Source organism: Podarcis vaucheri (assembly GCF_965113315.1).
Source record: "Podarcis vaucheri genome assembly, chromosome: 6".
NCBI lineage: Eukaryota > Metazoa > Chordata > Lepidosauria > Squamata > Lacertidae > Podarcis > Podarcis vaucheri.
This window is the reverse complement of record NC_138764.1, coordinates 57,764,382-57,825,535: the sequence shown is the minus strand read 5'-3', so window position 1 is coordinate 57,825,535 and position 61,154 is coordinate 57,764,382. Positions and strand designations below refer to the sequence as shown.

General features: G+C 41.8%; 2 protein-coding genes across 3 annotated transcripts in view; both read right to left on the bottom strand.

The window, feature by feature from the left end:
* Window positions 1-826: 826 nt before the first annotated feature.
* Window positions 827-32,479, bottom strand: LOC309535390 (adhesion G protein-coupled receptor E3-like). Of its 2 annotated transcripts, none has more exons than XM_082228428.1 (20): window positions 32,462-32,479; window positions 30,034-30,093; window positions 28,347-28,417; window positions 22,497-22,573; window positions 20,921-20,980; window positions 18,063-18,119; window positions 16,747-16,899; window positions 15,886-15,965; window positions 11,865-11,972; window positions 10,795-10,972; window positions 8,299-8,418; window positions 7,535-7,734; window positions 6,831-7,001; window positions 6,113-6,307; window positions 5,736-5,971; window positions 5,063-5,129; window positions 4,213-4,304; window positions 3,729-3,897; window positions 2,910-3,008; window positions 827-1,488 (listed from the first exon to the last, which is right to left on the bottom strand). In XM_082228428.1, the coding sequence occupies exons 4-20, from the start codon at window positions 22,525-22,527 to the stop codon at window positions 1,426-1,428; spliced, it is 2,079 nt and encodes a 692-aa protein (XP_082084554.1). In that variant the 5' UTR covers window positions 22,528-22,573; window positions 28,347-28,417; window positions 30,034-30,093; window positions 32,462-32,479; the 3' UTR covers window positions 827-1,425. The 2 variants fall into 2 exon arrangements, with proteins under 2 accessions (XP_082084554.1, XP_082084553.1); XM_082228427.1 differs by lacking the exon at window positions 32,462-32,479 and adding an exon at window positions 30,642-30,693.
* A 9,934-nt stretch (window positions 32,480-42,413) lies between these two features.
* Window positions 42,414-61,154, bottom strand: part of KCNA10 (potassium voltage-gated channel subfamily A member 10) — a 23,522-nt gene continuing 4,781 nt past the window's right edge. Inside the window, exon 2 of the mRNA XM_082228539.1 lies at window positions 42,414-44,182. Within this exon, the coding sequence (XP_082084665.1) occupies window positions 42,552-44,105 (1,554 nt within the window). The 5' untranslated portion in view covers window positions 44,106-44,182 and the 3' untranslated portion in view covers window positions 42,414-42,551. The remainder of the gene's footprint in view (window positions 44,183-61,154) is intronic.

Below are 61,154 nucleotides of genomic sequence, written 5' to 3'. Positions count from 1 at the left end.
TCAAGTCTTCAAAGGCTTTCAGCAAGCACCTTTGAGAATACGATAGTACATTTGACAGGGCAAACACACAGGTTTTGCTGCCAAGGCAACCTAGAATAATTGTGCCTGTTCATGTAATCAGCTTACCCAAATTTCATTTTAACTTCATAACAAGATATTTGAGCTAATAGTAGTGATTCCAATTGTGTTGTTTTAAAATAAGCATCTGGATGGTGTCTTTTAAGAACCTGCAGGTGTGAGTGCTAATATTAGAATCATAGAATCATAGAATCATAGAGTTGGAAGAGACCACAAGGGCCATCGAGTCCAACCCCCTGCCAAGCAGGAAACACCATCAGAGCACTCCTGACATATGGTTGTCAAGCCTCTGCTTAAAGACCTCCAAAGTAGGAGACTCCACCACACTCCTTGGCAGCAAATTCCACTGTCGAACAGCTCTTACTGTCAGGAAGTTCTTCCTAATGTTTAGGTGGAATCTTCTTTCTTGTAGTTTGGATCCATTGCTCCGTGTCCGCTTCTCCGGAGCAGCAGAAAACAACCTTTCTCCCTCCTCTATGTGACATCCTTTTATATATTTGAACATGGCTATCATATCATATCAGATATCAGATCATATCAGATATCAGATCATATCATATCATATCAGATTGTGAGTATACAATCTGAAAATTATGAATCTCAAATTAATAAACTATCCTAAAGCTAAGGTTTTGCTTTTTGCGATTCATGTGTGAAATCCTAAAGTTAATCTGAGTTAAGATAGGGCGCCATTTCCGATGTCAACAAGGGGGGCAGGAAAGGGAAAGAAAATAAATAACAACAAACATTTTCAGTGTTTCCTGGTGTTTTTCTCTCTCTCCACAAAGAATCATCGTATTTGTGTATGTATGCATATATGTATACATAGTTCATCTCAAGTGACAGCACGTGAAATTATTAGCGGAGCTTTTCTTCTGTTCCCAAATATTTGTGAGAACGTAGGTTTCAAAGGAAAATTTGCCTCAAAGGCCTCAGCCAGAATATGAATATGAATATATAGGTACAGACTTGATCAGTGCTACCTAAAGTAAGTAGTTATTGCCATTAGGGTACTGTTGCCAAGGCACTATGAAGCAGTCCCAGTGACAGCCATGAGTCTTCTCCTCTGTTCAATGTCCATTGCTTTGTTAAGCTCATCATCTTCTATTACCTAAAACTTCAACGGGCAACAGGAGTGTTTGAGATCTACAGTGTATTGTAATAGCAATAGGAAATGTCTTGAATATGAGGATTTCCATGGTGTTTTTTTAATCCTGGTACCTTAAAAAGCTGGAAGGCAGCCAAACAAGGAATAATTGCTTGGATATGAAAAATTCCTGTAGTTCGTCCAGTTTCATTCAGTTGTATTTTGGATGCAGAAGGAAGAGACCAAAACATGGTATTTGATTATGGCTCTGTCCCCCATCCCACCAGCTTTTGATTCCCTGAAGCAGTGCTTTCCTCTTTCCTCTGGAAAAGATAAGGAAAGAAGTTCCTTAGGTCACAGGCTATGATACATAAGCAAAAGAGTGCGAAATTCAGAATATGTGAGTCTGTCTACCTTTAACACAGAAACCTATCGGCCACTTCAGCCTTTAAGAAACCAGCATTTAACAGCAGGGAGAATTTTCTACAACACTCAACCTGCAACTCTAATAGTAAAAAGCAGTCCTTTTAAAAACTGTAATCCATAATATCTGAACACATTTCCTATGAAACATTCCATGAAATACTGGATCTATAAAATCTGTTGCATCCCAAGTTGGCTGCACTGCAATCACACGATGGTATTGGGACCAATTAGGGCGCAATTGCTGTGCGAGCTCCAGGCTGGTGCAATGAACAACATGTTCCTCCCACCATGTTCCTCTCTGTTAAACCCTGCAAGGCAGTGATCAGTACCAGGGTTATAAACCAAATAGTTTATTAAAATATGAGCCTGAAATTAAGGCTGGGCTGAGATTCCCTTCCAGTGGGTGTGGCCAGTGGGAAGCTGCAGTAAGAGCATTGCACCATTTCAGCAGAATGGTATTTTAAAAAAAAGCTTGTAAAAAAGCAAACCTTTGGCCACCTGATGAAGTTAAAGAAAGGAAACCCCTCTCAAAACTTCCAAGAAATTTCCTTTCCCCACCCCCATGATATTTTGGGAGTCTTTCATTCTCATGCAATGAATGGTTGAAAAAGAAAGTTTCAAAATGTCCAGCACAGCACAGGTCAAAGTGATGTTTTTTATTACAGGCAGAGCTCTGATTGCTCTCTAGAGTTCATCGAGGTTGCACTGAGGTTTCACCTGACTCAGCAATTTACTGCTGAACCAGAAAGGTGGGGGAAAAAACTCCCAGAAATGAAGGTACAACATCATGCAGAGCCTATACCAGCATTGCTCTTTCTGGCCAGGTATATAATAATCCCACAACAGCTCAGCTATCTGTGAATAGATGGTATTTCATAGTAGGAGGAACAAATGTATTGGAGAAGCAAATCCGTCACCTATAAAGGGCAGATGTCCTAAGAATGTGAAATTCTGTGAATATTAGGCGCTGAGAGATGTAAGGTTAACCATATCACTGCTGGTTAGAGAAAATGTCTGGATCATGCATCTGTCTTACCAGGGGGACACTGACAGGTACAGAAATCATAGACATCTCAGAACCTGCACCAGCATTACTCTTTCTAGCCAGGCATATGATACCCAGATGATGGCCCAGGTAACTTCTCCCAGCTACAATCTGTGAAGAGGTTATGTTTCTACTAGGAGGATGGCATGTGCTGGAGAAGCATATCTGCCCCCTAAATGTGGAGATATCCTATGGAATGCCATGAATACATGGCGGAAGCAAGGGTAACCATATTATAATTGCTAAAATATCTGGATTAGGCACCTTTCTTACCATGGGATTGGTGATGGGGAGAGAAGTCATCGTCATGTCAGAATCAGGAGGCTTGATATCTTTCTTGCAAGAAATCAAACGCCCGTATGTTTCTCTTACCTGAGGATTCAAAATACAAGGCTACTAGGAAGAGATTTCTAGTCTCCCCATAAAAACACTAAATCTAATTCTGTTTCTTTGGAGTGAGTATTGCAGGGAGCAAGGAACAAAATTATCCCTTGTTCAACGGTCCACAAACCAGGAGTCAGCCTTGAAAATTTGCACTAAGTTATATCTTGTTGTCAATTTACATTTCTTAGTACAGAAACTATTCTACTTAGCTCAAGAGGATTCTGGAAGCTTCTCTGTGTGAAAGAAACTTCATGATGTTTGAGAAGTTGAGTACAGCTGGTTTAAACTGGTTCTGTTATCTCTTTCTGTCAAGATCAGGCTGACTATAATAGTAGGGCCACTTACTTTCTCTTTCTATCTCTTTTCCATCTGGTGTGGTGTTCTGTGGGTTAGTGTTAAGTTTAAGACTTATTATAAGTACTGTAAATTTAAGTTAAGTCTGCTGCAACTGGATTTCTTATGGACAGTGCCAATCCTGGATGTATTGGATTTGAGACCATTATGCTCATTTGCCTTCAATAGCAGTAAAGCTCTGCTGGATGAAATATTCATTGCCTCTGGTCTAAGTTTTTACTCCGCTAACTATATGTTGGAATCTGCTCTGGATCAATATTGAGTAGAATTTAAATGACCCTTGTATCCTATTGCCCCACATTTTATTTGATATTGCTTCCTCTAAGTGCTACCCTCTCTTGTTCCATACATTACCTTCTTGTTCAGCAAGCAATGCACCAGGAAGATGAAGAATCCTTGCACACTGTTGGTGATTGTGAACAGGTATGCCATTACCTCAGCCAGAGGGCCAAACTGAAAGAGGCCTAGACACCAAGTCACACCAAGGATGAAAACATGGGCCATTGCCTTAAATGTCAGTGACCTACAAAAGAGGAAGGCAACAGCGTGGAGTACTGAGAAGTTGTATTATCTGAACGAATCCCAGACAACCCTCTCTTTCTCAGTGGCTGTCCTTGAAAGTACATGTTCTTCACTCATGTTTAATAGAAGGAAACCAAAGCTTCATAAGACAGGAGAGGACTTGGAAAAGTTGTGGGTAGCGATGAAAAGCAGTTAAGATTTGCTATAATGTCTGAAGTGTTCCAGTAACTCAGGTGCCAATCACCAAGTCCAGTTTTTAAAATCACCACTTAAAACTGGGGAGCTGGATTTTGCACTACTATGTGGTTTATCTTACCTGGTATTTCTGAGGGTAGTGATCTCAGAATTGAGAGATGCAAGTTTCTTATGCAAGATCATCAGAATAAGGCAGAAAAAAATTATGTTGATCTGCGAAAAAGAAAAATAATTTGAGAAAGGATAAAAAGTGCTCCACTGGAAAATGTGAAGCATAATTCTTAGGACTGTTGCATTTTGTGAGTGGGATTCAGTTGCAAAGCAGTAAATTTATGTTGGGCAATGAAAACAAATTTGGTGCTTATGTGCAATAAACACACTTGTAAAACACACACACACACACATTCACACACACACCAGACCTTTTGCAGGAAAGAAAATTATGGGGCAATATACTGGTAACTCATGTAACTGCACCATGAACTAAGCAGAAATAATAAACTGGGTCATTGTATAACCTGCCCGCAAATATTGTGAAAACCAATCAGGATGACATTTCAATGAACAAACTCTCTGGAAGTCACTTTATTCATATCCAGTTTCTAGATGAGTGATGCAGATTCACTATCAGTTTGAAAATGTTTCTAGTGACATTGCAAAATTATTTCTAGCCCATATCAGTGTAGTAAAACCGAGCTATTGCACATTATTGATAACTAATTAAACTGAAGACATGAGGGCAAATATAGAAGTAACTCTCAGGACTCCTTTCAAGTATTAGATGAAGCCAAAGACCTGGCCTAGATCTGGCTGACAACAAGAATTATGAATTCTGCCCCTCAGCCCATAAAAGATTTCCTTTCCTTTAGCAGTTATAAAGCAGGGAGATGTTCAACAAGCAGTCTGTGTTTTCTTGTGTTTTTGCCCCATTTTCCTGTTATTTTTAGAGAATGAGAGCTATTTTTACTGACCACGATTATGGCACAGACGGGTCCCAGGAAGCTCCAGATAAAACCTTTCTCATGGTTAAGCCAGCAGCTAAGGAAAAAGAAATACCATCAACATAACTTTTGGAAAACCCACAAGCACCAAAACTGCAGTTACACCTGAAAACACGGCTACATGTACACAACATTATATAGTCTACATTCAGTGTTCACTCAGCTTGTTTGTTTGTTTTTCCCTACCTAGTCCACACAGTCTGGAACTATTCCTCACTACATACCCCTCAAAAACACTTTTTCATAAATGTAGTTTCATTCTGAAAATAGAAACTCAATGCAGATTGATTCTGTTTTATGTCTAATGCCCAGTATGTCCATTTGAATATAGATGGAAGAGGATCCAGCGATTGCAGGGGAGGTGGGATCCACATCTGCCCAGTGTCGTTCTAACTAAGATCACAGTTACCACTTCCTTATTGTGTTGGGGTGTGTGGAAAGGGCTTGGAAAACCTTAGCTGGTCTTTGTGTCTGTTAGCCCACAAACCTGGGTCTGTAGAGTGATAATAAAATCCATCAGTAAATACATTCAAGATTGAGGTGCACTAGTTACATGGGCAATCCAATTATTTTAAACAGAGGACTTCAAAGGATGACCTTTGCAGATCTCCCTGCCTCCCTATATTCTAAAACAGACACTTACTGATAATGGGTCCCATAGGACCCGGGTGAAATTGCTGCAGAAATGCCAACTATCATGACAGGGAGCCCATAGCCACAGAGGTACATGGATATCTTCATGCACTTGCTGGTACCGCCGTAATTTGCCACTTTCAGGTTCTTGACGATGATGAAGAGGTTCACACCTTCCAAGAACATCCACACAAAACAGGCCAGGAAGAGGTACTGCAGTGCCCCAGCTATGACCGAGCACAGGATCTGGAATGGAAATCAAAGGCGCCCTTTTGTCAGTACTCAGTACTAGATTCCTGTACTGCTTTGGATCAGAGTGCATGACTGGATGGGGTAGTGAGCAGTTATCAAGTCTCTGCCATATCCTCCAAGGATGTGCCAAAATACCTTGTTGTATGTTTTGTCAATTCCGATTAAGAAGATGAGGTCCGCAAAGAAGAGGCACAAACTCAGCTGCAGGTGGATGAAAGTGCTGCTGTTTTGGACGGAGCGGCAAAAGAGAAAGGTAACAATGGACAGGAAGAGGCAGATGAGCGAGATGATGAGTCCAATGTAGCTGATAATGGAGAGGATCAGAGCTCCCTGTAACACAGGACAGTGGCTCTCAGAACCAAAAACTGACTTTTGATAAACATGTGGTTTTTTTACACTGCATCTAACAGATTTTGATTCCACAAAATCCTCAGCTTCCACAAGCTCCAGTGATTCCATAAGGAAAATTAAAGTGATGCTGAGCATCTTGCTGAAATGTAATATGTGTATATGTGTGTATATATATAATAAACCTAATAGTTATGCCTTAAATACAATAAAAAGTTGGTGTGCAGCACCTCAGCCTGATTCCACCCCCTCACCAGTTTGGACATCAGGTGTCCGAATTGCCCTTTTAACCATTAATGATGACAAAGAAACCTGCAGCAGTTTTAAGAAGTATTCTATGAACGTGTTTCTCCACCACTAACTCTGGAGTAGCCTCACACTATCTAATCCATGAAATACTATAACAAGACCCAAAATTAATGGATTGGTGGTAACTTAGGGTCTGGTGTTTCACTCTTTCCTCCAACAGGGAACTCAGACATTGCTGGACCTAAGGCTGACTTACCTGCTTGGGAGTGGGGGCCATCAGCACAGCAAAGTTAGACAGGTACTGACAGCTGCATTCTGAATGAGTGCTGTTAGACTGGAGGAGCTGGCAGCCCTCAGGGGACCAGGCACCACTTCTGCTTGCAGAGTCCCAGTGGACACAAACCGCTTTTTCCTGGGGAACTTTATTCTGTAAGAAAGGGGAAGGGTTGGAGGAAGATCTGGAGAAAGTCCACTGAAAGTTATGCGTCTTTCTGATGCAAAGAATAGGAGCCGCAAAGTAAGATTAACAGGTAAAGAATACATGACAAGCAGAAGGAACTATGTCTATGACAACATTTCTGATAAACTAGGATACCTGCGTGTGAATCTGAGTGTCAGGGAACAAAGCTTGGATGAATACAGGGAGTTCAGCTGAGGGTCTTGGCCCAGCTCTACATTTTCCTTGACATAGGGGGAGGGGTCTCTCTCACATCTTAATAGATATTCACAATATGAACAGAAAAAACACTTCCCTGATCTCCTCTGCAGAATTCATTTACAGTGGCGTAGCGTGGGTTGTCAGCACCCGGGGCAAGGCAAGTAATTTGCGCCCCCCAAGCCATGGATTTGCGCCCCCTAACTCGTGGATTTGCGCCCCCTAACCCTAACCCCCAGGTGTTGCGCCCGGTGCGGCTGGCCCCCCCTGCACCCCCCACGCTACGCCACTGTTCATTTACACACCTCAAGGTGACGAAAGGTGAGGTTGACAGGGCTGGAAATATTCCTCATCCAGAGGCTGGTGGAAACGCTTAGCATCCTGGAGTTCATGCGGAAGATTTCTCCCAGAATTCCCCTGCTCTGCTGAGTCTCATCCTGCAGAAGAATCCCACTCAGGGGTGATCCCAGTCCACTGTATGACATAAAGGCCACAGCAACAGGACCTGCAAGAGACAGAAGGAATGTTGGAGGCAGAATAGTGAAAATACATGTCACATACCAAAGATTGCCTCGGTATACACACATGTACTTTTCTTTGGTAGAATAGTGTGTTGCAGAAGTAAGAATCTGACTGTCCCTTAGGCAATTCCACACATATAAATTTCTCATGCTGCTGTCTTCACAATGCACTGTTTGTCCCTGCACAGGGACACCACATCCTGATGCCAGCCACAAGGGATAGGGAGTCATTTTTTCTAGTTGTCCTGCCACAAGTCCCAGATTCTCATTTCCCAGCCAGGGCCAGTGGTTTGTACCTGAAGACTGGACCTCCTTCTCAAATATGTACAATTAGGTTGCACTTTTTTACTGCTGAGAAATACAGGTCAAATTGATGCTGACAGTCAATGAAACTAGTTAAAAGCACATGGTAAAGATAGTAAAAAGTTTGGTGTGCCTGAAGAAAGAGAATATTCAAGGTACTTTTCTAAGGGATTTAGAAGCACTGTGATAAGTGGTTATTTTTTATCTTGAACAAGTGTTATCTGAGGAATGAGCAGAAAGCATACCTTGGGTGATCCTGTCAATCACTGCTCTGGGATCAATGGTCATTTGGTCTTCCTGAGCCTCTAAATGCAGAGCTTCATTTTTTGAAATAACCTCTTCACTGATTATGTGGGTTTGGATCACTACAACAAGCAAAGAAGGGACATGGGTTCTTAGATACACATCATGATGACTAACTATGTGTTTGTGGGACAATGAAAAAGCAAATCCCAGAAGGGACCGCAACAACATACATGAAGGCAGGAGCACACATGTCATGAAACACAAACCATGAAATACTGACTTTTCCAAACACTAACCATGAAAGTTCACAAAAAGCCTAGCTCATTCCTGATCTAGCCATTGAGAGCTCACCCATCACTATGAATGACTAGGGGTGTATGGATCAGCTTATTTCCATTAAAGTCGGTTTCACATGCATTCAATAATAAGTCTGTTCCATCCCATTTACTGCACTTTTTTTAAGAAGAAGAAAAATGTTTGTGTAGTTTCATCCATTTTCTCCTAATATACACATTTTGTACTCATCCCCCAACCCCCTTTGTATGCAGGGGAGTTTTTACCTGTGTTCCACTCAATGTATACGTCTGTTAATTGCAAATCATGTATGTTCTGTTTAAAGTGCAGACCAAACAGAATTCTCTTCCATCCCTATGTGTGACAAATCTCTCAAAATCTCCAAGCCTTCCTTCTCAACCTTCCAATATAGTTGGTAAAAAATCCCCAATCATGGCTTTCTGTTAGCATCACAACAGAAATACAAGGAAACAGAAGGAAGGAAGGAAAGGAGAAGCAGAATTTTATCCACTGGGTTTCAGCAATATAAAATGAAGACAAACAAAACATTTCTCCTGCTGCTGCTGCTGCTGCTTTGAAAGCCCTCTTAAATCTCTGTTGTTGTTTAGTCTTTTAGTCATGTCCGACTCTTCGTGACTCCATGGACCAGAGCACGCCAGGCACTCCTGTCTTCCACTGCCTCCCGCAGCTTGATCAAACTCATGTTGGTAGCTTCCAGAACACTGTCCAACCATCTCATCCTCTGTCGTCCCCTTCTCCTTGTGCCCTCCAACTTTCCCAGCATCAGGGTCTTTTCAGGGAGTCTTCTCTTCTCATGAGGTGGCCAAAGTATTGGAGCCTCAGCTTTAGGATCTGTCCTTCCAGTGAGCACTCAGGGCTGATTGCCTTCAGAATGGATAGGCTTGATCTTCTTGCAGTCCGTGGGACTCTCAAGAGTCTCCTCCAGCACCATAATTCAAAAGCATCAATTCTTCGGCGATCAGCCTTCCTTATGGTCCAGCTTTCACTTCCATACATCACTACTGGGGAAACCATAGCTTTAACAATACAGACCTTTGTCGGCAAGGTGATGTCTCTGCTTTTTTAAGATGCTGTCTAGGTTTGTCATTGCTTTTCTCCCAAGAAGCAGGCATCTTTTAATTTCATGACAGCTGTCACCATATGCAGTGATCATGGAACCCAATAAAGTAAAATCTCTCATTGCCTCCATTTCCTCCCCTTCTTTTTGCCAGGAGGTGATGGGATCAGTGGCCATGAGGCCATGAGCTTAGTTTTTTTGATGTTGAGCTTCAGACCATATTTTGCGCTCTCATCTTTCACCTTCATTAAAAGGTTCTTTCATTCCTCCTCACTTTCTGCCATCAAGGGAAGTTTTTAATGTATGATATTTTAGTGTTTTTTGGTTTCTATGGAAGCCACCCAGAGTGGCTGGGGAAACCCAGCCAGATGGGCGGGGTACAAATAAATTATTATTATTATTATTATTATTATTATTATTATTATTATTAGGCTATGTCATCTGCATATCTGAGGTTGTTGATATTTCTTCTGGCAATCTTAATTCTGGTTTGGGATTCATCCAGTCCAGCCTTAAATAAGCAGGGAGACAATATACAGCCTTGTCGTACTCCTTTCCCAATTTTGAACCAATCAATTGTTCCATTTCCAGTTCTAACTGTAGCTTCTTGTCCCACATAGAGATTTCTCAGTGGACAGATGAGGTGATCAGGCACTCCCATTTCTTTAAGAACTTGCCATAGTTTGCTGTGGTCAACACAGTCAAATGCTTTTGCATAGTCAATGAAACAGAAGTAGATGTCTTTCTGGAACTCTCTAGCTTCCTCCATAATCCAACGCATGTTTGCAATTTGGTTATCTCTGGTTCCTCTGCCCCTTCAAAATCCAGCTTGCAATTCTGGGAGTTCTCGGTCCACATACTGCTTAAGCCTACCTTGTAGAATTTTAAGCATAACCTTGCTAGCATGTGAAATGAGTGCAATTGTGTGGTAGTTGGATCATTGCCTTGTCGTGGCGAAGGGGCTTGAACAACTCAGAGAAACTATGAGCTATGCCGTGTAGGGCCACCCAAGATGGACAGGTCATAGTGGAGAGTTTTGACTAAACGTGATCCACTTGGAGCAGGAAACGACAAGCCACTCCAGTATCCCTGCCAAGAAAACTCCATGGGCAATTCTCCTTACCTATTGAGTTAGTAACCACAGTCTGAGATTGGTGCTCTGGAGATGCAATAGCTTTTGCAACTGCAGCTGAGGCCAGTCCGTCCAAAACCAATGTCACAGCTGATACACGCTCCTCATTTGTTTCAATACTCTGTAGCGAACTGCTGACAAGAAGTTTGTCAACGGAGCCCACTGTGTCCTGCAGCATTACAAGAAGCCAAGAAACCACATGACAATTTAAAACCTTGCTTGCCTTCTTACAATCAGTTCTTCAAGAGAGGCAGGAGGGTAGCTACATGAGAACAGGCCTTCTCTGCAGTGGCTCCTCGTTTGTGGAATGCTCTCCCCGGGAAAGTTCGCCTGGTGCCTTAATTATACACTTTTAGGCACCAGGCAAAAACATTCCTTTTTAACCAGGCCTTTGGCTGAAATTTGGCTGAAATTTAGGCACCAGGCAAAAACATTACTTTTTAACCTTTTTAACTTTTTAACTTTGTCTGAAATTTAAAATGTGACTCTTTGGGGAGGGGAGTGTTATTGGATTATTGTTTTTATTTTCATATATTGTGATCTTTTTTGTGAACCGCCCTGAAACCTCCAGGTATAGGGTGGTATAAAAATTCAATAAATAAATGAATGAATTCTCAGAATATGTACACAGCACAGTAGATTTTGTACGGCTCAATGGGTGTACATTATCCTAGAGCAAAAGAAAATATCTACCTGTCTGTCTGTTCTTTAATTGTGAAACAACAACAAAATTTACAATTTAATATCAACTACATAGACCACTTCAAGACCAAAAAATATTATCTTTCTTTCTATATTCTTCTCCCATGGATAATGGGTAAGGATGGTAGGAGTTCTGGTCCAATAACATCTGAAGGGCCACATGATCTCAATATTTTTATTTGTTTGAAATTAAACAGTTTTGAACATTGAAAGCCTTGTCTGTGTAAACTGTCATAGATCCACCCATCTTTCACTGACCACAGTAGGAAACCACACAGTCTTGCAAACAGGAAGGCACAGAACTTCTCAGGAAGGAGATGCTGTGGCCAAATGTTGCCTCAGTTCTTGGGAAGCCTTACCTGCAAGGAAGTTGGTATCACACTGCCATTTTCACAGAAGGATAAAAAAACATTGAAGGCTGTCCCTACCACTGAGCAGTAGAAACTGTTGTTATGACTGAAGTAATTCTAAGAGAAGAGAAGAAATGTGTGTTGGCAGAGATCAGCTGACAAGGAAACACCATGAAATACCCCAAAAAAGTAGTATAGGCTGGGTTAAGTCAAATGGTCTGATATTGCCCCAGGCATGAGCAGAAAATATTTTGCTGGGCCAAATAGTGGTTATAATGGTTGCACTAGGATTAGAGACACCCAGATTCAAATCCCCTCTTAGCTCTGACGCTCACTAGGAGAACTTTGGCCATGTTGCCAGGCAGATCAGTTGTGCATTTAAGGCAAATTACTTCCCCCAAAGGATTCTAGGAATTGTAGTTCCCCCCTCCCAGGGCTACAATTTGCAGAATTCTGAAGAAACTACAGTCCCCAGGATTTTATGAAGGAAGTCGTGTTGATTATTGTCCATTGAATATGTTGTAAATGTATGGGGTGGATCTGCCCATTATCTCTCAGCCAAACTTATTTCACAGAGATGTTGGGCAGATAAGACCTATTTCAGTTTCCTCCCTTTCCTTCCAGCAGCTCTTCACAAAAACAGTGGTTCTTTCACAACCCTCCCCCAACCCCTTTCTTAACACACCCTGTCTTTAACATCAGAGTGAGGTCTGGAACATAAGAATAATAACTTTTATTACATTTATTAGTGACGAACATAAAAGTCTCAAAGATAGAATACAACAAAAGCATTTTACAACCAGTAAACTTTAAAACAATGAGCAATACAAAATACTATATATATAGTATTATATACTATATATATACTATATATATGCTTTCGTAGATTTTCACGGGTACAGGAATGCAGGTTTTGGTGTCTTCGGGTGTCTTCCCGTGTAAGAGTCGGGGTGTCTGGGCGACGTTTCGACGAGGTCTCACTCGTCATCTTCAGGCTGGTGCTTTCGGCTTCTTGTTACTGGAACAGAGCAGAATCTGGTGTTTGAGTTCCTATAAATACTGTTGAGGGGTGTGGTGTATAGCCTCCAACGTTCTGGGCAGAGAGGAAGTTCCTAGATTAGTGTGCCTTTTCTTCTTTTGTTCCTTAATTACTTGAGGGATATCTTGAGTGATTTCATGAGTGATGTTCTGAATACCACTGGGTGGGTCATTAAGTGTAGATTAGTTGCTAAAGCTTTCGTGTCTTGACCTCTTGAGCTTGTGAAGAGTTTTTCTGAGAAGATGGCTGTGCTGCATTTAGTTGTGCTCTGGCTTGGCTTCGTGTATAGGGGCGAGCTGTGGTTTTGTGCCTTGTGCCAGCCAGATCTGTGTAGGGATTGCAGGGGGGTGCAGCATCCGGAGGTGCCACTATAGTTTGGCTACTGGATGGAGTCTGTAATATGTCTGTGGAGAGGGTCTGGGTTTGGGTCTGGTGTGGTTGATTGGTGACGGTGTTCTGTGTGCCTCTGGTTCTGGTGTCGGTTTTTGTGGGGAGGGCTAATTTCCAGATGTCTGGCAGGCGGGACGTGTCGTCACGCTTGTTCATGTTGTGAGGGTGTTTCTCTATCTCGATGGCTTCCATGATTATTCTCTTGTGGTGATGTTCCATGTTAAAGAGCAATTTGGAATCTGCAAAATTAATTTCGTGTCCTGTTTCTTTCATGTGTTGGAAAAGAGAGGAAGTTTTTTCTTCTTTTTTGACGGCATTCTTGTGTTCTGCGATACGTGCATTTATTCGTCTGTTTGTTTGTCCAATGTACGTGGCTGGGCAGACTTTGCAGGGTATTTCATAGACCCCTTGGTTTTCCAGCTGGATTTTGTCTTTTGGGTTTCTGAGGATATTGGCTATTTTTTGGTTGGTGCAGAAGGCTGTTTTGATATTGTGTTTATGGAGGATTTTGCTAATTTTGTCTGTAGTGCCCTTGATATAAGGAAGGAGGGCCATGCCATTGTTTTCTTCTGTGTCTTGGTTTTTGGGGGGTGTTTCTTTTTGGATTAGCTTCGTAACCCTGTTTTTCTGGTATCCATTGTGTTTTTTTCCGGTAGATAGTGTGTCCTTGACGTCCTAATCTACAAAAAACCTGATGGCTCTCTAGGACACACTATCTACCGGAAAAAAACACACACCAACCGCTACTTACATGCACAATCACACCACCACCCTGCACAAATAAACTCCGTAGCCAAGACTCTCATCTCCAGAACCAAACGCCTGGCTGACAAAGACCACTTGACAACTGAGTTACAGAATCTCTCAAATGTGTTAATCGCCAATGGATACCAGAAAAACAGGGTTACGAAGCTAATCCAAAAAGAAACACCCCCAAAAAACCAAGACACAGAAGAAAACAATGGCATGGCCCTCCTTCCTTATATCAAGGGCACTACAGACAAAATTAGCAAAATCCTCCATAAACACAATATCAAAACAGCCTTCTGCACCAACCAAAAAATAGCCAATATCCTCAGAAACCCAAAAGACAAAATCCAGCTGGAAAACCAAGGGGTCTATGAAATACCCTGCAAAGTCTGCCCAGCCACGTACATTGGACAAACAAACAGACGAATAAATGCACGTATCGCAGAACACAAGAATGCCGTCAAAAAAGAAGAAAAAACTTCCTCTCTTTTCCAACACATGAAAGAAACAGGACACGAAATTAATTTTGCAGATTCCAAATTGCTCTTTAACATGGAACATCACCACAAGAGAATAATCATGGAAGCCATCGAGATAGAGAAACACCCTCACAACATGAACAAGCGTGACGACACGTCCCGCCTGCCAGACATCTGGAAATTAGCCCTCCCCACAAAAACCGACACCAGAACCAGAGGCACACAGAACACCGTCACCAATCAACCACACCAGACCCAAACCCAGACCCTCTCCACAGACATATTACAGACTCCATCCAGTAGCCAAACTATAGTGGCACCTCCGGATGCTGCACCCCCCTGCAATCCCTACACAGATCTGGCTGGCACAAGGCACAAAACCACAGCTCGCCCCTATACACGAAGCCAAGCCAGAGCACAACTAAATGCAGCACAGCCATCTTCTCAGAAAAACTCTTCACAAGCTCAAGAGGTCAAGACACGAAAGCTTTAGCAACTAATCTACACTTAATGACCCACCCAGTGGTATTCAGAATATCACTCATGAAATCACTCAAGATATCCCTCAAGTAATTAAGGAACAAAAGAAGAAAAGGCACACTAATCTAGGAACTTCCTCTCTGCCCAGAACGTTGGAGGCTATACACCACACCCCTCAACAGTATTTATAGGAACTCAAACACCAGATTCTGCTCTGTTCCAGTAACAAGAAGCCGAAAGCACCAGCCTGAAGATGACGAGTGAGACCTCGTCGAAACGTCGCCCAGACACCCCGACTCTTACACGGGAAGACACCCGAAGACACCAAAACCTGCATACTATATATACACTATATATACTATATATGCACTCTATATATACACTCTATGAATATCAAGGATATATAAAGTAATTAGCACCACATATAGAAACCATAAGCAGGTTGCCTCCCACACATGCTTAGCACAGGATTTTTATTATGTGTTCCAATAATTATTTTTCTAATCAGTTGAAAATGGTTTCCCCCACCCACCTGCCCAACTGAAGAAACAAATTTCCAGAAGATGGGAAGGAATCACTTCAACATTTTTTAAATGTCCTTTATCCATAAAGTAAAGGAGTGAGTAGAACATGAATCAAGCATTTTCCTTGTCCAATTACCTCCTTCTCTCCAGTTCCCTCAATTTTCAACAGATTTGGAGAATGAGAGTGACTTAGCTAACAATGAAAACATCTAATTTGCATTTAGCACTACTGTTCTAGTGGGGAGAATCACCATTTGCATTTCAAAGAAGAAACATTGACAGTGTTAGCATACCAGCCAACCCAGTAAGGTTAAGCATATCAGATTTACAGAACTGTGTTAATTTCACACATATCACAACGCACATACCTCTGGTTTTGTTGCATTGAAACACACCCCTAGACCATCATTTTGTCTTACAATATCTGGTTGGCAGTGGTAGGGAATTTCTGTAAAGAAAACATAATGTACAACTAACATGCAATGCATGGGCTCCATGTAAACTTGTACGATTTGTGTGCTTGTTATGTGTGTGGAGATAACAGATTGTGCCACCATTTGTTATGATCAAAAATTATATCTTCTAGTTATTTCTGAATGTACTGAACTGGGGTCTAAATGAGTTCAGGTTTCTAAATACTAAAGACTTTTAGCATGGATTGCTTTTGTATAATAATCATTTAAGCTTATAAGTGTAAGAGAAGACTGCTATGTGTGAAGCATATATTGTAGCCCCCAACCTCAACCCACCAGGTTTTTCAGCAATCCTCTGCTGATATCTGTGCCTAAAGAGCTTCAGCTTCTGATCCTGACAGCTGCACCATCTTTCCACCTACAGAATTAGGATTTTATTGATAATAAAGAAATACTTTCTACCCTTTGGGATGGCTAAAACCCCAGTGTTATTTATTAACTTATATACTTCTTGCATTCCAGAATGGCTTGTAAGCAGTTTACAACTATAGAATCAATTAGGACATTCATTCGTCATTATAATACACAATAGCAATTCAATAAGAGAGGAATGAAACGTCATTTATTAAAACATACAATAAAGAAGTCAATTGAAACAAGGACAATTAAAACCCTCTGAGAAACAGTTTAACATTGACAGAAAAATAATGGCGTATTGCCATTGGTTATGACATTAGCAATGACTGAATATCAAATTTCATCACTGTGCAGCTCAAGTAGATGCCATTTAAAGGATCTGAGAATTAACACACTTACTCTCACAACTGGTGTGATTGGTTCCCAAAGTTGTCATTTCCCTGTATCCTTCTTCACAGACACAGCTGGATTTATTATGTGAAACAGAATTAGGACCACAGTCTACGGATGTGTCATTGTCACTGGTAATGCTGTCTTCATCATCCACATAAACTAAACAGAGGAAAAGATAAAAATGGTATTCCACAGACAAGCTGTGCCCTCCTGCACTGAGGGCAGAGAAGAACTGGTTGGTCTTAGGAAGATGTGGGTAAAGGTGACCCCCAACCATTAAGCCCAGTCGCGGACAACTCTGGGGTTGCGGCGCTCATCTCGCTTTACTGACTGAGGGAGCCGACGTTTGTCCGCAGACAGTTTTTCCAGGTCACGTGGCCAGCATGACTAAGCCGCTTCTGGTGAAACCAGAGCAGCACACGGAAACACTGTTTACCTTCCTCCTGGAGTGGTACATTTTAATCTGCTTGCACTTAGACGTGCTTTCGAACTGCTAGGTTGGCAGGAGCAGGGACAGAGCAACGGGAGCTCACCCTGTCACGGGGATTTGAACCACCGACCTTCTGATTGGCAAGCCCTGGGCTCTGTGGTTTAGACCACAGCGCCACCCGAGGAAGAAGTGGACAAGGAGCAAATATTTAATCTGCAAGTATATAAGCAGCGTTACTTAGCAATACTAACTAGCACAATGACAAGTATATAAACAGTATGAGCTCACTGATTTTCATGCAAAATACTTTTAGAAAGAACTGCAACCAGCTAGCTATGCAATATTTTCAAACCCTCTCCATTTTATACTGGCTTGATTGTCTCTGAGAGGGTCAGGGCTTTACATTATTTTACCAGCAAGCATAACATGGTGGCAGCCAAGGGCATAGCCAGGATTTATTGGGGGGGCAGGCTTAATGTTAGAGGGACAAGCTTTATGTTGGGGGAGGGGGCAGAACCGAGTTATTTGCAACACAATTGGTCAGTTAAATCAGTCTGATACAAGGTGAGGCAAGGCTTGCACTGCCACCCAGGTCGCTATCCTTTAGGCTGTTGTATTAACTTTAAAGTTGATTCTGTCATGGTTTAATGCGTACATACTGTGACAATCAAATGCATGCCAATGGTCTACATGTTTTTGGCAAATTCTACTGTGTGGTGGGGTTGTTTGTACATGCTTCGTATAACATTTACACCCTGATTCATAACAAGTGCAAATGCTGTGTTGTTCCATGTCAGGCTCCATTGAGCAATGTGCATTGTGACCCTTTCTTTCAATTTCTCCAGCATGGGATTTACAGGTGCTATAGATGCAGACATGGTCCAAAACATACCTATATCATAATGCTTCAAAATTTCATCTAATCGCCATTGTCGTGGACCACCTGATCCTACAAAGAAGCAGAAATTGTTAACATTTTTTTAAAGAAGCAGAGTCCCACGAACAAGATATGTTTACATGAGATGACCTAGTACTGACACTACAGGAGCCAGAATCTAGCACTAAAAGAGTATTAGAACTGATCCAAGAGTTTGGTCATGTGGCAGGATTTAAGTTGAATAAGTTAAAAACCAAAGTTCTTGAGAAAAACTTAACAATGACTGAAAGAGAGAGGTTTCAGAATGAGACAGGTTTAACAGTGGTTAAGAAGGTGAAATACTTGGGGATTAACATGACAGCTAAAAATGGGAACTTATTTAAGGACAATTATGAAAAATGCTGGTCGGACATTAAAAAGGATTTAGAAATATGGTCAAATCTGAAACTTTCCTTGCTGGGCTGAATTGCTGTTATTAAGATGAATGTATTGCTAAGAATGTTGTTTTTGTTTCAATCGCTACAAATCTTGGATAAAGTGGACTGTTTCAAGAAGTGGCAGAGAGACATTTCCAAATTTGTCTGGCAGGGCAAGAAACCCAGAATAAAATTTAAAATATTAACTGATGCAAAAGAAAGAGGGGGATTTGCCCTGCCAGACCTTAAACTTTATTATGAATCAGCAGCTTTCTGGTGGTTGAAGGACTGGCTGCTTCTTGAGAACACAGACATTTTGGATTTAGAAGGTTGCAACAATGTTTTTGGGTGGCATGCATATTTGTGGTATGACAAGGTTAAAGCACATAAGGCATTTAAAAACCATATTGTCAGAAAAGCACTGTTCAATTTCTGGATACGATATAAAGACTTACTTGAAAATAAAACCCCAAGGTGGTTGTCACCAATGGAGGCAAAAGCTCAAAAAAGGCTCAATATGGAGGCCAAGTGGCCAAAATATTGGGAGATTTTAGAGCAAGAAGGAGACAAACTGAAATTGCAGAGTTTTGAGAAATTAAAGATAGAGTGTGAGATTGGCTTCATTACTATCAAATAAGAGAGGTATTTAATTTAGACAAGAAAATTGGCTTCCAGGTGGAAAAATCTAAGTTGGAAACAGAACTGTTAGATCCTAAAACTAAGATACTTTCAAGAATGTATAACTTGCTGTTAAAATGGAACACTCAAGATGAAACAGTTAAATCTGCTATGATTAAGTGGGCACAGGATGTTGGACATAATATTATGTTTGCTGACTGGGAACAGTTGTGGACCACAGGTATGAAATTTACGGATGTAATGCCCTAAGAGAGAATATTATGAAAATGGTATATAGGTGGTACATGACACCAGTCAAGCTTGCAAAAATCTATCATTTGCCCGATAATAAATGTTGGAAATGTAAACAAACTGAAGGTACATTCTTTCACCTTTGGTGGACGTGCCCAAAGATTAAGGCTTTCTGGGAGATGATCTATAATGAAATGAAAAAGGTATTTAAATATACCTTCCTGAAGAAACCAGAGGCCTTTCTCCTGGGCATAGTCGGCCAATTGGTGCCAAAGAAGGATAGAACTTTCTTTATGCATGCAACAACAGCAGCAAGAATACTGATTGCAAAGTATTGGAAGACACAGGATTTACCCACACTGGAAGAATGGCAGATGAAAGTGATGGACTACATGGAATTGGCAGAAATGACTGGCAGAATCCGTGACCAGGGAGAAGAGTCGGTGGACGAAGACTGGAAGAAATTTAAAGACTACTTGCAGAAATACTGTAAAATTAAGGAATGTTAAAACGATGTCTGACGGAAAATAAGGGGTATTGGTAAAAAGATTTTTAAGAATATGTAAACAGGGATTGACAATTGGAAAATTTATATGTATAATAGGTTAACATCTTGAGTAAGGATAAATGCTAGAGGGTAAGGATTTGCTGAATTAAATATCTGAACTGGAATACAAAAAGGGAGGTGTGAGGAGGTGAAGAAACTAGTGAATGAAGTACAAGACATGATAATTTTAATCAATTTTCTGTTTTGCTTTTCGGTGTTTTTTCTCCTTTTTTCTTTTCCCTCCTTTTGTTAATTGTTTTCTATTGTGTATTTCTTATGTGTTTTGTCTTTGTATTTTTCCATTTTTGTAGTTCTTTCTATGTTTAAATTTTGAAACTTTTTATTGTCTGTGAAACTTTTTTATTAAAAAAAAACAAGATATGTTTACATGGAAGTATGTTCTAGTGCATTTGAGGATAGGATGTGCACATCATATAAACGCTATGGACTATTCAGCAGATAAAGGAAAGAAAGGGGGATTAACCTTTGTCCCTGGGCTTCAGCTAAGAAGCTGACTGCTGCCTATATTAATTCTCCCCATCTCACTTTCTGTCAGGATCTTGCAATTGCAAATTAGCTAGCCATCTTCTGAAGTGAAACCCATGCATCAGAAATTCTCCACCCTTTTATTTTCATTCCAAAGTCTGGTACAGAGGACAATGCATGTGCAGTTTGACATTACTTTCAGTTCCTATGCTATGGTCAAACAAGTAGCTACTAATTAAAAATATATATTTATATATTAAGACTATATTTGACCCATAAAAAATATTTTAAAACCACAGATTGAGGTCTATTATTCAGAAATTTCTTTCATCACCTTTTCCCAAAATTTGTACTCTTTTGCAAGACCATCACTTGTGCTGATAGATCATTTGATTAAATACATTTCTTAAATAGATGGATACCTGGAAGCAGTAGGGGCCAAGAACATTGCCCTCTTCGACAACATTAAAATAATAGTAAACAATGGTAAAAATTGAATCAATAATTGCTCCCACATTTTTCCAAATATTATCCAGGAGAAAATAATTTGTTACCTCTTTCAGCGTTGTGCACAACGGCAAATCCAAGACAAATCCCTTGACAAATAACAAATCCTAGGACCAATATTTTAAAAATGGTGTTAAATACAGCTGTTTGCCGGGATAGAAAGCCCCATACTGAGTTTTATTTAAAAAAAGAAACAGCTGAGGCAGCAAATGTCTAAAGCAGAGAGTTCTTCCTTATAAAATTCTGTACATTCATCTTTAAAATGCCGGAGACTTCTTCACATTTTGCAGAAACGGATTTCCTCTAATGTTTTTTGGTTGTTCCAGGTTTGTGTCTGTCCCTTTCCTCTCCCCGCTTCCATCTTAATCATAATTATAAAGGGTTGTATTCAGCATAGCACCAAGGACAATGTTCTGTCAAAGCAAGGGTTTCTTCCAATGCAGCAGAATGTTCCCTCCTCCCCTCCCATTCCCCCTGTGTCTTTTCTGTAGGATTCTTCAACCCTCCAAAGCAGAGTTGGGGGCAGTGTGCAGTGCATAGAGGGGTAGGAGGGGGGAGGTCCAATTGCATTAGTGCTCACCCTTGTAAGGTTAAGGTAAAGGTAAAGGGACCCCTGACCATTAGGTCCAGTCGCGGACGACTCTGGAGTTGCAGTGCTCATCTAGTTTTATTGGCCAAGGGAACTGGCGTACAGCTCCCGGGTCATGTGGCCAGCATGACTAAGCCACTTCTGGTGAACCAGAGCAGCACACAGAAACACCATTTACCTTCCCACCGGAGCGGTACCTATTTATCTACTTGCACTTTGACGTGCTTTCGAACTGCTAGGTTGGCAGGAGCAGGGACAGAGCAACGGAAGCTCACCCCGTTGTGGGGATTTGAACCGCCAACATTCTGATCGGCAAGTCCTAGGCTCTGTGGTTTAACCCGCAGCACCACTGGCGTCCCCTGTTCACCCTTCTAGTAGTGCTTTTATTTACCGTATTTTTCGCTCTATAACACACACCCGACCATAACACACACGTAGTTTTTAGAGGAGGAAAATCCATAGGCATGCCACCTGTAGCATTTCCTCCATAACATGCACAGACATTTCTCCCTACTTTCTAGGAGGAAAAAAGTGAGTGTTATGGTGCAAAAAATACAGTAGTTGAATACCACCCAGAATATCAGGGTCTGCCACTTGAGTTGGAAATGGGGTGTGATGGAGGCTTTGGCTAAATGGTCTTGACAGCAGTTCATTCTACAGCATCACAATGATGAAAACAGGAGTATTTCACATCACCCGCTAGTATCTTACCTGTCTAACTGTACATACATACTACCATGCATTTATAACACACTTAAAGCACATCCCCTTGCAGAGAGAGAGAGAGAGAGAGAGAGAGAGAGAGAGAGAGAAGAATCCTGAGAACTTTTGCTTCTTGGTGGTGCTGAGAATTGTAGCATAAACTACCATGCCCAGAACCATTTGGGGGCGAATGTGTTTTAAATATGCCTTTAAATATATGGGGCATATGCAGCCTGAATCAACAACTTTCTACATGCAGTGCATTTGCTCTGCCTGTAAGCTATTTCTCCTTGCTTATGTTGAATGTCTTAGCCTATCAATTTCCTACTCACCCAGAAGAAGGCAGCTGAGTGTGGTCCTCATGGTCTTGTTGGCACTGAGGTAATGAATGGTTTGTTTATGCTTGTGACTAGAAGTTAAAGCAAAAAGGAACTAAGAAATGCTGAAACCACAAGTTTAGAACAGTTCCCATAAGTAGTATTCAGGTTCAGTCCCCACTTTGACCCCAAGATCTCTTTCCTGGTCAGTTGAGAGTATATGCAAAATTTCAAAATTTTTGCCCCAGGGCACATGATTTTATACTTGCTTACAGTGAGCTGCATTTGCCATTTTACTGACTGTTCATCCCATCAGGAGAGAATATTTTGGAGCTTTTCACAAAAACCACACTGAACCATTTGGTATCATCAGCAACTTCACCACCTCACTCCTAACTCTATACCATTATTCATTCATTTATTATCAACAATAATAGTTCAGTGGTACCTCGGGTTAAGAACTTAATTCATTCCGGAGGTCCGTTCTTAACCTGAAACTGTTCTTAATCTGAAGCACCACTTTAGCTAATAGGGCCTCCCACTGCCGCCGCGCCGCCGGAGCACGATTTCTGTTCTCATCCTGAAGCAAAGTTCTTAACCTGAAGTACTATTTCTGGGTTAGCAGAGTCTGTAACCTGGAGCGTATGTAACGCGAGATACCACTGTAGTAATAATAACCTACCCTTTACTCTAAGGTCCCAGGGCAGGTTGCAACAATTAAAACACAATCTTAAAAATAGTTTAAAACAACTTAGATTCACAGAAATAAAGTGGGTCCAAAAAATATGTCAAAGGCAAGAGTATAGAGGCACATCTTCATAATTTGCCAAAGGCTATATAATGAAGGCACCAGGCACACTTCTATGGAGAGTTCCACAACATAGGGAGAGAATGCCCTCCCCTGAGCCACCATTCACTAATCTTCTGAATAAGTTAAAAAACACAGGCCTAAATACCAAACCTGGGTGGACTCTACTTTCCACATTACTCTGTTTCTTGGTCCCAGCAGCAGTTGACACGGGATCCAGCAGAGAGCCCCACTAGGGATGGAAGGATGTGTCAATTTCAGTTCTCTCTATTTCTCATTCTTCCAATCTTCATTTGGCTCTCCCCATTTTGCAGCAATTTGCGATTTTAAAAAATCCTTCTGAAAATTCACCAGCATTTTAGTGTGAATTTCTCTTAATAAACACATTTGTAGAGGCAGTTTTTGACTAATTTTCACATTTTTGCAAGCAATTTTCTTAATATAATGTATTTTTCATATGATATTTTCACTAGTATTTTCATTTTCATGCACACTTTCCCCTAAATTATGCTTTTTCGTGTTTTGAACTTGTTGTCCTGTGCCTTTGTTCCATGAAGGAGACTTCCTGTTATGTCTCTTTGGTGACCTCTATATTTTAATGAGTCTTCATTTTTCTTAAATACATATGCCTTTAAACACTGCCTTCATTATTTCCCACAGCAATCCTCTGTATTATTTTCTTTAATAATTATGCATTTTTGTAAAGGTTAAAAAAAAGGGGGTAAAGGACACCTGGACAGTTAAGTCCAGTCAAATCCAACTATGGGGTGTGACACTTATCTCCACTTTCAGACTGAGGGAGCCAGTGTTTGTCCACAGCTTTCCGGGTCATGTGGCCAACATGACTGAAGTGCTTCTGGTGCAAGAGGACACCATGATGGAAGCTAGAGAGCATGGAAACACTGTTTACCTTCCCGCCGCAATGGTACCTATTTATCTACTCACAATGGTATGCTTTCAAACTGGTAGGCTGGCAGAAACTGGAACAGAGCAATGGGAACTCACCCATCGGGGGGATTCGAACTGCTGACCTTACAGTCAGCAAGCCCAAGAGGCTCAGTGGTGTAGACCACTGCATTCCTATTGCTATTTTTGTAAACACTATTGCTACTTTTGCAAAATTCTGAAGGATAGCTGTGCTTCAGTTTGCATATTGTTTCAGAAAGTGTAGAATTGGTAGATTTGGCTACAAATGCAAACTAATTCAAGTTTCTCCCCTATCCCTAACCCCTTCCCTGCCTCAAGCACCATGTTTTGGGGGTTTTATTGGCTAGTGCCAGCGAGGATGCAACCTCCCCGCTCCAAAATGGCAGATTGGGGGTTTGAATTCTCCTGTCCAAGACCCTATTAACTGCAGCGAGTTAACTTGGGAGTGAGTTCCCGAGCCCCATTTCTACAATTAAGAACAACTTCCTTGTTTATCTAACTGGAGTGTGAAATGAGGAACAATTTCTGTATGCACACTGCACTGTGACCATTTTAGTTACTGATGGGTTTCCCCCTCCCTAAGAAACCAGAAGGGTTACTAGCAATTATTGTGGCAGTGAGGGTTTAAGGGGCGTAGCTCTGGATGCCACACTGCCTGCCCTGTGACCCCTAAACTAGCCTGCTGCCTTCAAATATGGTGGAGGGCATTGCTCCATCACCAGTGTTGAAATAAAAGTGCCCCTCATATTGAATTATGTGCATTAAATGGAGAATAGGGTGTGTTCTTGTCTTTCACCTCAGGCAGCAAAGTGTCTTGGGCTAGCTTGGCACAGCATCATAGTGGCATTTGGACAACACTGTGGCACTGAGCACAACTTGGCTAAATAGATAACTAAAGTCTCAGTATATTGTTTTGAGAGCTGTGTGGCATTCTGAAGTTGTCGTGCACTAAGAATTTCATCGTTGTTGTTTGGTTGGTTGGTTATAAATTTCATTTAAACCAGGAGTGTATGTTTTTGAGCTTCAATTCTATCAAAATTGGAATTTAATGCTTTTTTTAAAAAAGTTATTTAGAGGCTCCTGGACTGGCAAAGGCACTGCCAAATAATTGTACCTTTAAGCAACAGCAACTCATTGTATTTTTCGCTCCATAAGACGCACCTGACCATAAGACGTGCCTAGTTTTTAGAACTGGAAAACAAGAAAAAAAATTCTGACTCAAATGTTGTACTAAACTATTTAAAACAGCAAAGCGGGTGGCTCCTGTCTGCTTTGCTGCTTTAAATTGAGCCACAGTATATAATGAAGAGAATGGAAAAAGCATAGACATTCCATTACAATGTAGCTGTTTTCATTATCACTGGGAAGTCAGTATTGGCAGCCGTCGCATAAACTAAAACTTGATAATTTTACTGTTATTAATCAAGAATGGTAATAGTCAGGGAGAGAAACCAGGGCTATGCAAATGAGAAGTGCTTGGAGTATGGAGGGACAGCAAAGAAATCAAATGATTGCGCTCCAGTTCCTAAATCTGTGAAGTTTTCTCAAAACAGGAATGGTTGTTCTGAAAGGAAGATTCAAAATGGAGTGACTGAGCAAAGAACAGAGGAGGAAAAGAGGGCAGATAAATAGCTTCCATTCAATACCAAGAGAACACAATGTTTTTGGTTTGGTATAGGTGGACTGTACTTGTAAGAATTTGTATAATGGATTATAGATTTGGAGTGGAATATCAGTGCCTCTTTTCTGCAATAAAGATTAGCTGCTAGGAACATGGTCCACACACACACAAACACACAGGATGTCCGGTTATAGTTGTGCAGTTTAAACTGTTCCTGAGCCAGATGCCTGCTCAGTTTTAGCTGAGCTCACTATTACTGGTTTGTGGAGATGCTTTGCATGTATTTATGACTATTTCCACAAAACTGCTGCTTGAAGAAATCCCCAAACTTAATATTTTTAAAATTCAAATGGAGCTCAGAATCCAGTTAGGCAATCAAGCCTTTGCAGTTGAATTAGGAGGCACTGAGAGGCGGCAATTTGCTGCTCCCCACCCCCACCCCCAAAGAGCAGCCCAGGAGCACACAGCCTTCCTGCTGCTTGCAAACCTTGCTGGGGCTTCAGGGGAAAGTGGAGGCTGCCAGCAGAGCAGCGTGGCTCCTCCCCCCCACCCCCAAAGAGCAGCCCAGGAGCGCAGGGCAAGGGCGATTTGGCTCCAGGGACCACACATTTGCACCAAAAGACGCACAGACATTTCCCCTTACTTTTTAGGAGTAAAAAAGTGCGTCTTATGGAGCAAAAAATACGGTAACTCAAATTGCATTTTAAATTCATAACCATGTATTTGAGCTAAAAATAGCAGCTCCAATGTTGTCCTTTTAAAATTAGTATTTGCTTTAAAGAACCTGCAGGTCATGGCATTGGCAAATATGACCTGAAAACTGTTAATTCCAAATTAATAAACTTCCCCAAGGCTAAGCTTTTAGTAGTAATCCATGTGCAAAAGCTTACAGTTATTGTGAGTGAAGTTGGGGTGCCATTTCTGAGGTCAGCAGGAAGGGCAAGGCAGGGGAGAAAAGCACCAAAAGATGTTAGATTCATTTCTTGTGATTTATTTTCTTTTTCATGCTGTATTAATAATGCATAGCAACTACTGTGCAATACAGTGTGAGATACAGGTACTCCTAATGCAGGAAGGAGGAACTTGCTGCCCTCCATATGCTGTTGGACTATGGACAATAATAATATTATAATAATTTATTATTTATACCCCGCCCACCTGGCTGGGTTTCTCCAGCCACTCTGGGCGGCTTCCAACAAAATATTAAAATACAATAGTCTGTTAAACATTAAAAGCTTCCCTAAATAGGGCTGCCTTCAGATGTCTTATGAAAGTCTGGTAGTTGTTCTCTTTGACATCTAGTGGGAGGGCGTTCCACAGAGCGGGTGCCACTACTGAAAAGGCCCTCCGCCTAGTTTTCTGTAACTTGGCTCCTCGCAGCGAGGGAACCGCCAGAAGGCCCTTGGCGCTGGACCTCAGTGTCCGGGCAGAACGATGGGGGTGGAGACGCTCCTTCAAGTATACTGGACCGAGGCCATTTAGGGCTTTAAATGCTTAGGGATTATGGGATTTGTAGTACAGCAACATCTGGAAGGCTACAGGTTCCCCATGCCTGCCCTCATTGGTAATCACATGTTGCCATAAACTGGCTAGAGGGGATAGGACTGTGTCTCCTTGTTCTCCCATTAGTTTCTCTTAGTTATCCTTATATTCATCTCAGAAGGCGGACCAGTATGATTTGGAAAGTGGAATATATAATTAGTTGGTGCTCCTAATAATCCATTCACATTCATTGGAATCAAAGCACATTGGAATCCTGGACTGAAAAGGGCCAGTTTCCAAGCAGATTACCCACGTGTGTACTGGTCCTGGATAACACCGAATTGGCATTGGAAAAGAGTTAGATGAATCGCTCATTAGATCAAGGGGATTGACCTCTAAAGTCCATCCATGCAAAGCCCCGATGCACTCCAATATAGCCATTCACAGTCTTCATTTATCACACAATTCAACAACCCAAGCACACACTCAAGGATCACTACGTGTGTGTGTGTGTGAGAGAGAGAGAGAGAGAGAGAGAGAGAGAGAGAGAGAGAGAGAAGAGTTATTGCCAATAGTGTGGTGCTGCCAAGGCACTACTGAGCAGCTCCAATAATAGTGATGTGTTCTCTCTGCTGTGTTTCTTCAATCCATTGCTTTGTTAAGAGCACACACTGTCCCATCGAAAAATAGAAAGTGCAAGAGGAATGTTAGAGATCTAAAAAAGATATTGGTTTCTTAAGTTACAGAGAGAAAATGCTAATATCAATAGGAAAGGTCTTGGAGTTCAGCATCTGCATGGTTCTGGAATCCTGGTACATCGAAAAGATGGGAGCATCTTGACTTTCTGGAGGTACTCTTGTGATGGAAAGGGGGTGTCTTCTTCTATGTTACGTCTACAAAAATGCAAAATAATCTTCTTTCAAAAAAGGATAAGGCAACCAAACAAGGAATATTTGTCTGGATCTGAAACTTTCCTGTAGTCTGTCCAGTTTCATTCTGTTGTAATTTGGACATGGGAGATAGATACGAAAACACAGTACTGGATTATGGCTCTTCCACCTTCTGTTGTTTTCCTGAAGCAGTGCTTTCTTCATTTTTCTGGAAAATAAAAAAATCCATTATTTAATGTTTGCAGCAGTTTGTGATATATAAGCAGAGCACGGGGCAAAATTCAGAACAGTAGCTTTAACATAGGATGGATCAAGACGCATTAAAGAAGCATTTCAGTCAAACGTGTTGTAAACTTTATGAAGGGAAATCACATCGATGAAAGACAGGACTCCACACCGCCATCTGGCATCACAGTGTTATACACATATACCGGTAAATCTTTTTCCTAGATACAACCCTGTATCCTTCTTCACAGACTATGCCACTGCCATTGAAGTCCGTGTCTTCCTCATGCCCAGTAAAGAAACCTAGGAAAATAAAAAGTGTGTTTCAAGGGCAGAAATGGTCCCTCTTTCATCCAAATTCATCCAGAAGAGGTCTTACTGACAAGTACTTAGGAAGGTGTGGACAACCAGCAAATAGCTACGCCAAACATGCAGAAGCAGTACTAACTAGTGCAATGACTTTCATCTGAAAAGGGAACAAGGTTCAGCTCTATGCAATATTTTCAGACCATCTCTATTTTATACTGCCTTGGTTCCCTCTGAATAAATGTCAGCTTTTGATTAAGTCATAGTGATAGGATAGAGGGCCGTAGATGACCAAGCAATGAGCAGCAGTTGAGGGGATCTGGGATCCACACAAGGCCTCACAGGGTGGTAGACTCTCCTTCACTGATTGGGTGGTCCTCTGTCATGGGTGCTTTAGATGAGACTCCTGCATTGTAGGGGGTTTGACAAGATGACTATCGGGGTCTCTTCCAACTCCACGATTCTATGGTGGTCCTGTCAATTGAGTCACAGTGGCAGATGAATCGGACCGTCCTGCTTTACTCAGCATGAGCCAATGACAACGGTGGACCATGGCTGCACTCATCGCTACTAGCAAGTCAGCAGGCACGTGTCCAAATAATGTCACATGGAGTGCCTGTCAATATGGCAAGAGGCCAGGAAAAGTCTCCTCCATTTGACAGGAAAAGTAGTACAGTGGTACCTCGGGTTAAGTACTTAATTTGTTCTGGAGGTCTGTTCTTAACCTGAAACTGTTCTTAACCTGAAGCACCACTTTAGCTAATGGGGCCTCCCGCTGCTGCTGCTGCGCCGCCGCCACACGATTTCTGTTCCCATCCTGAAGCAAAGTTCTTAACCCAAGGTACTATTTCTGGGTTAGCGGAGTCTGTAACCTGAAGCGTATGTAACCTGAAGCGTATGTAACCCGAGGTACCACTGTACTTATTTCATCTCAGTATCTGGCAACTTGATGACAGCTATCCTTGAGACTGAGAATCCTAATCTGGCGATCCTGTCCTGGTTTTTGTTATGATTTAATATTTAAATTTTAAATGCTGCTTAGTCAATGGATTTTTGCAGCTGGTTCTGTGGCAATCAAATTCAAGCCAATGCTCTACTAATCTACAGCAATCTACACTGTGCCATGAGGTCACTTGTATATGGTTGCATGGACTTTATATGCTGATTTATAACAGGTGCAATTGCTGTGTTGGTGTCTGTTTAGTGTCAGGCACCACTCCATGGTGCTATGTGCACTATTCAGTTTATTTAGCATATGATTTGCTAATGCTGCAGATATGGTCCAAAATGTACCTTTCGATTCCAAAAGAATCCAATATGCAGCAGGGAGCTGTTGCTGTGGACCAAGTGCTCCTATTAAAAAAAGAAGCAGCATCTTATCACTTTCTTTTTTTACTTACTTGCATATGTGTATTATACAAAATTGAAAATGGTGAAAACAGGAAGCTGCTGAACAAGGCACTTTAAGATGGGGGGTTAGCCGCCAGCTGGAGGATTGCCACTACTGCCACTGGGAGAAGCCCTCCCTGAAAATCACCAGCATAGTCCCACTTTTGCTGCCAACAAATAGCAAAAATGTTTTGAATGTTCCATAAAAATATGGAGTATACAAACACATTGATATAGCTGGAATTGCACTAGCCTGTCCCCGTAAGTTCAAGTGAGCTCTATGCAGCGCAGGAGAACTAGCATCCCAGACTGGGCTTTGTAAAACCTTATTTTTCAATAATTTAAAAGCTGCTGTGGTTATGGATAACTTTAGAAAAGGGACAACATGATGAAAAGCAGGCTTTCACTGCAAAGAAAATGAGCTGGCGTAGATACACTGCATCACAGCCGCAGTAACTTAAGTTATCACTGACCTTCCCTCCCCATCCCGCAGCAGATGAAGTAATTTCTACCTTTTACATTTTCGAGGATGAGAAATCCGGAGATAATCCTGTGAAAAATGATCCAAACACCAAAATAAATTTGTGTTAAAAATACCTGTTTGCTGGGATAGAAAGCCCTGTATTGATTCTTTTAACAGAACGTTGCTGAGACGGCAGGTGCTTGGAAATTAAGCAAAAAGATGTCTAAAGCAGAAAAGTCTTCCTCGCAAAATTGAATGCATTCATCTTTAAAATGCCAAAGGGTCCTTTGCATTTTTACTGAAATAGATATCCTTCAAATATTCCCAGGTGTGTTTTTTTTCTGGAAGGGGCTGTAACTCCCTGCTGCCGCCTCCTCCTTAAGCATAGAATCATAGAATTGTATAGTTGAAAGGGAGCATGAGGATTATCTAGCCCCTGCAATACAGGAAACTTTTGCCCAACATGGGGCTCAAATCTAAGACCCCAAAATCAAGAGTACCATGCTTTACCGACTGAGCTATGGGGAGAGCCTGGTGTTCAACACAGTGCCAAAGCGAATACTCCATCAAGGCAAAGATTTCTCTTTGTGTGCTGGAAAGTCCTCCCTCCTTCTCCCCTCCCCCCACGTGCCCCCTGGGGCTATTCTGGGGGTTCTCTCAAACCTCCAAAGCAGATGCTGGAGGCTGTGTGGGTGCATACAGGGGGAGGAAAGGGGTGGAAGTTGAGTTACACTAGTGCTAATCCTTGCATATGGGTCTACCACTTTCGCTGAAAATAGAGTCTGCTGAAGGCTTTGGCTAAATGGTCCTCATTGCAGTTTGTTGTGTTGTGGCCCCATGAAAGTTCTTGCACACGCCAAGCTTAACAGGCACTACCTTAAAATGAGCCACACTGCTTTCTCCCAAGTGCATAGAAGCCCTGGCAGCCTTAACAGCTGGAGGTAGTTTCGCACTGCTCCCATCATGATTCCTTTCTGCCTACGGATAGATCTGGTGGAAGCTAAACTACGGCCATCTCAATGGGGCATACCAGGATCAGAAAGGATCTTTTCCCCACCCCCACCCCTAATGCTCAGTGCGGACCGGATCTAGGTTTGCTTTCGTATAAGATGTTAGGAGCTATCCCAATAGGAACAAACATATTATAAAGATGTGCAAATAATTCAGTTGCAAAACCTTCTACAATAGATTTTTTTAAGTGTTAACTTCTACAGTCTTAGACTCAGTAGGAACGAGGCAGCCCTTCAGATGTCAAGGAAATAAACAACTATCTGACTTTTAGAAGACATCTGAAGGCAGCCCTGTTCAGCAAAGTTTTTAATGTTTGATGTTTTACTGTATTTTTAATATTTTGTTGGAAGCCGCCCAGAGTGGCTGGGGAAACCCAGCCAGATGGGTGGGGTATACATAATAAATTTATTTTTATTATTATTATTATTATTATTATTATTATTATTATTATTATTATTGAATCTGAAGAGACCCTGAGAATCATCTAGCCCAACTCCCTACAATGTAGGAATCCTTCCCTAGGTGGGCTCAAACCACCAACCAGCCAGGCGCACTGACTGGTATGTAGATTTCGTTTCTATGGGTTGCTCACTTTTATCTGCCTGCATAAGAAACACCCTTAAACCAAGTCAGACTATTTGTCTGTCTGTTTCTCCACTCTGACTGACATCAGTTCTGCAGGGTATCAGGAAGAAAAGAGTTATTTCACATTGCCTGCTACTACCTGATCCTCTTAACTGCTGATGACAGGGACTGAGACTGGGTCTGCCACCTTCTAGGTGCAATGCATTTGCTCTCTCTCTGAGCTATTTTTCCTTGCTTACGTTGGATTTCTTAGCCTAGCAATTTCCTACTCACCCAGAAGATAGCTGAGTGTAGTCCTCATGGTCTTGTTTGCAGTGAGGTAATGAATGCTTGAGACTTAAAGCATACAGGAACTGGGAAATGCTGACAGCAGATGTTTTGAACGAGTCATCACGTTACTCTACACTTTACATAATGAATATTTAAGTCAAGCGTATTTGGTCTACAGACCATAAACATCAAATACACTGTAAGAGTATCAAGATAAGTGGGGTAGGGGGGAACAAAACACCTGTCCCCGCACACAAATTGTGCCCTTTTTGCAAGAACATTACAAAATCCAGAAACAGGTAAAAATACAGAAAATTTGGACTAATTTCCCCTTCAATAATTGCGATCTAGTTTTGATGGCCACAGCAAAGAAGTTGGTTGTGCGCTCTGTCATCTTACAATTGGAATCTGCCATTGAAATTAAAACATAAAATTCATCGGTGTTCCCCAAGTGTAGCGGAAGTGCATGAGGCCATGTGATGTGGCTGTGGAATCAAGCCAAAGGCAGAACTAGTTCAGCATCCTATTCTTGCAGTGACCAACCAGATGCCCATGGGAATCCCACAAGCAGAATGGGAGTGCATTATCCACATTTGTGATTCCCAGTAAGTGCTATTCAGAGGCATTCCTCCTCCAACACTGATGTAGAACATAGCCATAGTGGTTGTCCGCCATTGATACCCTTGTCCTCAATGAATTTGTTCAATCCTCTTTTAAAGCCGTTTGAGGAGGTGACCACCACCATCTCTTGGAGGAACAAATTCCTATACGCTGTAAGAAGAGGTGCTTTCTTTTGCCTGTTCTGAATCTTCCAGCACTCAATTTCATTGGATAGCCCCAAGTTCTAGTACAGAGAGAGAGAGAGAGAGAGAGAGAGAGAGAGAGAGAGAAATACTTTTTCAGGTGAGGCGGCCAGAACTTTATGCAGTATTCCAAGTGCAGTCGCATTGTATATTTACACAACAACATTATCATATTGTCAGTTGGGTGCATGTTATATTTAAACCAGGAGATAAGGCTCTTATTACCTAGGATAGATACTTGCTGCATTGTGATATTTTTAGTTCATGTTTGATTCCCTCTCCCTAATAAACCAACACCGTCACCAACAATTGCTGTCATTGTCTCTCTATATATGCATAAAGACTACAGTGGCCTCTAGCGGCCAGGAACCATGACTGCAGTCCTGTATAATTGTAAGGATACTTGGGATAAAAAAGGACTTGGATGTCTCTCAACCTTTGGCCTCTGAAAATGAAAGAAAAAAGCCTGACAAATGAAAAGGTCTCAAGGACGAAGGTCAAATCAGGGGTATCTATGAAAGCAGTGTAACATGTAGAAGAGAATCAACTTTCTTTGCACTTGCCAGAGCCATCTCCATAATGTATACTTTCCATAAGCTCACAGCTTCGGGGGCACATTGTTAAGAAACCTGCACATCAGATTTTGACACATCTGGGGAGGGGAGGGGTCATTAGCTTGACTCAAAATGGGTCTAGGAAAACTGAAAGTTAATGGTGGCAATTTAAGAATTAAAGGTGGGGTGGAGAATCCCAAGCCCAGTGGCCAAATGCAGCCTTCTAGCCCTCTCTCTCTCTGGCCCTTGAGAGTCTCCCCAGGCCACACCCCCACCAGCCCTGGATCCCGCCTGGAAGTGCAGCTGGTAAGATGCTATGGAGAGAACCTTGAGACACTTCTGGCCAGCCACACTTTCTTGGCAGCAAAACAACGCAATGCCTTGGGAGCAAAACAATGCAATTGTTGTGGAGTTGATCCCAAGGCTTTCCAGGAAGTGCAGCCAGCAGGAAGCCGCAGAAGGAGCCTTGTGATGATGTGAGCGTTGGGAACTGATTGGGAACTGATTGGGAACTGATTCATCTGACAATTTTGCCCAGAAGTGCAAATAATGACACTGAAAAAATGCTCACCTTGCTTATCTAGAGAGGTGGTTCAGTGTTCATTTTGTTGATTCGTTGTTTATTTTAAGTTTTCTTTTAAAACTTAAAATATTATATATATTAAGAAAACATGAAAAATCCAGGCCACCTCTAAGGTCAAGTCAGTTGGATGGCTAACCCTTCCTGGAAATTTCAGAGAAATTCCTTTCCCACCTCCCCATCATGTTGTTGTTTTTTTAGGAGGGTTTTGCTTTAGCCCCCACTCAAGGAATAGCTGGAAAGAAAAATTCAAAATGTTCATCCCACTCCTACATCCTCCCCACTCCCTGTGAAAATCCTTTTCCTGGCAAAAAAGCTGGATCAGTCTAACCATCTCTGTCCCAGCATAATAATATAATAATAATTATGTAAACCCCGCCCATCTGGCTGTGTTTATCCAGCCACTCTGGGCAGCTTCCAGCAAAATATTAAAATACAATAATTCATCAAATATTTAAAGCTTCCTTAAACAGGGCTGCCTTTAGATGTCTTCTAAATGTCAGATAGTTGTTTATTTCTTTGACATCTGGTGGGAGGGTGTTCCACAGGGCGGGCACTACTACTGAGAAGGCCCTCTGCCTGGTTCCTTGTAACTTCGCTTCTCGCAGTGAGGGAACCGCCAGACATAATAATACGAATAAGAATAAACTAGTCCAAGTCAGACTTGCCAGCCAGACTGTGCAAAGGATGACTAATGTATGGATTTTTGTTTCACTTCATTAAAGAGTTCAAGACGAGACATGTTTCTATACAGTTTAAACCACAGGCTGTGCTATTTTTAGCAAAGTGGTGAAATGAGGGGTTTTTTTGGTTTCTTATTCAACCAGATTGTTCTTCATTGAAAAACACTTTGCTCTTAAGCCAAGCAGAGATTTCCCCAACAGTGTGCACTACTGGTAAGGGGTAAGGAAGCCCAACTGTGCTAGTGCAAATCTTTCATGGGCTTCTGCTGGTGGGACCGGTTAGCTGAATCTGTCCCAAGCCATAGTCAGCTTCATTCAGCAGAATGAGGCAAAAGAATGCTGAGATAGTTGAATGGATGGCACAACTTCAGACTTGTAGGTAAAGAGTCATAGTCCCAAAATTTCCCATTTTATTCTGCTGCACATAGTGGCTCAGCCTATCCAAGCTAACTAAGGGACTTTTCAGGTGAGATATTTCTGTAGTTTATGTCTTTTAAAGGATGTGACGTTCAATGTCATTGTGCTACTGGGTTTGGTTTTGTTTCACACAAAGCTGGTGGGGTCTACCCTCAAGACAGGCCAAGGTAGAGAGCTTAAATCTTTGCCCCTGCCTTGCTCTTATCAAAGTGGGAGGAATTTTTTTGACTTTGCTCCTTTATAGATACAGACAATTTAATCTTATTTATTGCATGAAAATCATAGCAATAACTCCAAAGCCAGGGGACAATGGTGCCACACAGTGACTCCAAATTACGAGGGGAATGCATGGCAGGGATTCTCCAGAATCTGTTACTGGGCAAAAAGGCAATACTCCAAAATATATGGCTAAAGAGCTCCTCCAAGGCATTTGCAGAATATTTATACCTCACCATGAGCAACTGCAGCCTGTATCAAGATGTGTCACTAAGGAGGAGGAATTCCAAGGCAGCAGATCCAAGGAAAGCACCAGGGGTGGGGTAGCATCCATGCCACACCAGAGATCAGGTTTAAGATGGGGAAATGGCCCTAGCAGGACCACCAATGGTAACAGTAAAGGACAAAGGGCTCTGAGAGCTTATTGCATCATTTCTGTACTTCATCATATCAATATCTCGTACCTGATTGTATTATCATGCTTTCACCACAGGATTGTTTCAGTCAAGGATCAAAGTCAACCTTTATCTGGTCCAGAGGGCTGCTGGATTTCTGAGGTGAGGCCCAAGGGACAGCCAGCAGCTGGATCCAGTGAGAAGTCCTCTTCCCCTTCAAAAAAAAGCAAAACCGAAAAACAAGACAACCATTCCTGTTTGAGGGAGAAAGTGTGGTGACGGTAACTTGGTGAGCAGTGCTGAACAACCTGATCTGAGACCATTCCCACTCCCCCACTTGTTTTCAAACTCTCCCTCCAGAATGAGGCTGAGGCCACCATAACTATTGCCAGCTGGAAAATATGTCAACAAACCCCGGACTGAAAGAGTGGTGTGGGACCCTTGCTTATTTTCCTCCCTCCTCTAGATCACTGTTGACTTTCCACTCCAGTTGCCCTACTATGTTTGCTTCATTCATTATTGTTAATATACCGTATTGGCCTGAATATAAGCCACACTTTTTTTTCCAAATTCCGACCATGAAAAGTCAAAGTGTAGCTTAAATTCGCGACCTTACAAAAACTGGCTTTTATCATATCGCTGCTGAAACAGACATATGGTAAAACGGAACAAAAAATGTTTTATTGCTGATTTGCAAGCTTGAGACTGTTGTGCAATTAATTCTAATGCCATTCATCGCTTTCCCCGTATTTTACAGTGCAATATTGGTTTTTTTATTTGTATTTACAGTGCTATGGACAGGTGTTTAACCCACTTGCGGGTCCTCTCTAGTACCCATAGGATTTTATTCTACACTTGCCATTTACGGGTGTGAGTGCCTATGGATTTGTAGCAATTGAATAGCGATTCACGATTTTAGAGATTGTACAACAACTTTTGCAGGCGGCTTATATTCAGGTATTGTCTTTTTTTCTTTTCCCCCCTTGAATTTTAAAGGTGCGGCTTATTTGCAGGTGCAGCTTATATTTGTGCCAATATGGTATTATTACCAGTAATTTTAGGTTTGCAACATTCAGATTAATTCTACTTCTCGGTTCTGTGTGGACTGTGACATTATCATAGACACAGGTAGTCAAAGGGTCAAATAGCTGCCAACTGCCAGATCTTACTGCCTCACCTTCTTACCTCTTGGTGATGAGTTTGTGAGTAAGCACCCTGATGATGATGATGATGATGATGATGATGATAGCAGCAGCAGCAATTACTACTACTATTAATACTGCCCACTGGCCTTTTTGAATTTGGGAGTGGGATGGCAAGGCTGCTGTTGCTAATGATACCCTTTAAAAAGTAAAGGTAAAGGGACCCCTGACCATTAGGTCCAGTCGTGACCGACTCTGGGGTTGCGGCACTCATCTCGCTTTATTGGCCGAGGGAGCCGGCGTACAGCTTTCGGGTCATGTGGCCAGCATGACTAAGCCGCTTCTGGCGAACCAGAGCAGCACACGGAAATGCCGTTTACCTTCCCGCCAGAGTGGTACCTATTTATCTACTTGCACTGACATCCTTTCAGACTGCTAGATTGGCAGGAGCTGGGACCGAGCAACGGGAGCTCACCCCGTTGCAGGGATTCGAACCGCCAACCTTCTGATCGGCAAGTCCTAGGCTCTGTGGTTTAACCCACAGCGCCACCTGCGTCCCACAGCATTAGAAATAAATTTCTTTGGATTAATTAATACAACGAGCTAGACTGCAGTCCTTGTGTGTATACAGCGCAAGTGCACAGTATCCTTATGGCCTGTGGTGGGATTTGATCAAGCCTTGTCCACTCGTATAATTCTGTAATCAGCAGCTTAAATTCAAGATCCCAAAATAGTAAGCAGGGCATCGCATTTCCCAACCTTACTTTTACAGATATTCATTCAGCTTTCCGTGTTAGCCTGACCTTTGTGGATTTGCTTTCCATAGAAAGTTGGCGCGCAGTCAGGAGTGAGGGTTTTTTAAACTTAAAAAAAATGGGTCGCACATTTTGTAATTTAGGAAAGGGTACAATATGCCTGAGCGTAAGTGTAAACCACGTGTGTCGTTTGAAGGAAGTTGAATTACAGAAGGCTATTATGTTTTTGCAACTGAGGGTAATCAGTTACTACGACAGCAAAGTTGTTAAAAATTGAGGAAAAGCTGTCTATCAAGCCAGGCTGTTAACCATCTGACATCTAATCCCTACATGCACATCCGTTATCTAATTGACCTTCTCATGGTTGCCATAGCAACTGAGAGAAAAAGAAGGGATTTCCAGTAAACTGGAGGAAAAAGGGTATCACATGGAGGGGAGAGGTTTTGAGGTTGAAATCAGCAATGAACAGGGGTACTGAAGAGGCAAGCCACAGCCTACGCCCCCAATTCAGACCTCCATAGGAGGCAGACTGAGAGCCACAACTAGCCATATGTGGCTTTTCTTTTCTTTTTAAATAACAGCCTGGGGCATGTTAGTGCTCTGCAGCCTCCAGCTTCCAGGCTCCTATTTCAGAAACCAGAAACAGAGGTATGCTCACTTCTTTAAAGAGGACCTGATATTCCTGCTACCTCCATTTTAACTCCTCTCCCCGGATCAAGTCACATTTGGCATATAGTGACCACTGAAAAGCTGTCACCTACTGGTAGGGATGGAGGAGAAACTTGACTGCGTTTGCATTTAAAGGTGAACCTACCAAATCTGTACTATCTGAAGCTATACATGAATCAAAACACAGCCATCCTTCAAAAGTCCCTGAATTTTGCAATTCTCCTTTTAGGCCAGGTAATGCATAAGAAACTGCATATACTGGGGTAATGTGTGTATAAAAATGCACATATTGGTGAATATAGCATACAAAATGCATTATTTCAGGGGAAATTGCTCTGCAAAAACATGTATATTACACAGAATTGCATACAAAAGTGTATATTAGGAGAAATTCACTGGTGAATTTTCATGAGGACTTAAACAAAATTCACAAACTGATGTAGAAATGCAGAGAATCTAATTTTTAATGGGGGAAAGACTGAGAGAACCTGAAACTGAGAGATTTGCGTATCCCTGCCTACTGCCTTGGCTGCTTCTAGCCATCTGATTATTTGCAGCCACCATCCTGTGTCAGATTTTACTGTAGGAGTCAGGTTTGTGGTTTTGTTCTTTAAAAAGCATTTGCAGCGGTGTGCAATAGTTCAGCTCCATGCATGAGCCACAGTTGCACACAGTCAGCTGCCAGGTATCCAATGGTTATATGAATTGGATCTAAGTAAGAACAGATAGCATTGAAACAAAGGTGTGTGTGTGTGGTGCCAAATTTATGTATAAGCTAAACAAGCTATAGCTTAGGGCCCCACTCTCTTGGGGGCCCCCAAAAAATTAAAGAAAAAATATGGATGTACATTTCCAAAATCTAGGATAAGATCTAAAGGGGGGGGACTGGATGTACATTTCCAAAATATAAGATAAAAAACAAATAAAATTAAACCTACATACAGCAACAGTGTTTTGTGTTGCGTAGGCTCCTATGATGTAAGTGATGGGTCTCGCCAGCTAGCCTGCTCCCCTAAAATATCACATATTAAAATATGTTACCTTCAGTAGCTTAGGGCCTCATCAAACCTAAATCCGGCCCTGTGTGTGTGCTAATCTGAATTAAAGGTTTGTGTGAAAATGGCCAAGGAGAGGAGTTAAAACAAGGAGATAACAGGAATGTGTAAATTCAAAAAATCCTGAAGTGCCTTTTCCTCAAAGTTTTTTTGTCAGATAAAGGCATTATCCACCTTTTTTGAGAGTGCTTCTGTCCATCACAGAAACCTTACTAGATAATAGAAGAAGTTAGAATTCTGTGATGTGCTCATTCAACTTCATCCATTTGACCTAAGAAATATTTGATGCTCATTGTAAAGAAGGAGGTATGTACTTATCTACATCATGTGAATGGTTCAGAAAGCGGGTACCCACACTTGAAAAATCATCCACGGTTGCACAAAAGCTTGTGTTTATTTTGTGTGGTTATTTGGGCAAAAACACTCCATGCCCGCAATTCTGAGAAGAAAAGACGGGTGTTTATGGAAGATACAAGAAGATTATTACAAAGATAAGGCGAGGAAAGAGAATGAAATGAAATGCAACAAGCATTGAGAAACATACCCTGGTCGAGAGGTGGGCTGCCAGTGATTGAGAGTGCAACCCTACACATATCTGCTCAGAAACAAGTCCCACTGAGTGCAAAGGGACTTGCTCTCAGGTCCAGGTGTACAGGGTTGCCACCTGAGAAAGCAGCAGCAGGCACTCACCTTTACACTGGGAGCTGAACCAGGTGAAAAGGGATAGGGATGAAAGGGCAAACAGAGGAAATAGGTCTAAACAGGTGCACTTTTGGGTAAATTGCAGACAGTAGCATGCCTAGAAATATTGGAGGGGCTCAGAAAGGAGCAGCAGAAAGAAGAATCCTGTTAGAGTGAAATACAAAAGATGCTACCTGAGAACTGGATCTTTCAAGTTCTCTCATACTTAATAGTTGTAGCGTTGTTGCTAAATAAACAAGACAATCTAGAGGTGGTGGGTGTGGGTGTGTGTGTGTGTTTAATTACATACATAGTCAGATGCTCAGCTGGTAAAATTTGCTATATTTAATATCTGTTTGAAAGCAATGCTGTGGATTTTGCCCTGTTAATCTGACCCACAGGGCAATCCTATGCACCAGAAGGATTGCAGTCGTTGTCTAGTTTTATGCAGGTTCCCTCTTTCTGCTTCTGTAGCTTTTTTTATCTTATACGCAACTTCTATTCAACAAACAGCTTTTGGTAGAAGCTGTGAGAACAGGGGAGCAATCTCAGATTTCATTGGTAAGGACGGGGGGGGAAGAGAGTTTTCAGCAGTGCTGGCGGGAAATGCATAACAAGGTTCAAAAATATATGCTCAGATATATTCTAAATAAATGCAAAAAAAAAGGAGGTTTATTTTAATAGCACATATTGTGATCAAAAATGGCTCATAATAACCAGACATCCTGCCAAACAATTGCATATGGGTCAAATTGAGTGAGAAATCCATTGAGGAAGACCATAAAACAGCATTAATTTACCACAGCAATTCATATCGCCTAATATCATGTATATAGTATGAAAACTTGAATCGATGCCATTAATACCTTTCTAACAGCAATTTGATATATGTCTACTTGCAAGAAAGGGGCTTATTTTCAAAGTTAGTGGCTATTAGATTGCAGTGAAAATTTGCATTTTTAAAAACCTACCTTAGTAATATAGTACTACAGACACTGATTAATATTAGGAATGCTGATGTAATTGTTAATTTCTTAAAGCAAAAATAAAACCAAGTGTTCACGGTCAATGAACTGCCAATTATAGAGCTGAACAAAACATTTTTTGCAGCCGGATGTCTTCTCCGACGCTTCTACGTGATTACCAAGTGATTCATCATGCATCATGGGATATTTATGCAAAGTTATTATACAGAAATAGTTCCTTTTATCTTCCTTTCTATTTTAAAGTTTCACTTCTTCTTTCCATCCACAGTCAAAATATTAGCACTAATCATTCTTAATGACTGACTTGAAAAAAATCTTCTTTTGGGGAAGTGGTCAGTTTTTGCCAAAGGAAACTGCATGGCATATTCATGATAGCTTCCCTGAGCAGGTATAATTTAGCAGCAGGATTCAGTTCTGAAAGCTGCAATGAAATAAATAATATTTCTGAGCATATGCAGAGCGCCTTCCCTTACTACCAAGGATACCTCCAAATGTTGCTGAAAACTGTAATGAAATGGAGAATATTTCTGAGCATATACAGAGTGCCTTCCCTTACTACCAAGAAAATCTCCAAATTTTGCTGAGATCAGCAATTGTGACAGGCTGACAAAAAGGGCAGCAGGAAGCTTTCCTGTTGCAAGGAGTTGCAGCAACTGCATTTTGGCACAATAGTCAAATTCCTGCTACTTCATCTAGACTAATAGCAATTAAAACAAAGATCAGTTTAAATTTTTCTTGTTGTTAATTTCAATCAACAATAACCCCATTTGTGTAGAGGAGGCACCCAAAGTATCTATGGCCAACCTAGGATTAAGGGAAAGAGCTTGTTTATAAAACAAAGCAAAAAACAATAACATTGACAATAAATTATCACATTAGGGAACAAATATTGACCTCAAAGCAAAGAAACAAATGTGAGACAGCCTAGCACTTGGTTATAAAAAGAGACAGAGGATCAAGGAAGAGAGATAAGAAATACTCTGTTTATTCGAAAAGTCACAAGAAGTCAGATAGCAAAAATGAAAGACTGAAAAACCCAAACCAAGTTGTTGTTGCTGTTTTAAAAAAAAGAGATTGAGTTACACAGTAGACATGGTTTATCAATCGGTCAGTCAGAGACCCTTAGACCCTTCAAGCCTTTTGTCTTCTGTGACTGCTCAATATTTTTTTGTCTTGTCTTGAGAACAATTTTCATTTGTGTTGTTCAGGGAGTCCATACTCCCATTCCCTGTAACCACACCGGTGAGTATTCTTTCTACCTCCCTAGGTAATATTTGTCTCTCTTCATTCTCTGTCTCCCTGTGGTAGAAATAGTTAAAGTTGGAGACAATGACTGGCACAGGAAGTGCAATGGTGAGCACCCCTGCAATAGCACATAAAGTCCCCACTATCTTTCCCCCCAGGGTGATAGGACACATGTCTCCATAGCCAACAGTCGTCATGGTGACCACAGCCCACCAGAAGCCATCAGGTATGCTGGAGAAATGTGATTGTGGTTCGTCCACCTCTGCAAAGTAGATGGCACTAGAAAACAGGATGACCCCAATGAAAAGGAAGAAGATGAGCAAGCCCAGTTCCCTCATGCTGGCTTTGAGGGTCTGTCCTAAGATTTGTAGCCCCTTGGAGTGCCGGGAAAGCTTGAAGATACGGAAGACCCTCACCAGGCGAATAATCCTGAGAATGGCCAGGGACATGTTCTGTTGGCCGTTTAGCTCAGTCTGCTGAATCAGCTCCGTGGTGAGGGTCACAAAGTAAGGAATGATGGACACAATGTCTATGATGTTCATAATATTCTTGAAGAACTCAGCCTTGCTGGGACAAACAATGAATCTGACAAACAACTCAAAGGAGAACCAGACGATGCAGGCAGTTTCTATCACAAAGAAGGGGTCTGTGAAGGTATTAGGGACCGCAATGGCTTTGGTTAGATTGTTAGCTTCAGCCTTGAGGTCCTTGATCTCCCTCTCATCTCTGAACTCAGGTAAGGTCTCTACACAGAAAATGATAATAGAGATGACAATAACCAGGACTGAGACCAAAGCCACCCCTCTGGCTGCACTAGAGCTTTCAGGGTACTCAAACAGCAGCCAAAACTGCCTATGAAAGTCATTAGTTGGCAGAAGAGTGACAGGGTCCTTGATGAAGCCTTCATCCTCTCTGAATTGGTCCATGGCATCTTCGCCCAGCTCATAGAAAATGATCTCGTCAGCAAAGACATCTATAGGGACGTTGGCTGGGCGCCGGATTTTTCCTCCCGATTGATAGTAGTAGAGTATCCCATCAAAGCTAGGCCTGTTTCTGTCGAAGAAGTACTCGTTCCTCATGGAATCAAAGTAGTGTATCCGCTTCTCAGGATCTCCAAGAAGGGTTTCTGGAAACTGATCGAGAGTCTTGAGCTGCGTCTCAAACCTCAGCCCAGCAATGTTTATGATGACTCTCTGGTCGCCCTCATCCATGCCCACATTCTCCAAGCCCAGGTGGTCACTGAACTCAGTAGACAATTTGGAGAATATGGTCTCATTGTTTGTGTTCTCACTGTTGATGAGAATTCTCCAGTTGGACAGGAGGCTGGTACAGCTGGGATGCCCTTTGTGCGATTGGTCAGCAGCCCTGAGGTCATTTGAAAAACAAGGCTCTTCTGCTACCTCGTCGGTGTTGTCAAAACTAACCAGTGCCACCTCCATTTCCTTCCAAGTGGACACGTCCATCATATGGGGGTAATCAGATTAGCGGCATAAATCCTGCGGTTAGATACCGGCAGCTTGCGTCTTTCCCACGCTATGATGATCTGCAAGTGAACAGACAGAGAGACCGAGAGGATTTTATGTCTATGTGTCGCTTGCTCGCAAAGAATGAAATCAAACTGAGTCCAGGGTAACTCATCTTCAAACAAACAGAATTAATTACTTTTAATGCTATTAACTTAGTACTGCTGCTGTTATCCCTTCAAGGGAGGATTCGAGTAGGTGTTTCGCATGCACTCATTATTTCTGCAACACCTCCCAGCACAGTGCTGAAGGTTATAGGGTTTTACAGAGGCAGTGTCTTGGATGGTTTCCAGAAATCCAGCGCCTCTGCTCTTTTCCCAGGCACTGTAGGTTATCCCTATAAGAGTTTCAAAGCAAAGATCCTTGGGGCAGGAAAAGAGGACCTTAATATTTAATTTATTAGCATATTTTTAGGACCTGCTTCCCCCCTTTCCTTGTTTGGGGTAGAGCAGAGTCGGGCAAGCAACAGAACCCTCAATGGCCAGTTTGGATGAGTTCAGTCTTAACCTGCTTACCGCAGCTCCCTCCTCCCCCCCCCCCCCCCCGTCATGATTTCTGCTCTCAAACATATGGAAAATGCATTGCTCTGGCTTCTTCAAAACAAGCAGAAGCTGCAAATTTTGCATGCTTCCATGTGACAAAATGCTAAGAGGACAATATGCAGATGTTCAGCTTCTTCTGGTAACAACGCCCATTTCCCATATGTCTGGGAGCAGAAACCCATGGGAGAGTTATTCCCCATGGGCTCAGAGCAATCATCAAAGCCTCAAGAAGAAGAAAATCAGTTGCCACTAGTAAAGGCCATTGTGAGCACTGGACTGGACACACAATGCATTTTTTTCCCTACTACTACTACAACAACAAAGCAATTTTATAGCAGGACCAACACATCAAGGGCAAAATCACACAAACTTGGATTTAAACTCATGGCACCCCAGAAATGCCAGTATCTGAGTGGTCCAAAAATAATCTGGAAAAGGGTTTATAGCATTGCAATGAAGTATGGACACTTTTGAGAAGGGAATTTGTGCTACTACAATTATTGAAAAGTATGGCACTCCTCTATAAAAAAGAGGAGCAAAAGTGCTGAAACAAATTTGGGAGGGGGTTGATTTTTGTACTAGAAATGTTTTGCTCAGCTTTTCAAATTCTCTGTTGGCTTGTAGACACCCAAAGTTCTGACAATCTGACTTTGGAATCTGATTTTTAGTTCTGTGTGGTGCTTGTTTGAGAGAAGCCAAACCATTCCCTCCCATGTTTGCACCGTTTTGTGACTATTTCCCCAGCACAGACAGCACCATTGTAAATGTACCGGTACTTACACAAAATCCCATGGAGTTCAATCAGACCCACATCCAGATAAATGAATATAGGATTGTAGCCTGAACATCTTACATTTACTCTTGTGATTTTCCCCTGTAGAACACAAATTATGTCATGATTGTGCTGGAGAGATATGGCTAAACTTCAGAGATAAACGTCTTAAGTATAAAATGGGATGTAGCACACCCTTGATCACGGAGGTTAATTCCTGATATTCCCAAGTGACATAGGACAAAGCTACCCTGCTCAGCATGCTATCTCTAGCTGCTGCAATCCCAAATAGGAAACGGCAAATCTGTCAATTTCAGTTATCTACCTTTCCCATTCTTCCCATTTTAAAATTCAGTTCTTCACACTTCTGTGCGGGGGGGGGGATCCTCATGAAAAATTGTATGCATTTTAATGCAAATGTCCTTCAATGAACACATTTTGATGTGCACTTTTGTCTAATATACACATTTCTGCAACCAATTTCCTGTAATCGAATGTGTTTAAGATGTTATTTCCATGAATACATGCATTTTTTGCACATTTCTCCCCAATATATGTATTGTTTCGTTGGAGAACTGTATCGCAAAATTCAGAATTCAGTGCAAATTGCTGTTTAAATTCATATATTGGCTGGAGAAGTGGGAATTAGGTAGTTTCTCATTAAAATGTGAACAAAATCAAATTTCCCCTCTGCCCCTAGCCCCGGAGGAGGGGTGGGGAGTAGTCAAGATCTAGCAATTGTATTTGCTCTGCATCATTTTTATTTTGGTCTAGTCAAAAATATCTGGTACACTGAGAACGAGCACTGGAGTGGTTCTACTGGGGCTCCTGTGAAGCCCCTAATCTCACTGCCTCTTTGTTACACCTCTACACTGTTCCAGAAAATGGCAGTAACACTGGTGTTAGGAGGGCAGCTCTGGTCCATCTCTGTGACCACTCCTGAAAGAGCCCAATCCCTCCTCTACAGGAGTACATAGAAACAGATATGAAGAATGTACACTATTCAGAGTTGTGTGACCATAGTTCCTGCCACCCATCATATTTGGGAGCTAAATAAGAATTAAAACTGTGTGCAGTTCTTGTGGCTAAGGTACTGGCTTTTTTTTGCACTGGGTGTGTGGTCATGCATGTAGATGCGTGTGCATATATTTGTATATGGCTCTCTTTAATGCAAGGATGGGGATCCAGAACTGAATATCCCTCCACGAGCCACTTTGACAGGTAGTGGGGTCGCCCATCTGCCAGTCATCTGATGCCATAGGACATCAGGTGGTTCCAATTAAATCCTGTGACTACAAAGAAAGTATCAGGAGCGCTCCTGATTTTTCCTTTAAAGCTACGGCTTGAGTAAAAAAATAAAAAAAATGAAGTCACAGCTGCACAGATTCTTCCTTTTCAACCCATGCCTTCAAAGGAAGAATGGCACATAGTCTCTCTAAGCAGGCTCCCAATTCTTCCTTACCAGCTTGGGAAATTCAGTGCTTTTTTAATTTGTTGCATTTTCTGTCACAATTCAAAACATTTGGAACTCAAGTAGCAAACTCCTAGTTTTCTTTTCTTTTAATTTTGCACCGCATCATCTTCTGTCATACATACACCTGGCATCACAGAGCATCAGGTGGGCATAGCCTGGGCCAAATCAGAGCATGGGCAAAATGCAGGAGGTGCTGCTGGACATTGTTAGGCCCATAGAACAGACATTCTTGACTGCTGCTTTGATGGAATCCAAAATCTGCTGCATTACTCTGCCTTGGCAACACCAGCAACACAAAGGGGAAAGCTATTGTTACTGAAAGCAGTCACTTTGCATCCATCTGCCGATGCCACAGAGCTCTGTTACCTTCTCCCTCTTACTACGTGAAAGCAATACTTTGATGATGATGATGATGATGATGATGATGATGATGATGTTTCACAGCACACCAAATTAGCCACAGCTCTCCCCTTAATGGAGGAAAGCAGAGCTTGTTCAGCCTGTGTATGTACAAATGACTGGTGAGTCTTATCTGTGTGTATTGGTTACAGTTTGCCGTCGCCACTATTGCTGCACTCTCTCAAGATAGTAATACAATACACCATTGTCTGAGAATGGCGAATGGCAGGTGAAGTTCTAGAACCACCAGACAACCAGACTCATGTGCCAATGAAACTGCCGATATGAAACTGTTTCCAACTTGAGTAATTGCAGCTGTGTCCATTATGTGAAATGACACTTACAAACATCTCCCCACTCATTTTCCCCATGTATGGTCATCAGATCACCCTTTCTATACACCTGAGCAAAACGGCCTTCAAATGCTATCATCTTAAAAGGGAATATTTAGGGGGGTTCTGGGGTCCAAGGATGCGGGAGATGTGGTCTTCCTTTTGCTCATCCTTCACAAGGATGAAGCTGGTGCACTGCTGGTGCACTGCTTCACTGCAAAACTGCTTATGTTTCGCACATTGTAGACTATGGGCACAATATAATTATTATTATTTATTTTATTTTATTTGTTTGTTTGTTTGTTTGTTTATACATACCCCACCCACCTGGCTGGGCTTCCCCAGCCACTCTGGGCAGCTTCCAACAAAATATGAAAATACAGTAATGCATCAAACATTAAAAGCTTCCCTAAACAGGGCTGCCTTCAGATGTATTCTAAAAGTCTGGTAGTTCTTGTTCTCTTTGACATCTGGTGGGAGGGTGTTCCACAGGGCTAGAGAAGTCTCTTGCCCAAGTCCAATTGGAATGAATGGGAGCGATATGGAAACCACAGTCATAGATCGCACTGCATGAGCCCTTTTCTCTGGAATTGCCATCCTTTGCACACTCTTATTTTATGAAGAATCAAGACGTTGAGTCCCAGCATTTGTATTCTAGTTCACACACACACACACACACACACACACACACAGTTTTTAATCTATATTTCTCAGGCCAGTTGTTGTTGCTCTTTTGGGGTGAGCAAAGGTGAATCTAGGGGAGCGCGACTGGTTTGGTCGCACTGGGTGCGCAACTTCTGGGGTGCTGCGGCAGGCGCCACAACTATTGACATCCAATGGAAGGTAAGAGGTAGGAGGCAGTGCCAGATTTTGGTATCACACAGGGCAGCACTGAAATTTGAGGTGTCAAGGACCACCACTGGGGGCGGGGGGAATAAAACATAGTTTCTGTGCTAGCTTGTCTGTGTGCACATGCAAAGTTCTTTTGATGCAATTGAGGGATACTGTACCTTTTAATTAAAAGCTTCCTATTTGCAGCTTCTGCTCATTTGCTACCTCTTCCCATTCGGTGCAACATAGTTTTTTACCTTTTTACCTGCTTGGATGGATTTAAGTACTGGTTTCCTTCCACTATTTTACTTCTTTTAAATTCCATAGCAAAATAGCAATATTTCAAATAATGCAAGGAAATCAATATTCATACTTACACCCAGGCACGAACTTATATAGCTGGAACAGAAGCTGAGTAACTAACAGGCATCACATACCCCCCACTGCATCAAAGAGGAAGCAAGAAAATGGGAAGATGCTGCAGGGAAGAAACTTTTAATTAAGCTCCACTAAGCAGGATTAACTTCTTTAGTATGCATTATGGAAACATTATTGGCCATGTGGATTGCCGTGGCTCAATAATGCAGCATAGGAGAACATCCTAACTGTTCCATTTGCACCTGCTGTGCAGATTATCGTAGGATCAACATTGATCAGTACCATACTCTGCTCTGCCATAAATGAATGCATCAAAGTCAAACACGGGAACACCAGTAGTCATGTGGACATGCTTCTATTTTCCACTGTATTTTTCTTGTTGCTAATGTATGGAAATGCACACTTTTGCAAAACTTACTCATAGCTAACTGCAAAAAAGCTAACAAAGGAAGCCAGGGGCTGCTGGCCCTATTCATGGACTATTTAAGGGTATTAGTTGGCGTCCTTTTCAGAAAATAAAAATACAATGTATTTGCAAAGCCACATGGAAACATGCAATATATAACTTAGTTTTCAGCATTGATTTCAAAATGGAAAGTTGTCTCATTTACTCCTCTCTGTAAATCATCCAACAGCTGCTTCCCAGAATCTGATTAACTAATACTCTTTATCTTAAATCCTCTGCCGGAAAAAAATAAAGGTCATTTTAGGAGGTAGAGTGTTTCTCCCATCACATTCTCTTTGTAAATTAGTATATTTATGCTGTGCTTTCTCTTCCTTCCCCCCCACCAAAAAAGCTCTTGCCCTTGTCCCATCCCAAAATGCAGTTACATAAAATTGGTCTCGTTTCAGAGAAGAAGGAGCTCTTGGGTTTCTTCAGTGACTAAAAATCACTGTAAAAGGGGGGAAAGCAGCAAAATAGATGCAGCAGTGCATCATTTTGTCCCCACCTCACCCCAGCACGATTGCTTAGTCAAGATGACCAGTGAGTTTTTAAAAGCAAGTAACCCTCTGTAATATACTTAGCCTCAGGACTTACCGGTACAAGGCTGAGACCCACCAAAGCTCAATGCATCTGTCACATGAAACAATTTTACAATAATATTTTAAATTAAAAAAGAAAAAACTTAGAGGAGGAAAAAAAGATAATTCACATCTGCCTTTGCTAAGTTCTTCCGAATAGGATAAAAGCCGCAGGCAGGCAATGCAACTGACACTGCTCTCTTCTATTTTATTAACTTTACATCCGGATAGCTGGTACCTAAGAGGCTGCAGTAGCATATGGTGCTGTAGCCCAAAACTTTACCCCCCTGTTTTTTCATGGGAAGAAGAAAAGAAAAGAAAAAGAAGACTTTCATCTTATTGTCCGGCTGGCTTCTGGAAGAGGAGCTGAGAAGTACAGTTAATGTTCGAGACGCAGCAAAGTCGCCTTTGAAAGATGTTGATGAAGTAGCCAGGCTTGGTGGAAATGGCAGGTAAGATCAAATAACCTCCGGGGCAATCTCATCTCTTATCCCATTCCACTCCTTCAATATGATCACCCTAAACTGCTTATAGAATCATCCCGCCTGCAATATTTGATATCCTTGTAGTCTAGACAGGAATACATTTACTCCAACAAGCTCCCATGTGCACCACGGGAGGAAAAGCTGGAGCATTTCCCTGTCCCTCGCAAGGAGCATAATGTACTCTGCCAGGTTTCAAAACAGAAACCTGTGCATGATTTTCCCAGACCCTCTCATAATGCGCCCTGTCACAACAAACAGGTTTGAGGAAGTTGCACATCAGTGTTGAAAGGATGTTTTGCGTTGCTTCAATATGTGGTGTTTTGTTTTGAATATGACTTCGTTCCTTTCCTGTTGTTATTTACAGCCAATCCTTATCCGGAAACTATATCTTTTAAAGGTACTGAGCTAGACTAGCTGCCCACTGCACCTCTTGCCCCATTCCACAGCTGTTCATGTCATCCACCCTTCTGTTCCATGTGCTGTAGCCAGCAGGACTCCAGACTCACGGCATGGGGGAGAGGACCAGGGCACACATGGAGAAATTGTTTTATTATTATCAGTTATTTATGTAATGGTTATTAGCATAAAGGGCATTTCAAGTACATGTGTGGCTCTCAGTCATCAGGAATTCATAAGTAAGCAGTGAATGCAAGATTTGGTGGCATATATATATATATATATATATATATATATATATATATCCCACAACCACCCTGCAAGGTAGGTCAGTTATATTATTTTCATTCAAACATGGGAAGCTGCCTTGCCCCAAATCAGGCCATTAGTCCACCTACCTCAGTATTGCTGGATAAGTGTTTAATAGTTATTGTATCTGTATTTGTTTAAAAACCAATAAAAATTTGTTAAAAAACAAAAAACACAGACTGGTAGTAGCTCACAGACAGGGGTCTTTCTTGGGCCTACCTGAAGATGCCAGGGATCAAACCTGGGAGCTTTTGCATGCAAAGGGTTGTGTTCTGCCCTTACGCTATCCCCAAATGGCAGGTGAGGGGAGAGGTTAGGAGAAGCAGTAGCTTGCCTATGGCTGGGGCAAGATTAGAACCAGGGACATCCAAGTTCATTGTTCACACTCTTCTTAGCTATGATGCTACACCAGCTCTTACATAGCATCATCAGTGTGCAAGGCACTTCAAAGAAGCAAACGAGAGAGATCCCTGCCCCAAGGCGCTTGCAATCTAAATTTCAAAGGTGAACACAACAAGTGAAGAAGAGGAAAGAGGAAGCAGAACAAATGTGAGCTGCACATACTTCCTATAGAATTGTAGAGTTGGAAGGGAACATGGAGGCAAATAATAATAATAATAATAATTATTATTATTATTATTATTATTATTATTATTATTATTATTATTATCCTGACTAGTCCAACAACCTGTAATGTAGGAATAATTTGGCCACTATGGGGCTTGAACCCACAAACCTGAGATTAAGAGTCTCATGATCTGCCAACTGAGCTATCCCAGGTTACACTTTGGTTCATTTGGCAGTGAGGTGAGGAATGATGTGAGAGACCCAGTGGCTGCATCCTGCAGTCTTGGTGCTTCAGAGTTTTAAAGGTGACGTGGCAACCCGATGCACAATAACAGTGGGAAAGAGGAAAACCTCAGGAACACTTGCCACAACATGTGCATACAGAGTTAGGAATAACAGTCAATCCCCCCTTTCCTTGGCAGATGTATCTGCATATTACAAGTGGCTGGATCACCTGTCCCTCGTGTGCATGTACTACTTGCTCAGGTGTGCATGTAAAATGTTCAGCAGTTACACCCAAATACAGTACCTTAATGTGGGAAGCAGCCTTCAGAAAGATCCCGGGCCCCTCTGAGGCCTTTTGCTCAGATATTGCCGCTAATCCCTGATGCTACTCGGTATTTCTCAATGGAGAGGGTACCAGGCAGAGAGCTTGCTCACAGACTTTCTAAAGGACCCACTAATATCTCAGCCCAGAGACCTGATCTCTATGCGAAGAACAAAAGCAAAGATTAATAAACACTCAGTTAGGTGTGCCTACCTCTTGCCTGAGACCATGAGGACAGTAGGCTCCTTTAGCTAGGGTGCGCTCACACTCACTTTGAGGCAGCCGTAGCCACTCTGAATCCCACAAGCAGCTCATTTTAGTCCAGGTTCCTGCCACAGATAGTGGTCAGTGCCTTTCAGACAGCTGTTATGACTCAAGCCATAACGCCGTGAGCATTTATATCCTTTGCAAATAAATAAATAAAGGAAATGACTTCTATAATGAAGCTGTGGATTAAGCTCACTATTTATACACTTAGCTAATATTTGCCCTCCCTTAATCCTGTTAACTTCTTTGCCTCGGTATCATACTGTTGCAGTGAGTTCCACAAGTTAGATACGTCTCTTGGAATTTTTTTTTGTAAAAGAAGTATAGGGTTCCTATATATAAAGCTCAGTAGTTATTAGAATTCAGCAGAATAAATTAATCGTTTAATACAGAGTTACATATTTCACATGCATGGAATATGATAGCTGGTTACTAAAATTGGCTGTGTTACCAAAATTTATAAAACATAACAAATGATAATTCAAAGAAAGTATTGGGCATTTTAATAAGTACTGCTTCACTAAATGCTGACTTTCTTGTGCTTATATTAATCAGTATTTTCACAGCCAGAACAATTTATATGGCTTTTAAAGCCCTACGTATTTTCACCTACATATTTATTTATGACCAAACTGCAGGAGGCAGTGGAAGACAGGAGTGCCTGGCGTGCTCTGGTCCATGGGGTCACGAAGAGACAGACACAACTAAACAACTACACTAATAATATTTATTTCTGCTGTTTAATGCTGCTGTTTAGTTTTTATCAGTTTTTGTTGCTGTGATTCGATCGTTGTATCTGATTTGATGTTGTCAAACCTCTGGAGTCTGTCTGAAGAAGAGTAGGATAGGGGTTGGGGGGGTTCCCCTTAAAGCAACAATTAATGTGCTCCCTAGGAGGAGGTGGTCTTACCCCTGAGTCATAATTAATGGAGTTGTGAAGGGTGGTGGGATCAGTGCATTATTCCTTATTAGTTAACAGTTCTTTGCTTCTGGAATTCTTGTAGCCTAACAAAAACTGGATCCTAGTTCTGTTGGCTGCTGTTGCTGCTGCTTAGAATATAGCAGAAGAACCTTGCAGGTAGCCTGCTATGTAGGCAGCATGCTGCAGATGTAAGGAACCTTTTAAAGTATGCATGACGTGGAGCTAGACTGGCCATGTACCCTACCTTACAGTGGGTAGTGGTCAAACCCTTAACTGAAGGTCTGTCTGTTCCAAGTCTAGTTCAAAGAAGGAAGAGCAGGGGCTTTGAAAATGCCCATCCATTGGGGAGCAGCTGGATAGCAGATAGCGCAGGCTCCTGGTCAGTCTCCCCCATGATGGTGTTATATACTGTATTTCTATCGAAATTACAGTAACTATATCTAAATTTGCATCTATAGTTCTAGGCCATCTAGGCTCTCGCCCCCTCTTTTTGACCCTGTGTAAGCGGCCACCCTTTGTGGAACTGTTTGGGTAAGAGCCCCTTTCTGGTCAAATGTTTGTATCCAACTCAACGGTCATAAAAATATCATAAAACTAAATATAAAATATAAAATGATATAAATTAAGGATCCCTGCTTCACAGAGGGTAGGACTAAATGATGCTTTGAGGCCCTTCCAACTCTACAATTCTACGATTCTAATTATTACTATTATTATTATTATTATTATTATTATTATTATTATTATTATCATTATCATCATCAAAACATCTAGTATTCTTGCCATCTGTAATTTTCTGTTGATCCAGACTTACATATACCAGACTGTGTGTGTGTGTGTGTGTGCGCGCGCGCGCGCATGCGTGTATGTATGTGTTTGTCTCTTGCCAGTGCCACCATTAGCACCACTCATCAATGAGAACTATGGGTCCTGGTTGCACTGAAGCCAATCTGAGTCTTCCTGGAGGACAAAAACAGGAAATCTTGCCCTGCCTCCAATCATGCATGCACATCTTTAACATTGGCAAAAGGCTACCAGCAGTAAAGATTCAGCACCACTTGCTCAAGCATGTCAGCTGCTAGTTGGAACACTTGGTCATTGTTGCCTTTAAAAGGCCTTGTCTGAGAAGTTTCTCATTTAAGAAATGCATTGGCTATTGGTCCTCATTTGAAGCATTTAGTGTTGAGTTTTGACCTCTGGTGACATCCCCCCCCCCCCAAAGAAAGTGCTAACAAAGCAGATTATACTGGGGAGAGTTGGAGCAAGTGAGGTTTGCATCTTTTCCAGGTGATTTATGGGTGGTTCTTCTGTTAATCCACACACACTTCAAATAAGAAGAATTGTCAACAATATTTTAAATATTTCCAAGGGTTGTTGTGTAGCTATATGTACTTCTTGTAATGTGATTTCTACCTTAATTCTAAGCATTGAGAATGTGAGATGTTTTTAAAATCTGATTTGATCTTAATCAAAAGTAATCAACATATGACATACTCATTATTATATTCATATATTTGTAACACAGTACAAGTATTACCTGCAAGCATGAAAACTGGCTTCTCTAATTCAATATTCTGCCCTAACTCACCCTTACTGAAATCAGTGAGTCCAAAAAACTTTGGGTGATCATGCCAAATTTTAACAATTTGTTACAACTGATTTCAAGTTCTATTTCTAGCTGCAGTTTAATTTGATTATACTTTTTCTGTTTCAGGGTGGGGGCAACAGAGATGTTTCATGGGAAGCTATGTATGTTGTTCTGTCCTTGAAAGAATTTCTGGCACATGAAGAAGCAAAATGGACTACGCCTCATTTCTCAAAAGGACAATGAGCATCTGCCAATAAACCTATAGAGGATAGCACCAAACATGTCAACGGTTTAAAGACTATGGCTTTGTAGTTGGTTAGTTCATTTTCCTCTACATCAACAACTCCATTACTGTGTAGTGTTTGCTTGGGCAGCACAGAGGAAATACTGGGTGTCTTTACAGCCACAACAAATAATCAGAACAGAGAAGCCCAGATGCATTCCTGCTGCCAAGAAATTGGCTGGTAGTAAGTTCAAGACACACAAAAGGAAGCACTTCGTGCAATTCATAATTAACTCATGCAATTATTGCATGAACACTAGTTCAGAAAACTTTGAAGAAGCATCAGGCAACATTTATAAAGAATAGGCCCATCAACATTCATTAGCCATGATAGCTAAACATGGAACCTCTATACACAGACCAAGCTTCCCAGAGGCATCTAGCTAACCAAGAAGACATAATGTTCTGCTAGATGGAATTATTAGTCTGATCCAACAGAGCAATTCTTATTATTTTCAAGATGTATCTCCACTAAAGGAATAAGTGAACCTAGACCAATTTTTAATGTGATACGTGATTCCTAGCTTAATGACCTTCTTCCCAGCGATATGCAATTGACCCTATCAGTGCTGGTCTTCAAAGAGGTTTGGAAGACTCACCTCTTCCAGCTAGCTTTTTAATTAAAATTACCTCATTAAAGTAGCTTCAGTAACTTTAAAAGGTTCATGCAGTTTTTCCGGTCATATTTCCATGATGTTATGTGCTGTTCATTATTTGTAAAATAAAACATTACCTTAAAAAGCGGGGGGGAGAATATTTTATTAAGGTTGTTGGGATTATAAGAGTATTAGTTTTAGTCTGCTAGCTTATGTCCTGTAAGATGACCTTAAAACCACTGTGTTCTGTGGATTTTGTTTTTGCTTATTAAAATTATGAGAACTGCAAAGAATGTCTGGTCTTTCCTATTGTGTGATTGATTCTAGAAGTTCTTTAAGTTAGTTTAATGGAGTCACCGTAATGATGTGAAATAATGATGTATCTGCAGGTACATCAGAGCAGTGGAGAAAGTGGAGATGGAAAATGGAATGGCTTCGCCCTCTTTCACTGTCTGAAACCCTTTAAAACTGGGGGAGGATCTCTGAGGATCCCTCAGTTCTAGATGTTTTATCATTCCTCCCACAGCCCATGGAAGTAGCCCCTGTGAATGGGTTAGTTTAGCCCTCTAAGGTCAGACTCATTCAAGTAGGAAGGTAAAAGGAGGGAGTTGAAGCTGATGCTTCTTTTGCTGGTGATAAGAGTTCAGAAAGTTTTAACAGACCGGAAATATTTCTTCAACTCCGCAGCAGAAGTTTGCCTTATGTCTGTATTGGTGTTGCTTTCTGAAAAGATGAACATGCTCACAGAGGATTGGGGGGTACATAGATATAAGAATCTATATCTATGTTTTGGTGTCAGGGCAGGGATAGATGTTTAGGACACAGTAATGACAAAGACAGTACCTAAAGCCAAATAATTTGCATCTGTGCCAATACCACCACACCACTTGGTGTGATTTTTCACCTACATTGTAAGTGTGATGCATCCAGACACAGAGAAGTAAATGTAGACTCAAACCAGACTCAAGAGTTCTCCTTGGAGACCCATGCTTAGAGACCTGTCATGAAGTTCTATATAAACTTGCTTAATAAACTATGGCCAACTCTTGTGGGGAGCTTGCATCAATAGTCAAGTTTCAGCACAAGAGAACATAATGGGAGCATATTTCCTGACTCACCATCAGTATTGACCTGTGTATCTGCTGTAAGACAGGAATGCTTCATATGAGCAGTACAACATCAGAAGAGGGAGCTTGAGCAAGATTGCAGCTCGTCCATGATTTGAAACATTTGACCTTTTAAGAACGGATGTACTGGCTCCTAGTCTGCTTGCACTGCCAGAATGGCATAGAAGAACTTCGCTGTGCGACTCAGATTCTCGGCCAGTACTGTTGATGCCTGCCAAAACTGCTTCAACTTGAAACCTCAGGCGCAGAGGCTTGTCTTCTTGTGTGAGCAGTGACAGCCAGACTTGTTTAATCCCCTCCTCCAGTTTGCACATTTTATTCAGATTTTTGCTTTATAAATAAAAATCAGATTAACAAAGAACCTGGTACACCCAGTACACGCCATGAGACAGAGGAAATCTTTCTGATACCCAGACATTCAGCGCATATTAATCAACCGTGGATTAACCGGGTCAGCCTGTAATTTAATAACGAGAGAGATCAGAGATCAAAGCTAAAAGGCAGACTTTCCACATATAAAAAGCAGCTAAAAACCATCAGCCATTAGAGCCCGCTATCAGTTAAGTGAAACTACATGTGCTTTCACAATGACATATGGGCTTGCCCTAGAAAAACAAGAACTCTGTTTCACAGCAAGTATTTTAGTATGCTCCTCAAAGATCTTTCTCAGTAATATTACAAGATGCAGAACTGTGAGCAGCCTGGTACCTGATAGGAGTTTTGATCCTTCTCTGAAGATTTGAGATTCTCAGTCACACAGGAACCACTTTATATATTCTCCACCAATGAGGAGGGAGCACCAAGTTGGTTCTGCAGAGACTACAGCTTCTACAAAGGTATCATCTAGGTGTCAGAGTTGGTTAAGGCCTCTCCAGCTCTGGGGGTCACAGCCCTTCCCCACTCTTCTGCTTTATGCACAGGCAGTGGTTTTGGTGAAGATGACTAGATTTTGTGGGATGTCTCCGTGAATAGATGACAATGAAGGTCTGGCCAGAAACTGCTCTAGATCTGAGGGTGTCTTGTTCAAAGTGAACCCTGGATGGGCTCCCTCCTGTGTGAACAGTCCTACTGGGGCTCACCTGGTGGAAACAGGCAGCAGCACTCTGAGCAATACAACAAGCAGTATTGAGTGATTGAGATTGGCCACCAATTTAATTTCCCATAATGTCCCAGAGTGGCACTACACCAGGGGAATTGTGGGACATTAATATGGCAGCTGGACGCAGCTGGGCAGGAGTGGGCCTGCCGTGCCCTGCCTTGTAGCAGGGTAAATCAACCTGCTAAGACAGTACAGACATACCTCATGTTACGTCCGCTTCATGTTACGTTCTTTCAGGTTACGTCCCACGGCGACCCAGAAGTACCAGAAAGGGTTACTTCCAGGGTTTGCTGCTCGCACATGCGCAGAAGCGCAAAATGATGTCACGCACATGCGCAGAAGCGACAAATTGCAACCTGCGCGTGCACAGATGCGCCACTGTAGGTTGCGCTCTTTTCATGTTGCGAACGGGCCTCCGGAATGGATCCCATTCGCAACCAGAAGTACCACTGTACCCTAAAGGCAAAATGGAGACAAGAACTGGTATCTGATTGGTGCAACCAGACTTATTAAAGTGCTGGCCCTAGCAAATGCATTTAATTTCCAGTTTAGGCAAGAAAATGTTTTGGGCTGGCAGTATGGGGACCCATTAGATCTACTTGAACCCATGAGAAATCTAGTAAGCCTTGGGGGCAGGACAAGATCTTCTGAAAGATTCCTGTTGAATCAAATCAATATTACTGCTCTCTGATCTCTGCTTCTTGGGCATTTTTAGCATGGCAGAAATTTTCTGGCAAAGCAGCACCATAACAATACATTGCTATAGGAAATGTTTCACTTCAGATCAGTCAATGTATGCTTGCAGTCAGAAAACATTTAAGTGACCATTTGTCATTTATGATCTTGCTGAGATTCCTGCATTGCAGGGGGTTGGACTAGATGATCCTTGGGGTGACCCTTCCAATTCTGCAATGCTATGATTCTGTGAAGTGCCAATGGTTCTGAATATTCTATTGTTGCTCTCAAGTTATGCTCTAGAGGGGAAGTCAAGGGAGCCACCTAGTGGCACCTGAGAGCATTACAGTAAAGCAAGAACAAAACTTTTAATTAATTACAACTGATGCTTGCAGAGCAACTTTTCGGAATGGGGGAGGGCTAGGTTCTAAGCTAGAGGCCTGCCCCTTTAAGGCCTTCCAAGGGGCAGAGCTTGGAATGGGTGAAATGACCCTGGGAGCAAATTCTTCACTAGGAGATCTTCTTGGAAAAGTTGCTTTGCTGCATCACATCCCACATGGGAGCCTTGTTAGCACTAGGACTGGCAAGACTCCCATTTTTAAAGCTGGTGGTTAGTCAGCACCACATCATGTGGCAGCAAATTCACTATGGTGAAGAGATGCGCTTTCCCTTCTCTGCCAGAATCTTCTGCCAGAATCTCATATTGACTTGTGTCTACAAGAGTAGCTTCTAGAGGTAAGATGTGTGGCCTGTTCACTGGCTCTACATTTCTAGTGAACAAAGATATTTACAGTGGTACCTCAGGTTACAGATGCTTCAGGTTACAAACACTTCAGGTTACAGACTCCGCTAACCCAGAAATAGTGCTTCAGGTTAAGAACTTTGCTTCAGGATGAGAACAGAAATCGTGCTCCAGCAGTGCGGCAGCAGCAGGAGGCACCATTAGCTAAGGTTGTGCTTCAGGTTAAGAACAGTTTCAGGTTAAGAACAGACCCCCAGAACAAATTAAGTTCTTAACCCGAGGTACCACTGTACTTTGGTGTGGGATAAATGACAAGGCTACACATGCCTTTCAGTTTTATTTTTACTTTTTAATGTTTTCAGTGTGTTTATACCATTGCAATTTTTTAAGCTGAAGACAATTCTTCAGCAATTTGTGGGGGTAGAGTTGAAAGCAACAGGTAATTTATTAGAAATAGGAGGGGGTGACAACTCTTATTTTAAACAAGATAGCCAGGGGGGTTATTTCTTTCAAATACATATACATCCTGAAAATTTCTAAGAAACTTGCCTACCCTCTCAGAAACAGCAACCCTCTTTCTTTCTTTCTTTCTTTCTTTCTTTCTCTCACACACACTGCAACACACTGCTTTTTCACTGTTTGGGGATCAGGGTTTTTATGGGGTGACATAAGTCTGAGTTGCCACAGCAGCATATCACAATATTTTGCTTCATTTTTTAAAGTAACTTGCCTGATTTAATATACAAAGCACAAAGGAGACAGTTCTTCATCACTTTTTTCAAATACAATGGTAACTCGGGTTACAAACACCTCGGGATACAAACAATTCGGGTTGCAGACTCCGCTAACCTGGAAGTAGTACCTCGGGTTAAGAACTTTACCTCAGGATGAGAACAGAAATCGCGCAGCTAATGTAGTACCTCAGGTTAAGAATGGTTTCAGGTTAAGAACAGACCTCCGGAACGAATTAAGTACTTAACCCGAGGTAACACTGTACTTGAGATTGTGTTTTGATGGCTGCAATTTTGGCTATTAGTCAGAAAGTATATGAATTATCTGGCACTGGTTGTTTTTCAAATCCCATGAAATAGCTATTAACAGTGTTACAGTAACATACAAAATTGCAGGTCATTCAGCTCCCCTTTTCTTTTTCCCAGTATTTAGGTACAAAATATAACAGTGACTCAGAGAGCAGTAAGGAAAAGGGGCAACAACCTCCACTTGCCTTGCCTCTCCTTCTAAATGGTGCAGATTGATCCCACAAGCAAATGGGAAGTAGTGATGAAGAGAAAGTGGTGTTACTCAGTTAGGAAGACTCTTGAAGTTGGGTTGCTCAAGCCCTACCTCAGGGGTGGGGAACAAGATCTGGCCCATGAACCAGATTGGTCAGCCCTCGACCCTCTACAGGCCAGCTTTGACCGGCGGGCAGGACCACCCACCAGACAATCCCCTGAGATCACAATGTCAGGTGATTGACACCTGGGAAAGTTCAACGGGGATCGCTGCAAGCACTGATTGGCAAGCACTGAAAGGTGGTGTGGTTACAGCGACCTCCTTTCAAGGCACACTCCCAGAGGCTTGCTCCATTAGCACAAAGCAGTTTGCATCAAAAGGGCTCGCTAAGATGTAGGGAACAAG

Coding starts and splice junctions, on each gene's coding strand:
- LOC309535390 (XM_082228428.1), bottom strand. CDS start 22,527: ATGAGGACCACACTCAGCTGCCTTCTTCTGG. Junction 20,981..22,496: donor ACTCAGCTGCCTTCTTCTGG/GTGAGTAGGAAA, acceptor TATTGGTCCTAG/GATTTGTTATTTGTCAAGGG. Junction 3,009..3,728: donor ATTGCTTGCTGAACAAGAAG/GTAATGTATGGA, acceptor TTGAATCCTCAG/GTAAGAGAAACATACGGGCG.